This window comes from Urocitellus parryii, unplaced genomic scaffold, assembly GCF_045843805.1.
Source record: "Urocitellus parryii isolate mUroPar1 unplaced genomic scaffold, mUroPar1.hap1 Scaffold_70, whole genome shotgun sequence".
NCBI classification, from domain to species: Eukaryota; Metazoa; Chordata; class Mammalia; order Rodentia; family Sciuridae; genus Urocitellus; species Urocitellus parryii.
This window is the reverse complement of record NW_027554136.1, coordinates 1,045,909-1,117,997: the sequence shown is the minus strand read 5'-3', so window position 1 is coordinate 1,117,997 and position 72,089 is coordinate 1,045,909. Positions and strand designations below refer to the sequence as shown.

General features: G+C 33.6%; 1 protein-coding gene and 1 pseudogene across 1 annotated transcript; both read right to left on the bottom strand.

The window, feature by feature from the left end:
* Positions 1-19,236: 19,236 nt before the first annotated feature.
* Positions 19,237-55,196, bottom strand: LOC144252942 (activating signal cointegrator 1 complex subunit 3-like; annotated as a pseudogene).
* On the bottom strand, positions 38,833-39,534 carry LOC144252949 (coiled-coil domain-containing protein 71L-like). Its single transcript, XM_077794962.1, has one exon. The coding sequence runs from the start codon at positions 39,532-39,534 to the stop codon at positions 38,833-38,835; it is 702 nt and encodes a 233-aa protein (XP_077651088.1).
* Positions 55,197-72,089: the final 16,893 nt, after the last annotated feature.

The window sequence follows — 72,089 nt, the reverse complement described above, 5'->3', positions numbered from 1 at the left end:
CCTGAAAAATTCTACAAGAATTTTCAAGTCTCTGCAAGGATTGCTTAAATCTTTTCTGAGGGTAATTGTACAGAGACCACACTGAAAGTATTATGATCTCTCAAACTTCAGAAAAGCAAAGAAATGACAAGTATTGTTTATATTCCCATGGCATGAGATTTTGCAATCATTTGTTATGCAGTATCCCGGGTGTCATAGGTAAAGAAAACTACTTCACCAAAGCAGCAAGATTGAAGGAACTTTTGTGACAGTGGGGTGATGGCTCCTCAGTCTAGCCTAAAAGGAAAAGTGAGCAGTATACATTTCATGAAATTACTAATCATACCAATAATCACTATCATGCTTCAGAGAAAGCCTAAATAATTTAGGGTCATAATAACCTTGGAGATGAGGGTGGGGAGGATGCACACAGATAATTTAAAGCAAATTAGAAGAATATTCTAGATATAACTTTAAAGACCTGCATAGTTTTTTTATGAAAAAATAAATAAACAGAAAATTAGAACAGGTTAGAATGTATGTTGAAGAAAATAAGGGGGGGTTACATTTTGTACACTGTTCATAGTGCTCATGTATGAATTTCATCCCATTTCATATCCCACATTCAAAAAAATGTGATTCATCAAAAACTGTAATTCTGTTACTCAGCTCTTCATCAGTATAACAAAAATACATGACATAAACAACTACCAGGAGGAAAAATTTATTTTGACTCTCATTTCTGAAGTCTTAGTCCATGGTCAATCAGATCCAATGCTCTGGATTTGAGATGAAGCATAACATCACGGTAAAGGGCATGGCAAAGGAAAGTTGCTCATCTCATGACAACATAATAGCCAGGAAGCAGGGAAAAAGAAAACCCTTCAATGGTACAACCCCAGGGACCTACTTCCTCCAAGTAGGCTCCACTCCCCTCAGCTTCTACCACCTTCCAGTACACCATTCAGCTATTGATGAATTAGTCCACTGATGAGGTCAGAGCCCTCATGATCCAATCACTTCCCAACAGATATTGAGGGACATTCCTGGTCCAACCTGTAACAGTTAACTCAGTTCCCTTTCACTGAATCTGTGTTTATTTAAAATTGTCAAAGAAAATACAAGAAGGCAAAATTACATACTTTCAACTGATAGCTCATTCTTACCATCAAGAAAAATAATGAAGCTGAAATTTATGGGACAGGACTTCATCCTAAGTAGAGGATTGAAGATAACTTAGTGTGTCACTCACTGATGACAATGATGCAATGTCCTATTTGAAGTTTTCAATTCTCCATTACACACTCAATGATTCCAAAAGTTCTTATCTGATTTGCTTTCTGTGATAAGCTATAATAACATTAAGTAACTATCACTTCACTTGAATTAACACATGTCTTTGAAGAGTTGAGTGTGTTTTAAAATACAAATATAGTTTAATTGTTTGGTATATGTAAACTACCAAAGCAGCAACCATTTCCTGAACTCCAAGCATTAATTTCCAATTAATGCTAACTTTCACACTTAAAATAGAAACTTCAGCTGAATACATTCTAAACAGTTTAATATTTCAACTCCCAGTTTTCTTTTAAAAATTGTTATATTAATGTTGTGTTATTATCTCACTCACCAAGATTCAAATCCTCAGTTGCCATCATTCTGCTTTCTCAAACAAATCTCACTTTTTAAATTTGTAATTATTTCTTCCTGCTCTGTAACATTCTAATTATTTTTCTATTCTTGTAATTGCTGATATAGATTTTTTTAAAAAAAATTTGCTCTTATTAGTTATACATGACAGTAGAAATATTTGGATATATTATACATATCTCACTCTTCTGGTTGTACATGATATAGAATTATATTGGTTGTGTAAGCATATGCATATAGAACAGTAATGTTTGATTCATTCTATCTTTCCTATTCCCATTCCCTCTCCCTTCCCTCCATTCCTCTGTCTAATCTAAAGAATTTCTATTCTTCCATACACCTCCACCCCTTCTTGTGAGTTAGCATCTGCATATCAGAGAGAATATTTGGCCTTTGTTTTTTTGGGGGGGATTGGCTTATTTTACTTAGCATGACAATCTCCAGTTCCATCTATTTACCCCCAAATGCCGTATTTTCATTTCTCTTTATGGTGGAGTAGTATTCCATTGTGTATATATACCACATTTTAAAAAAATTATTCATCTGTTGATGTGCACTTAGGCTGGTTCCATAGTTTAACTATTGTGAATTGAGCCACTTTAAACATTGGTGTGACTGTGTCATTATGCTGATTTTAAATCCTTTGGGTATAAACCAAAAAGTGCATAACTGGGTCAAATGGTAGTTCCATTACACATTTTCTGAGGAATCTCCATACTGCTTTCCAGAGTGGTTCCACCAATTTGTAATCCCACCAGCAATGTATGAGTTTACCTTTTCCCCACATCTTCACCAACATTTATTTTTGCTTGTATTCTTGATAATTGCCATTCTGACTGGAGTGAGATGGAATCCCAGTGTAGTTTTAATTTGCATTTCTCTAATTGCTAGTAATTTTAAACACTTTTTCATATATTTGTTTACCATTTGTATTTCTTCTATGAAGTGCCTATTGAGTTCTTTTGCCCATTTATTAATTAGATTATTTTTTGATGATAAGTTTTTTTGAGTTCTTTATATACCCTAGAGGTTAATGGTCTATCTGAGGTGAAGGCACCAAGATTTTCTTTCCATTCTGTAGGCTTCCCATTCTTGATTATTTGCCTGATGGGAAGAAACTTTTTTTGTTTCATTCCATCCCATTTGTTGATTCTTCAATTTACTTCTTGTGCTTTAGGAGTCTTGTTAAGGAAGTCAGTCCAAAGCCAACATGATATAGATTGGGACCTACTTAGTCCTCTTTTAGGCACAAAGTCTCTTATAATGGCAATGGTTTTCAAAGAAAACAAGATTATCTACTGAAGAAAGAATAAAATACATTCTACTATCATGTATAATGAAATAAATACATATCCCATTATTCAGAGTTAATTCTAATTTTTTTTTAAATTTACACTTTAGAAATCATTTTTCTTTTCTACTTCTGCATGTTTGCTATAATTGACAGATTCCGAAATATGTGATATATATGATTTGCATGTGTGTGTGGGTGTGTGTGTATGGGGGGTGTAACACTAAAATTTTACTAAAGATGCTCCATCTAGACTGTCTCCCAGCCATAGTATGACCCCTTTCTTATTCTCAACTAGATTGAACAGTATTGGTTGTACTTTTGGTACTCTTAGACCTATCCCCATCCTCTTTACTCTTACTATTTACCAACTTACAATATCCTTCCCATTCCACTGACACCTGAGTCAGTTTACACACTCCTTCAGAGTTCATTTTGGGTGGCCCTTTTTAATCCAACTTGATGTGATCATTCTTCTGAACACTCATGAAAGAGATATTTATACCTCAGTATGGCAGGCTTTGTAGTCAATACTGATTTATTTTTAACTAATTTATTAAGTAATTAATCATGAGCTCCTTAAGGATAAAGTTGATTTCCACATGTTTCCACACCCTTAGTACAGACAGAGCAATGCCTTTCACATAGTAGGTACTCAATAAATAACTATTTAATTAAGTAAATAATTAAAATTATGAATAGCAATATTGCTAACTTCCTCCAGGTTACACAGCAATTTGTGTTTCTTAAGACTACTTCTATTTTTAACTACAGTATATACTTGGTAAAGGATTTTACAACTCTCTAAATTAGCCCATGGTGATTACCCCTACTGTGCAATTTACCACTATTTTATTAAAGCAAGATTAAAGATAATACTTCATCAGAAGAAGAAAAAGCAGCATTAACCTCTATTTACCTTGACATAATAAAGCTTTAATAAAACATAGGCAAATTGTATTGAGGGGGATAATTATTCTAACATAAAATTTAAAGGGAATTTAATTTCTTATTCTGCATGTGTAGTGCTTTAAGATTAGTGTCATTAATGTCCTTTTTTCATTTATAGAGGATACATAAAAATATTTCACCCTCTCTAATTTGTTTCTTATTAAATAATTTTGAATTTATATTCAAGTTTACAAACATGTAAGGACAATTTTAAAATATAACAGTTTTACAGAAATAAATATCCTTATAGATGGTCAGGGCAGAAAGAATACTGTGGGAAAGATTTTACCCTAAGCCAAAAAAAAAAAAAAAAGTCAACCTTGTCTAAATTTTTGAGTGTTGAATCAAGAAGATTCTTGTTTGTTTTATACCCTCTGGCTTTATTACATCAGACAAGCTTCAAAGGGGCAGAGCACATAGTATTGGAAAATAACACAGCTGCATTTTGCAATGGAGTGTTCTGCCTCTGCCTGTGTTTTGTTGTTCATGTAATACTTTTCAATAAACAAAGATGTCAATCAACTCTCTTTGCAGCACATAACATTTCAGATTTAAACCACTTCAGACACATCACTGCCCCAAGCTCACACATTTAACAGATAAAAAATCAGCTTTCTGTCAAGTCAGAATGCAGTATTGATTGTAGGCGGTATTTAGGCAAGAATGTGGCAGAACAATATTACCTTCACAGTCACACATAGTCTACTATAAAGATATAACATAAATTGCATTATGGTCCTCATAAAATTCTTTTCCTAATGCTCAGCATTGATTAATACCCATTTCCAAACACATTCTTAAAAAAGGCTACATGCAGCAAATTGTGAGGGTAGCAGAGGGGGGTTAAGAACACATGATAGCAATCATGAAAACTTTGATCACTTGATTTGATTCTAGTGCTTTGTAAATTAGCATAATTATTCAAACATGCTTCATTAAAAATCATGACTGTACAAGTCCTTCAGTTTAACGATCCAAGTATACATCATGTGAGCTAAGCTTTAAATAAGAATACAACTTGGTGTTAGGAAGCTATGAGAGATGTTTTTCAAGAGAAAGTGAAAAAATACAAACTCCAAAATCCAAGACAGAGTGGAAAAAAATCTGAAAGGCAGATCAGCAGTGTATGTGGTATGTTATATTTTTGTATTTATCTTCCCACCTATCTGAATGTCTCTTGGGGCCACTAAAGTTTAGATACCACATCACTTCTAATCTACTGGAAGATTGGCATACAATCCTTGTAAATCTTGATCTAATTGCAAGTAAATTTTAGGTATCATAGCTAGTTTTGACCTTTGAAGGATGGCAGAAGAAAAGTTTGACAGGTCTTGAAGTGTTCTCAGGTACTAAAAGAGGATGTTTCAAATTAATGAAAGAAGGGGAGAAAACTAAATTAATGATGCCAACAACATTCTGTCACTATGAGAAAATTATATATAATTAAAATTATAATGACCATTATATAGTCTGTCTACTATGTCTATAATTATTTATATATATATGGATATATGTGATTTTTTTAGAAAAGGTCATATAGAAAAATTAGGGGGAAGTGAAGGAGATTTAATTTATCAACTTTTTAATCAAGCATTCTCATTAAAAGCTAAATCCTTCTTTGGTTGATGTTTTATTTAAACTGGTTAAGATAAATAAGGCCTAGTTTGGCGAATTTTAATGTTTAACAATAGATATGAATCAAAAAAGTTCTAAGAAAATAACATAAAACCATAGTAATCATTGCAAGCTTCAAAGAATACCCTGCCTTGCTCAGTGTGGTAACCTATGACTGATCAGCCAGAATTTGATTACACATGGAGAAAAAATAGGATTTCAAATAGGAACAAAATTCATGTTAGCACTGCAGCTCTATTTCAAAAGAACATTTAGATGCTAGAGTGGAAAAAAATAAATAGTATTACAAGAAAATCTTGAAACCATCACTGGAGATTTTTTTTTAAATAGTGGAACAGTGTTTTACCCAGGGAAAAAAAATGGTAGAGTCACAGAATTCCTGTAAGAGAGAGTGTAATAGTAACCAAAATTTCTCCAGATTAGCGCAGATTGCTTTAGGCTCCCCTGGTCAGCAGGAAAGTACAAGGAGAATCAGAGCAATAAGGAAAATGGTGTGAAATAAATAAAAATTCAGTTCTAAACTTCAAAAGATGAACAATGATAGACTTGAATGTAAACTCACAATTGCTCCGGGCCCATTCTACCTTAGAAATCTCAATAACTCTAAACTGTTATTTTAAAGGTTTTAATTCCTTGACTGCTATGCAGATGTTCTTAAAGCAATAACAAAAATACAAGAGACCTACAAGAGTTAATGGCTGAGAAACTAGTGTTTGATTCATTTTTTTTTCCAGAAAAATTGTCTTTAGTAATCTATAACAATATATATATATATATATATATATATATATATATATATATATATATAAACTTGTCCACTTTTAACAAAGTTTAAAAATGAACTATTTTAAGAAAATAAGGGCAATAAATAGGAAAATGGATGCTGAGTTGGTTTTTATCAGTGTGTTCAACAAGTGTTCCACAACTGCATAACTGATGGTATTGGAGTAGTGGTGCAGAATATACAAAGGTCCTTAGATGCTTTCTCTTAAAAGAAACTTATGATCATTTAGATCAAGCTAAACAAGCTAATCAAAATTCTGAGTAACATTAAGCTCACCATAGCATTGGCTGTCAATAAAATATGGAAAACTATCTAAAAAATAATAATTTAAATAAATCAATTGTGTAATGCTGAATAAGATGAAACTTAATGTAAATAATGCTAATTTTCATGATTATGTTTTAAAAAAGAATATTACCTTCATAGAACAGGCATAGTATTGCTTGGAAAGATATTACAGCACAAGGCCTATTGGCACACGCCAGTAATCCCAGTGGATCTGAGGTTGAGGCAGGAGGATCACAAGTTCAAAGCAAGCATAAGCAAAGGCTAGGTTTTGAGTAACTCAGTGAGACCCTGCCTCTAATTAAATACAAAATTGGGCTGGGGATGTGGCTCAGTGGTTGAATGCCCCTGAGTTCAATACCCAGTATCCAAAAGAAAAAAAAAAGGTATTATAGGGAAGGGGTCATATTGTATTCCTCTTGGGTGTTTTGGGTTTTTCTTTTTTTTTTTATACTAGGGCTTAAACTCTGGGACTCTTTGCCACTGAGCTACATCCCAGGTCTTTGTTTGTATTGTAAGATGGGGCCTCATTAAGTTGCCAGTGTTTACCTTGAACTTGTGATTTTCTTGCTTCAGGCTTCCAAGTTGTTGGGATGACAGGCATGTGCCACTATGCTTGGCTCTTCTTATTATATGCTACAGTAGGATGCAACAACTAAAAATTTTAAATCAGTCTCAGGCTAGAAAGTGAGAAAATCCTACTAAATTCTTATAACATAGAACTATGTTCAATTTCACATAATCCATTTGTCAAACCAACAGATACTGAAAAACTTGTACATTTTAAGATGTTAAGAGACCTTTGAAAAAGAATTAAGAAAATTTTGTAAAACTGTCAAGAGATTCAAAATTAAAGCTTAAAAGGTTCCTGAAAAAGATCTAGTCTCTCACTCTCATTTGCAGTTGCCATTGGCCTGGAAGTGATATACTGAAATAGGAACACTAATAAGATACTTCTGGCTTGATACAAGAAAATTTTCTGTATTTTATTTTACAAGTCTATGCATAAAACAAAATGCTTCTAACGTTTGGAATTATCCATACATGAAACACTGAAACTGTTGATTTCTTCATTGTATCTGCACCACCTTGTGCAAGTTTAATAAATGCAAGCTAAAATAATTAACTACATGGGATTTGGAATGACCCAGTTATCAACATCCCAATGCAACAGTATTCCAAGGGTTGACCTCTTAGCTCTTAAACTTTCAGATTACTTTAAGGTTCTAATTAACAGGGAATATTTGGAAACCCTTCACAAAAATGTTTGAAGTACAATATATAAACGTCTTTCTTCCAGAAATGAAAAGAACATAATTTCTTTAACTGAAAATAGGCCAAAAATATTTTATATGTATCATATTTCCTAAAATTACATCTTGAAACGTGGATGTCTGCCATCATGTAGCTAAAACCCTTGAGACAGTTGGTAAACTACCCTCTGACCTTTCTGTTAACTGAGATTCATGGGTGCAAGGGTCATCTTTTAGATCTTACAAACAGGATAACCTTTTTCTGCTGTCATCAGAAGTTTTTAACCTTTCTGTTTCTCCCCTCAAGAAACTGGTCTAGAATTCCAATTTTATCTTTATATTTTAAGTGTATAAGTCACAAACTCTTTTTTTCCTTTAACTGAAGCACCTTTCCTTTCCTGGTTTGCAAATTTTGTATATTTTTGAATCTTAGAAAGTTGGAAAAACATTTACAATGCTTTCAAATAGGGACCAAAATTTTCTGTAAAAGCAAATATCTACACCAGATGTAATGTTTTAATATAGATCTGACATTGGATATAATATGAGAAAATGAAGATTTGGCATATTTTTATAAAGTTTTCCTGTGTTGATATTTTATTAATAATTGCATATTTCTCCAAAAATACCACTTAACATATAATATGATAATATTACCCTGGATATCATACTCCCAGTCATGTTTTCCAATTATGTAATGACAGGGTGGTACAGAGAGAGTCATGGAATTCATTCTGTGAGAGACTCTAACTTCCTTTTATACTCTTGATCAGAATCTGTGTGGAAATACAGAATAAATTTGCCTGCTAGAGAAAATAATGGATATAAAGAGACATTTAACTGATATTTTGTCCTTGTTGAGCTATTTCTAACATATCAGGCCCAGTCTTGTGAATTTTAAAGATAAATGACTACTATCCCTTCTTAATATTTTCCTATATGGTATTGTCTACTTGATATATTTTTTACTTGAAAATTTCATCAAAATTTGGCTACAGACAGATAGCATATTCTTCTAAGTGTTCTCTGTAGAAAGAAGAAAAGTTTTCTGTGCACATTTTTGATTGAAAAAAAAAGATCCAAATCTAAATTATTAGCACTATAATGATGTTCCAGTCACCAGGCTCATCCTGACACCTGACCTGGGAATAACTTTGCATTAATCTTCCCAAGGAATTGTTATGTTCTGCCCATAGGCATGTGGACAAACAGCAGGAAACAGCAGATAAATAGGATTATACAGTTTAGGGATTTAATTGCTGGAACATTGAATATGCCTGGTAATCTGCTTTTGATACTTACTATGCTTACTTTATATAGTTTTTGTTTTTAAGACCATACAGCATATGGATATGAAGATATGGAAAAATCTAAGGAAGGATGAAGCAGTTAATGGGAGAAAAGGAATATTTTTAAAGAAAAATAATTAAAAATTCTATGTAGCAAAATAGTATCTCTCCTGCCCTATTAGTTCCCTATTAGTTATTATTCTCAAAATAGTTTTTCAAATGTCCCAAGAATAAATGAAGTGAGATTAATGTAAATGTCCATCACAAGGACAAATGGCTACAGAACATATGGCATAAACAGATCAATAGCTACAAAGATACATACACACTATGGAATATTATTTCACCTCAAAAAATAAACAAACCTGTCATTTTGTGACAACAGATGTACCTGGAGAACATTATATTAAGTGAAATAAAAAAGATAAATACAGCATGATCTCAATTGTATGTGGAATATAAAATAGTCAAAGTCATGGAAGCAGAGAATAGAATGGTTGTTTCTAGAAGGTAGGAGGAGGGGGAAATGGGAGTGATATTGTCAAAAGTAGAAAGTTTTTGTTAGAATATAAGTTCAGGAATTTATTGTGTAGCAGGTAGACTACAGTTGATAATGTGATGTATAGCTGAAAATTTCTATGTAGATCTTAAATATTCTATCAAAACAGTGAGCTAAATAATGTGTTAAGTAGCTTCATTTAGTCACCTTATAATGTATATACACATCAAAAGATTGTTTTACACCATAAAAATTTACAATTTTATATGTCAATTCAACTTTAATACAGCTGGAGAGATACTTATTTTAAAAAGCTGGAAATTATTCCAAGAGTTTTTCATAATTAAAAATATAAAGAATAAATAGCATCATCCTAAAAAAATCTAAAAGAAACATAACATCAGATATCTAAAAGATATCATAGGTTGATCTATTGTCAAAACACAACTTTCTAATCAAAGTACAATGGAGACCACATACATAATTTTCTAAATTAAAAAATTAAAAAGAAAAAGGTAAACTTACTTTCAGTAAAATATTTCAATTAAGCCAACGTGTTCAAAATAGTGAATTTCCATCATATAATCAATATAAAAGTTAAGAAAAAGAAACATACATCCTTCATTTCATATCAAGTCTTCAAATTCCCAATCTGGAATAGCAACAGCTGAATCATTCATTTGGCTAGTGGCTGATTTACTGGACAGCATCCATTTAATATGTTCCTATCCTGAAATTTGTTTGCTCTTTTCTAAACAAATCATTTAAGATGATAGTTAAATATTGAATCAAAATAAAATCAGGTGCCATTCTTTTTTTTTAATGTGAAGAAAGGAAGTTCCTTTTTTAAAACAAAACAAAAACAAAATTTTCTCTGGGCTAAAGGCAAATGTTAGTGTAAGCACATTAGGAATCCTTTGTGGAAAATAGAAAATAAAGTACAAATGTTGACCACATACATAAAGAAACAGTTCAAAGAATTCTTTTGCTGTGTAAATGGTTTTTAAAAGCAAAAGCATGGATCATGCTATTAGCATTGAGTTGCAAAAGAAAAAAAAGCCTAAGGAAATCAGGAAGCATATCAGTTTAGCAGACCAGTCACAGGAAGAGCCTTTCGCATCATGCAGCTTATTTCAAAACTGAGAACTGACAATCTGCAAAAGTTGAAAACAGCAGGGCACATAATAATTGGGTACTTCATTACATGCTAATGACTCAGTATATCTGTAAAATTTTGTAAGGTAGGCAGAGATATGATCGATCATTAGAGTTTTATTTTTAGTATGCTATTTTTTTCACTGAAATTTCTATTTAATGCTAACAGAACTCTGTTTCTATAGTATGTGTATCTTACCACTCTATGATCAATAGATTTCTGGAAGTTTGTGTTTACATGTCTTCATTTTACTTGCTCAATATTTTAGTCATAATATGTAAGGATCAACATGAAATACAAAAGGAAAAAAGGAGAAGGGAGTCTTTTTTTAAGTATAAATTTTTGGAGGGCCAGAAAAACATTTTGATTATTTTGTTGTTAGCTTTAATTTCTGCTGAGGGCCATTACCAAGTAGGTATTGACGCATCGTAATCCTTGCCAGTGTACCCCATGTTAAATGGACTTGCCTTGGAAATTTGCTGCGACCTTGCTTGTGTGTTTGAGAAAGATGACCCTGCTCAAGGTGATCGAGGGTGGATCCAGGTTTGAGGAAGTATCCTGCAGGTTTGAGGAAGTATCTCCATCCTTGGGTTTAGGGCGTGACAATAGGAGTTTTAGGGAAGTTGAGGTTGAAGATTATTGCTGCTGGGATTAGGGTGTTCCCGCTGCTTGTTCCCATTGAGTTCTCGTGAGATTCAAATGGGATTTGGAAAAAGCCTCGTGGAGTAGGTGATTGGGGGGCCGCGGCATATTGGAGATCGCACCAGAACGTGTTGGTAGACGGTCTGTGTGAGTTCGGGATTAAAGATTGCTGTTTGAATCTATAAAGCTGTGTGGTGGCTTGTGATTCTGTGCCAAGCCGAGTCATTGGCACTTGGCTTTTGGCAAATTTCCCCCAAAACAGTATGCCATAAGGTACCCAATGAGTAATTCTAGAGTAAAACATCCTTAATCAGATCTTCAGAAGCAAAGAAATGAAGCATTTGATCAAGATTGATCTCTTTTACAGATAAAATCCCTTTACTTTCAGGATCATATATGTAAGAGGAGAAGACAGCATTTTAAAATCAATTATAGTATCCCAATTCTTAGTCAGATTTAGGTGAAAGAGATAGGAAGAGGAACGTTGAGGTTTGTTACATGGAAGAAATCCATTCTGAATGTTATATTCTTGATTGAAATCAAATCAGAGGTTCCCTGAAGGCAGAAAGAAAATTGAAGGATGGAGGTTTCCCTTCTCATTCTTTGGCCAATACCATTTTTGCCTGTGATGGTAATTTAACCCATTTTGTCCTTATCGAGGCTGAGAATTGACACATATATTCCAAGTGTCTGACAAATAAGCTTTGATAATCTTAAGAAAGACTTGTTATGTATATATGTATCTATAATAAATCATGTATACATGTAAACAAATATATATATATATATATATATATATATATATATATATATATATATATGAATTTATGATATGGAAACACAGATGGCCAAAATCTACCAAATATGGCATTCTCAAAATTATGAAATTATATTTTAAACCCAACAACTGCAACTAGGAAATTTTTGTGTAAACAGCTTTTAAAAAAATATTTTCAACATATGCAGTTAGTTGGATTCCATTGAGTAGCTAACATGAGTTTCAGGAAGGGGTGGGTAAGCACGCCTGCTGGCAGCATTGCTACACACAGCCCAACCATCAAACATGCCTTTGTTCTTTAAGAATATTGTTTTTTCTGACCACTTGTAATGTAATGTGTCCTGTTCAGGCTTTTGCTAAAAAATTAACCACAGCACCTGTGCAGAAAGATTTCTACCTATGTGCCTCAAAGTCTACACATCTACAAGAACATTGTTATGTATTCAACCATCCAGATACCTTGTGTTTTGAGTCACTTCTATGTCATAGGTCAAGAAATAGGTTGAGTTTCAGAAAAGTTCAGCAATTTATGCCATTAACTGAGAGGAAACATAACTATGAAGAGCAAAAAGACTTTGCATTTCTCAATCTGCAGTCACTGTTCTAAAGAAAGAGTGTGGCCTTTGGAACTGTGAAATAACTTTGTCCTTCATAAAGAGCTGCATTATGTCCATGTATTGCAAAATAATATGCCCTGTGCACTGGAGTGCAAACAAGAATTTCTCAAGCTCTTTGGAAAGCATATGTACAGTTTAATTGATCTTGCAGAAATATATGACATGATATTGAATAAGGCTCTAAGCAAAGTACATGTGAAGCTATTGAACGTGACTATTTTTTCCTTTTCCTCCGTACAATGTTTCTCTTCTGCCTTGGATTCTCAAGAGAGTAAACTAGTTTCACTGGCAATACAAACATGAGCTAAACATCTACCAGATGACAAAAACCTGACTGTGATCTTAATTTATCCTTTACTAACTGTGCAAATTTTAGCAAAGCATCTACATTTTCTGTACCTCCTCTCCTTGTGTATTAAATGTGGACAATATATGGATCCCAATAAAATCTCAGAAATGTTTGTAAGAAAAAATAAGGTGACATTTATGAAAGTTTACATGTGATATTATCACAAATCTTTCACAACCATTCTCCATGGAGCTGACAAATACTTTACAATGATATATATAGAGAGACAGAAAAATTTTTTGCCACATGCTCAAGCTTCCTTTTGACTTATTTTTTGAAATATTTGAAAAGATTCCTTTTTTGTACCAAGACATAGCTGCATTATAGACAGTGGTGTCTACTCTGATAATAATCATCACACATGTCAGCTATGTGATCACAGGGGAGAGACACGGGCTTCTTTCCTATTGCCTGGAGAGGAGCTAGTAGACTGATGCTGAGGAACTGGAGGAAGGCAGGAGCAGATGAGTCTTCCTTTGTGCCCCACAGTGGGACACACTTATCTTCCCCCAAACAAAAGGGATCATTGAGATAATTAAACTTGCAAGAGTTGCTTCATAATCCTTTATTTTTTCTAGAAAATAGCTGCAAAAAATGTAGAAAATTTGTATTTTATGCTTTTTGAAAAAGGCAAATTTGACAAATCTTATACCTGGTATACACTAGGAGTATTTTAAAAATATTTTAAATATTCAAAATAAAATCATAAAGTAGAGGACATACCACAAACTCTGTCCTTACTGGGTGATATATACTGTGAATAGGCCTGTGCATATGGTTGCCAATTTTAGTTTTAGACATAAATAAACTAGGCCCAGGGAATTTTGAAACTTTCTCATGACCTCATTGTGTGTTTACGACTTGGAGATTCCACTTACGTTTGTCTGAGGAAATAAATACAAACTTAATAATAAAAGCAAATGGCTAGATGTAAACTAAACCTAAAATAAAATGCAATCCAATCAATAGTGAGAAACAGACCATGTAATATTAAGTAGCTTAATGGTTCTTTACTGAACATGTTATTTTGAATGTGCTGTTTCTTACTCTTCACTTTTATTAGATATTAAATTATTATTATCAGATAAGTTGTGTTTTATTAACAAAAATATAGCAACTAACCAAAAATTTCTTCTCTACATGATTTATTGAGTCAACTCTCAGGAGATTAGTTCCAGGACTCCCTGTGGATACCAAAGTCTCCAGATGCTTAAGTCTCATATATAAAATCAAGTAAAATTTTCATATTTCATATATATATATATATATATATATATATATATATATATATATCTGTAAACTTTAAAATATCTCCAGATTACATATAATACCTAATTCAATGGAAATAACTGTAATGCTGCATATTTTAGGGTATAGTGACAAGAAAAAGGTTTCTACATGTTCAGACAGACATAATTTGTTTTTCAAATATTTTGGATATATGGTTGGTTGAATACCTGGGTGTGGAACCCATGGATATAAATATGAAGGGTGCACTGTAACCTCATTCACTTTTGTTTGGAGGAAGCATTTTTAAGTGTTAAACAAAGTATAGTTTTTCATAATTATATTATGAAATTGCTTGATCATTTTATATTAGATATCTTTAAAAAGGAATAATAATTAACATATACCTGTTAAATATATCAATGAACATATACATATTGTAACTTGAATTTATAAAATATTCATCATCATCTCCAAATAAATGACCCATGATTGTAAGGGCAATATTGCACATGTAAGATGAAAAACACTAAGCAACTCAGTCTTTCATTTTAACAGTCATGGTAGGGATATGTGGAAAAATAAAAATAAGCTCTCTGGACACAATTTTATTCTCCAAAGACAATTTATGTCAAATAAGAAAAACAAAAAGCAATATCTTTTTTAAGAATTTCTAACTACAAACACCTTAATAACCCTTCCCAATATCAGTTTCTGGAAAAATGAAATGCTTTGTAATACAGAAATATTACAAACAAACTTTAACTAGTAAGCACTAAACACACCAATCATTTTTAATCCCTTTTGACCTTGACCAGATGCCATGAATAAACTCCAGGTAAATAATTCTGATTCTGAAGTGTCCTCTGGTGTACAAAAATAGAGGCAATATTAGCAGGCTTATATATGTTTTCCTAAGGTGTTTAGAATGCAATGTTTTCATTAAAACATAAAGAATATCTTATAAAATTGTTGGTAAATTTAAAATCTACTTTTATTGAACTTTTCTTACTTGTTTCTTTTTCTTTTCTTTTTTGTAGTGTGATGGTTAATAACTCAGTGGCAAGAATCAAATTTCTTAAGTTAAAACCTGGCCACATCACTTGCATAAACATTCCGTTTGAATTCTTAGTACCTCAATTTTCTGTTATTTGGCAAGCATAATAATAGAATGTGTTCCAGATGATTTATGTAATGATAAAATGAAGTAATGCATGATGAACATCACAAAAGTACTTGACACACAGTAACACTTCAATATCTTTCTGAAGGCAAGAGAATCTTGACTTTTTCTTCTAAATAATGCCAGGGGTCATATTTTGTTTCTTTGTACACTAATTAAACAATATATTCTGCCTTCATTGGTTAGCATTGCAACTATTATTGTGGTAATTAAAGTTAATCCTAAAGTGTTTTATATGAAACTACATTATTATCTAATGAAGTATGTAGAAAAGTACTGCTGGTATCTTAAATTTGGTTCAGGGAAGATATAATCAATAGGTGTTTGAGCATGTCTGCTTATTTGTCTACAAGCACTGTCATCTGAATACACAAGGGGGGAAGAAGACAGGTGTGAATGGAATTGGCACATATACTCTGGTGTTTTCCCCTCATCCTCACCCTCCCCCCCACCCTAATTTTAAGAAGTGTACTTCATGGTAGCTTTTCTCTTCTGTCTTTGCATCTTTGATTTCTCCAGCTCAAGGTCAGCAACCCTTCCAGGCATACTGATGGGGTAGGAGATGCAAATCTCACAGTTGTACTGCTTTTTCTCATTACTACTGCAATAAGCACTTAAATTGATGCTTTAAACCTACTAATTTCTGAAATAATTCAGGATTTGTATGGGATCGCCTCACTGCAAAGCCGACACCAGATTGCTCTGCAAATTGAAGAACTTTTGAGCCAAATAACCATCATCATATCACACAGAGCCAATTTGCATTTGGTTTTGAAGATAACAGAATGGAAATTTATGCAAATAAATTAAGTAAGTTTACTTTTGAATTCTCCCTGAACTAATTATAACAAGTCTTGTTCAACAAAAAGTTTTACTTGGAAAGAAAAAGAGACATGCTTTAAAAGTTTCTTTAATATGTGCACATACAAATCAATATAATCCTGTTATAAATCCTGAACATTCACTTTGACACATTTAGGGTAAAACTGCTTAAGACTTAAAAGGCTAGAAAGCCAACTATCTGGCATTGTTCATTTGGTTTTTGGCCTTCCAAAGATTGTTTAGATTTAACTTTCCTTATAAGTTACATAGTGAACAAATAAGGGGTTTATTTGAAAGAATCTCTTTGAATCTAGGAACAATAATGTAATTAAAAAAGAGTGAAACATAAACAAGTAATTGAAGGAATTAGATGAAAATATACCCTACCATAAAAGGGCAAAACTCCCTAGAAGAGATGGAGTAGGTTCCTGGGTAATGCAATCTGGTAATGGAAAGGCTAAATGGAGCCTTCCAAAGTGAGCTTGAAAGCCTTATACTGAACAAGTTCTCATAATGCCAGTAATGTTATTAATCAATATTACTATCATTTGTTCAATTATTATTCTATGTCAAGAACTATATAAAGCAGTTTACATAATACTATTTTGCTTAACTTTCACAAGAATGTCATAAGATATATATAATGTTTCTATGGTTAGTAAATGGCAAAGACATAATTTTAACACAGGTGGGACTGACTTCAAAACACACACCTTAAGTTAGAAAACTCTTGGTACAACTTCACAGAGTAAGGCGGCCTTACCTGCTTTGTTTTGGTGGCCTGTAGCTCCTTCTCGACCATGGAGCTGAATACATGGTTTTTCCCTACACAGGCATGAATCAGTTCAGGGAGGACTCAATGGAGGTTTGGCACCTAGCACGTGAGCACTTTATAACTGGTTTCCATTTCCTTAGAAATTATATCAACACCAACAAAATAAGTCTTTCAAAGCACAAGTAAGATTTTCTGATAACATTGGTGTGTATAATATTAACAATTGTTTAAAAATTATGATATAACTCTTTATAGGCCATTATATTAAGTTTTAAATATTGGCTAACATTCTTTAGATCAACCTAAGGCAGTATCACTATCATTGTATGAAATCTGTAAACTGTAAATAATGTATCAGGTTCAGTAAATACTTAAAAGAGTTCATATGCAGTGGATGTGTTTCTATAGGAAGCACCGATGTGAAACAATATTTCCATGGAGATAAAAGTGCTGATGTGAAACCGTGACATGATTTTGGTGAATGTGTGCAAGTGTCTACTATAATTACTTGAATAGAATTTTAAATTTTAAGTTTGGGGAGCACAGAATTTAAAGTACACTTTGGAGATCTTTGAGATAAGTTTAAGTTGTGCCAGATCACAGGAACACGAGCCACCTAAATGTTATACTAAGAAGAAAATATAGTCAAAATTATATTAATATTGAATTTTTAAGGGTGATAAGAAAATTGGACCAAATCTCCTACACCCTGCAGCAGATTCCCTCATAGATGATGCTGTGTGAGGTTGTGCCTTTAATGTGCTTTCTATACTGCTGAAATCCAACTCACATAACCTTCAGAACCTTACCAGCAGAGCTTCTGACAAGTTATAGATATATCTACCTTCTCTCCCTGCCACCTGTTGCTGCTATGGCTCACTCTCTGAATGTGTCTGTTAGTTTCCAGGGACATCCTATGGTAGGGACTCAAGCATACCTGTCACCTTGTCACCCAGTACACTTGATTCAAATTAGGGATTTTTCTTAGGGGACCCCAGGTGCTCCTGAGGTTCTTGTTGGCATCTGTACTTGGATGGCTTAAATAACTGTGATCCTCATGCAGCTGACAAGAGGTAGAGGGTACATGATGGCAAGCCAGACTATTTTGGTTATCTCCATAACTGTGAAATAACATTCTGGCTGCAAGGTATCTCAACTGCTGTGAAACATTGGTGTGAAAGGATATTTTCATTTAAACACTGTCAATCTAGCTTCTATACTGTACTGTTCTTTTCCTTGTTGAAACATTTGCAGTCATGTATGTGAGACCTAAGGGTTGAATTATTCGATACTATTATAAACTCAGTACAGATTATATCTTGAACTTGCACTACACCTGACTATCTAGTTTTGGATATTTCAGATCCATAATTTACTATTTTTAAAAAACATTTTCTTTTAGTTGTCATAGGACACATATCTTTATTTTATTTATTTATTTTTCTGTGATTCTGAGGCTCGAACCCAGTGCCTTGCATGTGCTAGGCGAGCCCTACCACTAAGCCGTAACCCCAGCTCCCCATGGTTTACTTTGGACAATGGATTTCAGATCCCTCAGTCTCTTCTACATAACAGAAGCTGCCAATTTGTCTTGGTTTTAGATCACAAAGCACCTTAATAATGTTTTCTTAAATAAAGCTGATAATGTATAGGAATAAATGCAGTTAAAATAGAAACGTATTTAATATTGCAAAGGGAGAACACACAATTTAGGTAGGAGAAGGTTAAAATGGATTGTGGTTCAGCTTGGTACTGAGGGCAGGTCTCCTTCTGGGAAAGGGGAATTTTTACTCCAAAGAATCAATATTGTAGGCACCACATGAAATTCCAGTGTCTATATGTATTTTAATAAGGGAATTGTGGGGGATCTGGGGGTGTAGCTCAATGGTACAGCCTAGCATGCATGAAGCCCTGGGTCTGATTCCCAAAATACCCACTCCTCCCCAAAAATATCCATTAAAAAACTTAATTAAAATTATATTGCAAATTAAGACAATTACCTGAAAAAGTGAAGATGGTGCTGTTCTATGTTTGGTAGTGTAAGAAGAGAAGAATCTTTTAACCACTGGCCCTAGATCAACATCTGAACGAGGTTGGTGGTATTCAGGGCAGTCACCAGCCAACCTTGGTTTGCAGCCACATCCAGCATTGCCTGAATAGGCACAGAGCACATGTTACAAGAACATCAAGGCATTCACCCTCTCCCATTGGAAATCTTACATTAGCTTCAACAAAACAAACAAAAACAAAAAATCAATCATTTTATCACTAAATTACTATTCATCCAACTACAGTTGGATGGGGAGAGCAAAATGAATTTCCTGTAACATCCTACAAAAAGTCAAACCCTAAGCTAATTTTAAGAGTAAAAACTCATTGTACTTTGAAAACAAATACTTAATAATTCAATATATCAAGAATACTAGTAGTTGCATTTCTTCTTTTTTAAAACAATTCTTCTTAGTTGTTGATGGACATTTATTTTATTTATTTATTTATTTATACACAGGGCTGAGAATTGAACCCAGTGCCTTATGCATGCTCGGTAAGTGCTCCACCACTAAGCTACAACCCCAGGCCCTTCACAGAGTCTTTTAAATTTGAAAACTATTTATGATGGTAAGGAGAGAGAAGGTTTTCTTGTGAAACACTCATTTTCCCCAAAGAGCAAGTTAAGAATAGAGTCTTGTTCTCAATGACAATAATACACCACATCCTAGGCAAAGGGGCAATTGCCAGTGGTACATGTGGAATGATGGAGAGCTATTTATATCAGTCTATACATTTAATCCAATGTTTTATGAACAAACAAAATGCTGCATTTGCTTAAGGCAAAACTAAACAGTGAAATCTTATTAGTTTAAACAGTGAAATCTTAGAAGTTTACACAGGCAAAGCCATTTCAATTAAATTGGATTCTGGAGAATGCTGACTTAAAGACACATAAGTTAATATTATGATCTTAGGCAGTTATTTCATACAGTTTTAAGACTCCATTCTCTTATTTTTGGATGTACCTAGCAAAGCATTACAATGATACTTTAATGTTAAATATGTCACTGACAGCAAAATATTTTTAAAATATTGAACAAAAATCTATTAATTTTGAAATAATTTTAAGCTGTTCTAGTAAAATCAATTTCCTGTACTTCTAAGAATTTTGATAGAGACACATTCTTCTTCTCAGTTGCAAATTTCCAATTCTGTGTTTTCTAATTTACAAAAAGTAAACTATTTTAATAAATTTGGTTAAACTAACCTATGATCTCTTTATATACATTACAGGGAAATAGAATAAAGTTTTTGCATAACCTAATTAGTGTTAAAGGATGGTCAAAATGATTTTTACTACCTGCTAACCTGCTAGTTATACATCATAAAACCTGAATGTTGGTGTAATAAATATATGTGTCTTTATGTGCATGTATGACTGTGTGTACACATATGAATGTACATATTTATGAATCCAGAGAAGATATATTTATATTTTTCTTTACAAAAAAGAAAAATGCACTTTTTCTGTGAAGTATAGAAAAAAAGCAGGTTATGATGAATATATGCTACATACAGAAAAAAGTAGTTCACTAGTTGTAACTTTTGAGACTTGCTAAGGGAAAAGGAAAAGAAAAATGAATAATTATACCTAATTCAATATCATAACTTGTAATGTGGAGGAAGTATGGCAATTTTACGTGTGATTTTACATTACAACTTGACTGGAAATAAATTCCAGACCAAAAATTCACATACTAGGAGAGCTGGATGGATGAACCATATGTTTTTAACTTTGAAGTTTTAACGATAAAGTTGAAAGATTGCATAAAATTTATGAGACTTCCCCAGAATTTTTTATTTTATGCCAGATGTGAAAATGTTAAAAAAATAAAGAAAAATAAGTGCTTATCATGTGAAGTAAATGAAAGGCCAAATCACGAACTGAAAAACTATTATATTTTATTAGTTTACAGAAAAGGCAGGTGGGTAGATCAAGAATCCAGGATGATAAAAGGTTTTGAGGCTTGTGTGGTGAACCGAATGCTATTCCCCTTTTCTCTCTGCTCACCCCGCCCTGGTGCTCCTGTTGTCTCCTCCCTACTCCTTGATAATGACGCTCCTTGTCTCTGCTGGAACGTTATATAAATTTCCTTTATTCCCAATCTCATAATTTTTCTTTAATTTGTACTTTATATTTTTTCAAATTGAATTTTTAAAGGGGTAAAACTTGTCATGTCATTCCCCTGCTTAAATTTCTTCAATGCCATCATTTGGTAAGGAGAACAAAACTAACATGTCTCTCTGCATTACAGATGGTCAACACCCCACTATCTATTTGGTCCTTGATTTATCTGGTCCTTACCTTTCTCTCTGGCCATCCCCTCGCATAGAGCACTAGAAAATTACTGGTATTTTTTTCACATTTACACTTGCTTTTATTTATTTATTTTGTAAAACAAATATTCCTTTTGTTCACCTGAGAAATTCCTATTCATTCTTTGGGTCTAGCTTTAACACTACTGATATTATGAAACATCACTAATTCATTTTTTTTTAGAGAGAGGCAGAGAGAGAGAGAGAGAATTTTTAATATTTATTTATTTTTTTTTTTTTTAGTTTTCGGCGCACCCAACATCTTTGTTTGTATGTGGTGCTGAGGATCGAACCCGGGCTGCATTCATGTCAGGCGAGAGCGCTACCGCTTGAGCCACATCCCCAGCCCTTCACTGATTCTTTCAGATGGATTTAGTCCCTTCTCTATGCCTTTGCTGCTTTTGAGGAATGCCATCATTATTATAGCATGACTTTTTGTTTACACATTTGTCCTTTGAACTATAGGTTCTTTGACAGCAAGAATCTGGAATTATTTTCTATAACTTCAGCCCTAGCAAAGAACATTCAAAAAATACCTGTTCTACTAAAGAACACTGGAAAGCCCATGGTACATGCTTATAATCCCAGTGGCTCAGGAGGCTGGGGCAGGAGGATTTTAAGTTCAAAGCCAGCCTCAGTAACATAATTAAGGTCCTAAGCATCTTGGCAAGACCCTGTCTTAAAAAATAAAAAGGGCTGGGGATATGGCTCAGTGGTTAAGCACCCCTGGGTTCAATCCTCAGAAACAAACTAACAAACAAAAGAATATAGGTTAAAAAATTATAAGAATTATAATAAATTCTGCCTAAGTTACTGTACAAACCAGAAGATAAAACCTAAGTTTTGATGTCACACACACACAGAGATTTGTATCCTAATTCTGTCCCATTTATAACTCAGGAAGATCACTTTACCCTACCGAACCTAAGCTTCTAACTAATAGAAGGGTATCATATTTCACCTCCACATGCTTTCTTTTCCAAGAAGCAAGATACTTGCAGCCCTGCCTGGCCTAAGTGGACAGAATGTCACATTCTTTAGCAAACTCTCTGTTAACTGCCGGAGACCAGATCCTGAAACTTTGGGAGATAAAAAAAAAAAAGGTTCCTTCTAACCATAAAATCTATAATGCAGTTGGAACGGGTCAGCATGGGTGAAGGTGAACTGGAGTTGCCATGACAATGGAAACTTGAAAAATTCAAGAGGTGAACCTGGCCCCGGGAAGCCTGGCTCTTGCCCCTGGCAAGACCCCTTGCTATGACACTCCTAGGCCTTATATTCACTCCTTACATGTTAAACTGCCTGGTCCAGTTTGTAACGTCATGCCTAAAAGCAACAAAACTAAAGATGGTCCTGATTTCTGAACAGGAAGACCTTAAATATCCAGCTTTATAAAGGTTGATGCCTTATATGATACAGACAGACATCAGAGGGGGAAATTAAGAAGAAACATTGGTTTACATTACATTACATTACATTACTTTACAGTTTTGGTCTTTGTAAGAGTGTTACTTAATTACTGGTCCCTGTAAGAGTGTAGTTTAAGTGCTAGTTTTTGTTTGTTTATTTGTTTTTTAATATAGCTCTTAGAAATGTAAGCTTACAGTTTTTGAGAAGCTGCTGCCTGTGGTGAAGGTCACTTGTGATGTCGCTTGGAGGTATTTCACTGCATTCATTCTGCATCTGTGTACTACTTATTGAAGAATTCCTGTGCAAGATTCTTGGCCACACAGTTCAGTAATTCAAACTCACCAATGTTGTAATGGTTAAAAGAAATGATATCAAATTTCCTACAAAAGTTCCACGTAACCTCAGCTCGGGGCCCAGAATTTCAGAGCACTAGCTCATCTGGGTATGCCAGAATCATAAACCTGAGTTCTCCAACAACAATCCCCCACACAAAAAAAGGTATCATATTTCCTTTTAGGTGATCAATGAGGGTAAAATGAAATGTTCTACTTACTATATTAGTACCTAATATACTATGCTACAGAGTGGATACTAATGGACAAATGCCTATTTTAAAGTTTCTCTATGATAAGATGAAGACATCCTAAATCAACCCATTCTTTCTAACAGGAATTTTCTTTGATCTTTTTGTTGTTGATTTCTACACTGGGCAGTAGTAGATGGGCAAAGGAGATGCATGGGATGGAAAGTATAATTGCACACCTCATCAAAAGAGGTGTGCAATTATAGGAAAGCCAGGAGAGAAGGTCAAAATCCGATCCTACAACTTAGGTCACACTGGAAGGTGGGGGCCTTCTCAATTCAGTGGGCAAGTTCATTTTACTCTTCAGAAGTGTGTTAACTAATAGGAGGTAAGGATGGGGGTGGTCTAGGTAAATAAGCTGGGGGATCCTGGTAGTATGCACCTTTATATGACTGAGCCTAGAAGGACTGACTCTATCTCCTTATCTTTATAGTAGTCTGTCTGGCAGATAAGTCATATATTTTAGCTGTTCCAATTTTATAAAATACATTATTCACTAAAATAGCACTTGTTTAAAAAATGTCTCAAACTAGAGTATTAACTTTTCCTTTTGATTTTAATATATGACAGCAGAATGCATTACAATGCTCCACCATGTTGGCTTAGGACTTCCTCAATAAGATTCCTAAAGCACAAGAAATGAAATAAAGAATCAATAAAAAATCAAAAAAAAAATCAAAGTTTCTTCACAGCAAAGGAAACAATCAAGAATGTGAACAGAGAGCCTACAATATGGAAGAAGATCTTTGCCACCAGCATCTCAGACAGAGCATTGATCGCCAGGATATATACAGAAATCAACAAACTTAACCAAATAAATAAGTAAATAACAACAACAACAACAAAAACAAATAACCCAATTGACAAATGGGTTAAGGAACTAAACAGGCACTACTCAGAAGAAAAAATATGAATGGTCAAAAAATATATGAAAATATGTTCAACATCTCTAGCAATTAGAGAAACACAAATCAAAGCTACACTGAAATTCCATCTCACCCCAGTCAGAATGGCAGAGGTTCATTTATACATGAACTCCACTATTGCACTCCACTATTGTCATGTATCTAAGAAATAATTTTAAGAAAGAAAACTTGGAATGGAACTACCATTTGACCCTGTTATTCCACTCCTTTCTTTATATCAAAAGGACTTAAAATCAGCATACTACAGTGACACAGCTACTTCAATGTTTATAGCAGCTCAATTCAAAATAGCTATGATACCAACCTAGGTGCGCTTGAAGAGATGAATGGATGAAAAAAATGTGGTATATATACACAATGGAATATTACTTAGTCATAAAGAAGAATGAAATTATGGCATTTGCTTGTAAGTAAATGGAACTAAAGAATATCATGCTAAATTAAATAAGTCAGTCACAAAAATCCAAAGGCAGAATGTTCTTTCTGATATGTGGATGATAAGTCACAACAAAGGGGAGGGCGAGGTTCAAAATTCACTGGACTAGACAAAGGTAAATGAAGCAAAGGGAGGGAGTGACTGCAATAGGAAAGACAGTAGAATGAATATGGAATATCATTCCTATCCTCATATATAAATAAATGACCAGTGTAACACTACATCATGTACAACCACAATAACAGTATCCTAATTGTAACAAGTTACACTTATTCTATGTATGTATAATATTTCAAAATTTACTATACTGTCATGTAAAAAATAATAATGATAAAAAAGAAAAAAATTCCTTTCTTTTTCATAAGGTTATAGCTGAAATCAAATAATTCTAGAATTTCAGAAATGATGGGGACTTTAGAAATGATTTAATACAATTTTTTTTAGGAAAAAGTTCCAGAGAAGTTGTGGTATCCCTTGTGTCACACAATAAATTTGTAGTGGGGTTAGAACAAAAACCTGATTTTCTTTCTTTGACAAACTGTGGAAAAATTTGGAAGCCCCTGATTGATTTCATGTAATTAAATCATTATGTTTTCTTTGGAGTTTTATTTAGTTAAATTAAGTTTGCCCTGTTCCTACATTTATTCAAGGAGTACTGACAACAACAGAAAATATTCCTCAACAATGAGAACCAGAATAAACGTGTGCAATCATAGTTCATCTATTTCATCAAGGAATAAAGGTCCAGTGAAGTTGTGAAACTTGCCATCATAAAGAATGAAAAAGTGTCTACCCATTCTGGATCACAGTCTCCTTTTCCACCTTCCACTTTCCAGTAAAGTAGACTTTATTGCAAACTGAGACACGTTATGCTGTTTTATAAGCATATAAAATAAAATTAAATGTTTAACTGAAAAAAGTAAGAAACTAACTACTCAGAACAATCTTCAGATTCAATGTAATCCCTAACAAATGCCAATAGCATTTTTCTTAGAGATAGAAAAAATCTAAATTATTAAGGAACCATGAAGAACCAAAAAACCAAAGAAATCTTGAGAAAGAATAATTTTAGAGGCATTCTACTTCTTGACTACAAATTATAGTACAAAGCTTCAATAATTAAGATAGTATGGTGCTGGCACCAACATATACACATAGACTAACAGAACAGAATAGAGTCTAGAAATAAACACACATCCTGTCACTAATCTGACAAGAATACCAAGAAGGAAAAGGATAGGCTTCAATAAATGGTGTTGAGAAAACTGAACATCTACATTTAACAGAATGAAACTGGAACCTTGTCTTACACCATATGAAAAAATCATCTCGAAATTTACTAAAAACTTAGATGTAAGATCTGAAACCATAAAACTCCTAGAAGAAAACAGGGGAAAAGATCTTGACACTGGTCTTAGCAATGAGTTTTTGAATATGTTCCCAAGGACACAGGAAAAAAAGGTGCAAATAAACAAATAGGGGTGCACCAAAGCTACAAACCTTCTGCACAGAAAAGGAAGCCATCAATGAATTTTTAAAAATAACATATGTAATAGGAGAAAATACTTGCAGATGTTAGTAAGGTGTTAATATCCAAAACCTATAAGGAACTTATATAGACCAAGAACAAAAAGGCTAAAAATTCTATTAAAAAAAAAAGGTGGAGGGACAAATGAGGCCAATAGATATCATTCTGTTGAAATACAGAATGGCTAAGAGACACAAAAAGGTGCTTACTTTCACCAATCATTGCGGAAATGCAGATCAAAATCCCAGTGAGGGCTGGGGTTGTGGCTCAGTGATAGAGCACGTCAAGCATGTGAGAGGCCCTGGGTTCGATCCTAAGCACCACATAAAAATAAATAAATAAAATAAAGGTATTGTATCCAATAACAACTAAAAAATAAATACTTTTTAAAAAATCACAATGAGTCAACACCTCACATCTGTTAGAACGAATATTATTAAAACAATGAAAGTATTGGCAAGGATGTGGAGAAAAGGAAACTGCTACACACTGCTGGTAGAAATGTAGTTGGGGATGCCATTATGGAAAATGCACATGGACAGCCTTAAGAAATTACACATGGAAAACATCATCATCATCATAGGAATTCTACTTTTGAATACATATCCAAAAGAAATGAGATAAATATCCCATAGACATGTACACTTCTATGTTTATTACATCAGTGATTAGAAAAGCCAAGATAAGAAAATAGTCTAGTCACCCAAGATGGATGAAAAAAGAAACTGAAACACAATGGGAGATCTTTCAGCTTTACAAAAGAAGAGAATCTTGCCATTTGCAATACTATACATTGTGTTAAGAGAAATAAGCTGAAAACAACAAAACACTGAATAATTTCATTAACAGGTGCAATAATAAAAAAGTCAAATTCATAGAAGCAGATTAAAATAATGGTTAAGAGGGGGTGAAAGTGGGAGATATGAGGAGATATTGCTTAAAGGATACAAAGTTTCATTTATGTAAAACAAGTTCTAGACATCTAAGGTACAGAAGGGTGACTGTATTTAATAATATCGTATTAATAGACTTGAAATTTGCTAACTAGATATTAAATGTTCCCACTACAAAAATATGTGATTATCTGAAGTGATGGATATCTAGCTATCTTGATTCTAGCAATTATTTTATAATTTATATGTATATTTAAGTACCACATTTAACACCTCAAATATAAATCATTTTTGTTAAAAATAAAATAGTATTGGGGAAAATTTACTAAATATTATGTTTTAAAAAAATTAAAAATCAATACTTATTTGATTCCGGTGTTATTTGACATTAACTGATAATATCAATATTTGGAGGAATGTAGCATAAATTATGTCTATATTTCCTGTGTATAATTGAAGTGTTTCAAAGTATTAGCATTTCATTCATATCCAAAGAATGATTATGAGTCATTATATACCTAACAAGTACAACTAAGAATTAATTACCTCATAAAAGAAGTACCCATGAATTATAGATATGAAGATGTGTGAGCACTATATACATGAGAAATTCACCTAGAAGACTCCAAAGTTGATATCAAGTTTTTTGCAACAAATTATTCTAATACTGATCTGGCTCCCTGGAAAATTCACTGAGTGTATAACAAAGCTATTCACCAGGGTATGTCAGGATATTTGGACCTGGCTAGTTTAGAGACATTAACTATCTTTTCTAATTGAATATAATAAGTACACAATATGTTCAACATACCTTTGAGGAAGGATACCTGTTGAAGACTCTGAAAATAGCTAATTCAGCTGCAACAGTCTTTCTTGATCCAGTGGGTGCTCCAACTAGGACACTACAGTCTGTGAGATACAGTGTATGAAATATTTGTGTCTGCACAGGGTTAAAGTGGCTGAAGTTGTACAGGGCTTCATATGCTTTACATCCCAAAGCCATAATTGGCAAAGGCTGAAGATCCAGTAATTCTGAAAAGATCCAACAGGTACTTCTGAAAAAAAAAAACTGAAAAAACATGCACAATACTGAATACTGTATTTTAAAGAATAACATTTCCTAATTATCTCTAGAGAAGAACATATTTCATATAAGTTCTTATACACCAGTGACACATCTTGTTCAGTCACTACATTTAACATAACTGATAAATAGAACACTTTTATTGAAGAATCCCCTATAAACCAACTATATATTTCTCTTCCAAAAAGGGAAATAACTTGAATAAAAGTACATGAAAGTATGTATGTTATGGTACAAAAATAAATCAATGAAAACCATTTGTAAACAGCAATATTGGAAGGGTCACTAACAACAGATTTGATCTGCTACACACTGACCAATCCTGAGTAGCTGAGGGATCTTTTGGTATGGCCAATGGAAACAAAAATGAATTTAGCCTTATTCAGGAAAGAACAAGGATAGTAGTTTCAGAACACAGCATGACTGAGTAAAACAAAACAAAACAAAACAAAAAACTCTCCTTAAAGGGTACAGGTCTTCTTACTTTCACTAATCATTGGGGAAATTTATGTCTGTAAAGTAAATTTATATATTGAAAGACACTAGATTTGGTTGCTTCTCATTATATGGACTGGGTGCTGAAGAAATTAGATAATTATTACAAAGTTTAAAAAAAAGATATAAAAAAATCAGTTAAGAGGACACCTTGATCTGACCTTTATAGTATGGTTGCAAAATGAAAAATATGGTAAATTTTCTTCTAAAAAATATACTTAAAATAAAATCTAACTTAGTTGGGCATGGTGGCACAGGCCTGTAATTCCAGCAGCTCAGAGGCTGAGACAGAAAGATCCCAAGTTGAAAACAGCCTCAGCAATTTAGTGATATCCTATCTCTCAAAATAATAATAATAATAATAAAAAGACTGGGGATGTGCTTCAGTGGTTAAGTGCCCTTTGGGTTCAATCCTGGGTACCTTGTCCCTAAAGGAAAAAAAATCCAAAATAAAAAGATGACTTTAAGAAGTTATCTTTGCCCCACCCATTGCTCTACTCTATTACAAGGAGAGCTGAGAGCTAACTTCATACTCCCTATGTCTGTTTATGATTGTTTAAATTTTCCGTAGCTCTGGAAATCCAGGAAGGAGGAAGACATTGCATGATAAGGCATGCAATGTTAATCAAACATATTTTTTAAATAAAAGACTAAAAATTAAACATTGTACAATGTCAAATGCACAGTTATTGACAATGTTAAATTAAGATGATCTATTACAGTGATTTTACCTAGATGGTATGTTTATACTACATCAGCTAGTTATATAAATAGGTTGATATATATTTGGTTGCTTAAGAAAAAAATTATTAAATTGGCATTAACATATAATGCTAATATATGTGGAAATTAGTACTTTAATGAAAGAAAGAAACCTAGCAATGATATTGGAAGCATATATTTTAAGTTAAAACATCATCACTTCCACATATTTTTAACTTATGAGATTCTAGATATCACATAAACACATTTGATGAAATAAGACCAGAAAGACCTTCTGCAATAAGTAGATTACTAGATTATACAGTCTCAATATCATTCTATTTTGATAAAATTTTTTGGTTTTGCTATGCCAAGATACCACAGAGAAATTGAGATGTAGTATAAAGAATATCTCAATGAATAGTATGAATAAGGTGTACATTTGACAAAATGAAAGATTATAAAGTCATATTTAGGTCTCCTTTCACTTCTGAAAGGACTGTCAAATAGCATGCTATTTAAAGTAGTCATAATAACATTTTTATTCTGAAAAGTCAAGCAGTTTGTCTGAAATATACATGGGAAAGAAAATTTGACTACTAATTTATGTCTGTAAAGTAAATTAAGGACCTCTGAAAATCAATACTCATCAATTATGAATTCTCAAGAAATGAAATTAGTATACTAGTTTCAAGATGTTTTGGAAATAGATTTCAGGGGTACTTGAAAGTATCACTGCAAAGATTTATTCATGAAATTTTGCTTTTTTAATAAATCAAAATAGAAAGGCATTTGTTCATTTTATGAAAACCTAGAGTTTATACATTACCACAATAAAAAATGCTGCTGAATGCTCTTACTATTTATCCCTTTTAATAATTTGTTATATATATATATATATATATATATATATATATATATATATATATATATACAAACATTCCAAAATCTAAAAAATAATGTGAAATTTGAAACACTTCGGGTTCTAAAAATTTTGGATAAAAGGTAACCTGTACTAGAATTAAGCTTATGTGAATTGGACTAAATGTAAGAAAAAAGAGATATCTCAAAACTTTCACAGAGAATACAGATTAAATGATAAATGACAATTGCAATGAAAAAGGAAGGCTATATGGAGAAATAATGATTATATGTACAGATGAAAGTCCAGTAACACAGAAATAGTAACTCTCCTCATTAATATGATTATCAGAATTGACTAAGCCTACTTTAATGCTTTTGGAGCTTAAATAAACAAAAATTAAAGGTCCACAATTTGACTATCTACATATACATATTTGATTTTGAAAATTTTTCACATACAGTTTAGAAACAATTTTGTCAAGTAAGTTGGACTTTGATTCAGAATAAAACAACTTTATACTTGTCAACATTAATTAAAATAACAATTTTGGGAAGTCAATAATTCACATCAACACATTAATGTTCAATTTGTTACCTGTATGGGGCTGATGCCTGTCTGGTAGAATCAGATGTTGGAAGCTGATAATACAAACAGCCTCTGCTCCTAACCATCTATCAGAAACTGCTCGGATATAGTATTGGGAAGGCATAGGTTCAAAAATAGGGATTGCAAATACCAGTAGTTGAGCTTCTTTACTAATGACCTAATGTGAAATAAAGTCTAAAATAAATAAAGTTCTTAGTAGTCAATTCTTAATAGTATCTATACCAGATGTAATAAAAATAAACTATGTTGTATTTCTAAATAGCTCTGATATTCAGGTACTACAGTAACTTGTAGGTGATTTCCTTCTGAGGATTATTTGACATAACAGAAGGTAAAAAATTATACTAACTTTATATTATTTATATATATGTTATCATTATGACATGTTACCAGTTTGATTCATTATCAGAATTTCCCAAACATGATTCATGCAATTATTTCATGATTTCTATAATTTCAAGTACCATATTATTATTTACTTAATATTTTTCTTTAAATCTGATCAGTTCTTAAGTGGAATATCTGAAATCTCTTAAAATATATAGGTTACATGGTTATCAAGAAGATAAATGCATGAAAACAAAATATTGCTATAAAATACTATTGCTATCTAGTCAAGATTTTCAATCGGAAGCTTGCTTTCTCTTTGATAAAAAGAGAAATTACAAATAAAACATGAGTTAAAGATGTAGCAACAATTGAGTCTTTACAGATAATTTTACAAGGAATGATCTTTTCACTAAGCAATTTATTATTTTGCAGGAAATTATTTTACCCCCCTTATTTTATATATTCCACGCCTCTAGAAGCCATGCCTTAAACCATGGTAAAGATTATAAATGAATTTCTTGAACTAGGATCAAACTGAATAAGCAATATTGTCACACTGAATCTCCGTGTTCCTTTGAAACAAAACAGGAAAACAGAACATAACAAAACTTTCATGGCACTCTGAAATCAGAGAGATAGTAAAAATCAAAAATTGTTTATATATTTTTTATGATAGCTAATTAATAAGGTTATATTCACCTGCTTTTTAAGAGCTAGAAAATACTCTGAATGATAAATATGATAATTTGTAGGATCTTCCACCCAAATCCACCAGGGTTCTCCTACTGTCCCATGGACCTAGAAGAAAAATTATCCTAGTACAATGAAAATCATAACTCAAGTAACAGTACTGTTTACATATCAGCACCTATTAGTCTAACAACTTTTTTGATATATAATTTATAAAACAAAGTTCACTCATTTAAAGTATATAGTTCAATGGTTTTAACATATTTACAAAGTTGTACAACAATGAACATAATCTAATTTTAGAACATTTTTATCACCTCCAAGAGAGTACTTATATTCATTAGAAGTATGGACATGGATATTCTAAACACTTTGTTAAATTGAATGATATAACATATGGTCTTCTGTGACTGGCTTTTTAAACTTACCATACTATTTTTGTAGTTCATCCATGTTTTAAACTGCATCAGTACTTTGCTTCTTTTTATTGTCAAATAATATTCTACTGGACACATATATCATATTTTGTTTATATAAGCCAATCTCTCTTTTTTCCTTATATGGTCCAATACTGTTCAGTATTCACTTCTTCCTCAGGGACTCATGAAAAGGAGATCACATCCCAATCATTTCTCCTCTAAATCTTCTTGCACTATCTCACATGAGCTTTTGGGGGACACCACATTTAAACCATAACACCTGGGATAATTTTGATTCACATAAAGCCAATCAGTTCATGGCATTCTCCTGACAATATCTATAGTAAAGGAGAAGTCCATAACAAACACTTGGCATAATTAGACTGGGGAAGGCATGTATTTGTGGGAAGAGGGCTTACAGTTTATGCTGTGGGCTGAGGAAGTGGGTATGTGTTCCCCTTTCTCCATTAACAGTGAAAGAGAAGCAGGAAAACATTTGGGAACAGTGTGAGCAGAGCAAAGAAGTGGAAAGATCTTGGGCCTTGAACAATACTATTAACCTCAAGACTGGACCCTCCTTAGGGACCATCTGATCTGTGAACCTTTTATTGTACAAAAGGATATATTACCTTAAGTAAATCAGACTGAGGCAAGTTAGGTTTTACATTCTTGAAGTTAATAGCATTATAAGAGAGTTAATTATAAAAACAATCAAGTACTTTCTCCTATTAATTAATAAAACTAAATTAGGATGTATTATAAATAGCAATAGTAGAAAACCATGTGCAAAAATGGTTTTCCTTTAAAAACAATCAAAAATTTCAAATATGAGCTTATACTTAAATATAATTTTATATTTTATATAAAATTTCATATTTATAAAAATATTAACTGTAATTTGGTGTTATCAACTAGTGCTCATATACTGTGAGAAAAATAGGCATTAGGAATGCTTTAGGAATTAAAGGTCTGAATGCTTTAATGACAATGTGGAATTAAATTAAAACATAGATGGGTGATTTTAGAACACACTGCTGAACAAAATTCATTTACATTAAAGATGTACAAATGTTAACTAATATAGGAAGTATCCAAATACATTTAACTAGAATTTTATAAGACTACTTGATGTAAGCATTGTTATATACAGTTTCTGATTTACTTGCCTTCCCCAGTTAGTTTTTTGAAACTGAAGACTGAGTCCTATTTGCCTTTTGTATGTACAATTTCTAACACAGTAACTAGTCAAAAGATATATCTGAAAAACTATTGATAGAATAAGAAGAGGATACAAAGTAGGTTTTTACATGTATGTTTACCAGTATGTTGGTAAACACATATAAGATATTGAAGAACATCTAAGTATTAAAGCAGGAAAAGGAGGAATAAAAGTAGAAATAGAAACATGATAAGAATCAAGAAAGGACATTCTAGGGAAGAGCTCCATATAAAATGCTATCTAATCAGAGAAGGAAAATAACTGAAAAATCTGCTGGTTATGGCAACTGGTCAATCAGATATTAGAGATCCTTGAGGAAGTGGTCTCAGCAGAAAAGAAACTGGTGACAAGAAAGAAAATGTAGAATACCTTCTATACAAGTCTAATGTTTAAGAAAAGGAGAGAACGGTATTTTGAGAGACATCATGATTTAAAAATGGATTTTTGGTAAGCAAAAATGAGAGTCAATAGAGAGGACAAAAATAAATGGCAAAGTTCTCATGGATTTGAAACCACTAAAATAGTGTCCAGTGATGCAATGTAAAGTTCCCTAGGCTCTCTGAGGAAAGATGTAGGGAGGTGTAGTAAAATCTGAGGTACAGACATTTTAGTTTAATATAGATATAGATATTTTCCACTTCTACCTGATCATTCCATGTGAAATCAGGGTAGATGCAGACAGTCCGTGTGATATGCTGAATGGATGCTTCCATCATAACAGAAGGAATCTGATGAACACAGTGTTTGACCTTTCGTCCAATATTCACGAAGCAAAATGTGACCTGAAAGAAAAATATCACATAGAAGTAATGTGTCCAGACAGAAAAAAAGCAATATAATCTGACTTGTAAGTGGGATTTCAGAGTAGGTGATTTTATTGATTGTTTTATGATTTGCTATGTAGAATAGATGACATTCTTGACCTGGCATTGTTGAGAGCCACAGCCCAGTCAGAATGATGCCTGACATTTGCCAGAGGGAATGTTTGAAAGGTGACGCCAGCGAACCATTGAGATGATGATTTGAGTTAAGCTATATATAATTGCTGTGGATTGATTGAGTTGTATATTTGACCTTTACTGTCGGGCAATAGGGTGGCTCTTGCTGCCTTGGGTAGCAATTCGTAGCTCTGGAAATCAGTATCAAGGTTCCTTTAGGTATTAATAGGGTTCTGAGCCTCGATATTGTGCTTAAACTACTATAAACGGAACTACTTCTTTTTGAGTTAGTTTAGAACACATACAGAAATATTTAACATTTTATGTACATAGCCACTGGTTTATTCACGGTCTACTTTAGAACTCTAAAATCATGAGAAATGCTTCAGGAATTAAATACAACTTAGTTGAATTAAATACAACTCATCCACCCAGGCCCACTTCTAGAAAACATAAAATTATCAGGTTCTGGAATGCAGACATGTATGGGAATACCAAGGGTAGAGGCTGTTAAAAAACAAATGTGACTAACTGATTTGAGCAATTAAGTGAAAATAGATCATATTTTAAAGCATCAAGTGTGCAGTATGTGTACAGTCAACTTACTTTGTTAATAGTCTGTCTTTCTGCCCTTTTTCCTACTCTATCTTAGAGTACAAATGTAATGACTATCTCAGCCTCTCTAAACATCTTTGGAATTCTTTTTTCTTTTATTTTTTATTCTCTAAAAATTATTTACAGTTAATAAGTTAAAAAGCAAAGTACAAACAAATTGTAAATCTTAATCATATGCACATTAAACTGTCCAGGGAAACACTTCAGTTCCACTACAAACAATTGCTTTCTAATGCAATTAAGCCATAACAGTTTATCAAAAAAATATTTCAACACACCAATAAAGCAAATGTTAGGTATATATAATCATTAAAAATTATAAATTTAAAGAGTGCTGTGGCAACCCAACCCTTAAAACGACCCAAAAAAAAAAAAAAACCTTTTGAGTTCAAAATTGCTCAGACTTTTTGTATTCAATGATTTTTAAAGATTTTATTGAAGAGTTTTCTGAAAAATAGTACTAACATTTGCTCATAGCAAATCAACAAGTATGTGCCACTAGCTTAAGTTACACTTGTCCAATAGAGTACTCAAACAAAAATAAATACATGCCACAACAGCAACACTTTGCACTATCAATGATGAAGCTTGCCCTCAGAATCACGGCATTACTGTTTTTTGTGACATAGAAAATGAGTTGTTGGTTGTTAGGAAGGAATGTAAAAAATAACAAAAACAGATTATTTGTTGTGCCAGTCACATTTAGGCACCCAAAAGTCAAAAATCAAACAGAAATATATCAAGGTGATAAAATTCCTCCTAGCTTCCTCCTCTACTTGTGTCATATGAGATATAAATGAAGGCAAGAGAACAAACAAATGGGACTTCTTTAAAAAAAAAACTATACACAAGCTAAGCTACAGAATCACTTCTGAAACAATTAATGGATGCCTCACCATACAGGCCACTATGCCAAGTTTCTTTACACACTCTGCCCAAAGGTAATCATAAAATACTTTCACTTTCCTATTAACATACTAGTCAACTATATCAGATGTTTCTCCACATTTTAGAAGTTGCAAGATAGGTTTTGCTAAAGAAAACTTGGCAAAAATATTTCTTACATCTTACTTCACAAACTAGAAACAGCATTATTTAATAGTCCGTATGAACCATATTGACTTCAAAATGGGCAATCAGATTCAAACTGAAATCAGATAACCCAAATAAGCCAAAAAATCATTTACACACATTCCAGTGTACTAAAGTAACAAGACATAAGAGGAAAAAAATGTCAAGAATATCAGTTAAAAGACATGCAAGGTGTCACTGGTTATGTTTCAGTTGTGTGCTGAGAAAAGTTATTCTCAGCTAATTTCAAAATCCTCAGGAAAACTATCTAGATAAGCTACATGTTGAAATTACATTCTAATATGGCCATTGGATTTACTTTAAAATGGTTATAAAACTATATACAATAGTGAAATGGTACAATACATTTTTTTCAGGTGCTAGTTAGCTATAAAAGTTAACAATATATTTTTGGAAAGAAAACTCCTATGTGTATGAAATACAATTGGCAATGGAAGCTAATAACCAAAAAATGTCTCAGCTTCCTATCACACAACTATAATTTAACACTCTCCATCTTCTAAGTAATTATTCACTTTTTTATTTACCCATATGACAGTGTTTGTAAGGATGCATCATCATTGAGTAGTGAATAAAAGACTATGAGGCTTACTGGGAAACTGGCATAAAGTCATATATATATATATATATATATATATATATATATATATATATATATATATATATAATTTTTTTTTCAAAACAAGAACACTGAAATGAAAGTCACAACATTTCTACTATGGACTATTAAACTTAAAATAATTATTTCAGAAAGCTATGCCATTTGAATTCTAGGAAAACAAGAGTAAAAAATCACAACTCTCATTATTCTCCTAATAAGCTGCCAAGCAGAGATAAACCTTTGTATTGAGGGTTTCACATGCCAAGTTCCAGCCCAGTATGGATAGTTCCATGGCAGAATACTTGAATTTTAAATAATTGTGGTACAAAAACACTACTTGACCCTTTAGGTATTGCAGTAAAAGCTGGCTGTGGCATCACTGTCTAATAACCAGTAAGTCTTGCTGCCACCATTGACCAAAGGCACTTGGATAATCAAGAATTCCACACTAGGCCATATGGTATACACACTATTACAAAAGTGTAAAATAAGGGTCAGTACTCTGGGTGGCTTGCCTGTTTGATTTCAGTGGCCTTCAGCTATCAAACAAAGACTGCAAACGTAACTATGAATGGAAAAAAAGAAAATTCACAGGACAAAAAAGTCAACTAATTGTCATAATGTTTACAAATGTGATGAATACTAGTCTTGGCATTTCTTGTTATCCAACAATAAAAACAAAGGGATCTATTTTGCCCAAAGTAACTTCAACCAGTTACTTGATACCAAGAAATGCCCCCACCCTTCTCTATAGATCATGTTGAGGTTTCTAATGGGTATTCTGTTTGTCACTTTATTCACAACGTTTACACACATTTATCTCTCCTATGTGACTTCAATTTTAAAAATTATTATCTTCTCATTAACATTCTTGGATTTTTATGTTTGACCAGGACATGTTGCCAGATTATCTCCAATTGAATTCCAGTCATTCCTGCAACACCACCAGTTCTTCACGATTCTTTTTTCCCCCAATCACAAGCCATGTGGTTTCAATGCACTTCAATTTTTATTCAATTAAAAAATAATTCAACAAGTCAACTTTTCATTAAACAAAACTTTGTATGAGTATGCTACCATTTGCTTTAGGAGCTCAGTGAATATAAACATTAAACTTCAATATAAAATCATTTAGAAACACCTTTAAAACGTTAAGCAATTGGACTTTACATCTCTTTTGTTTGTAATCACTGAGCCCATGAAAATCAAAGCCATATAAATTCTTGCATTACTAACAGTCAAGCTTGAACCTCTCAAAAAAAAAAAAAGAAATCCTTGGTCAAAGCTTTGAAATTATGTAAAAATTCAGAAACGAGTGGGATTCAGAATACCCTGAGCACAAACTAGTGCAACACCACAAAACATGTTTGATCTTCCGTCCAGAAAGAGGGGTGGCAGTCAAAAAGAAAAATGGAGGCGGGGGTTAAAGAGCAAGCAAATTCTGGCTTTTATTACTCAAGCACGAAAACAAATTCCTTTGGAAAAGAATGACTTCTTCGGAGGACTTCCAGACCAGTGAGGTAGAGTCCGATAGGGAGAAAACCAATCTGCCCATATAGTCCTGGAGACTTCTCAATCTGGGGTTCGGAAGCAAAGGGACCTCCCCTGTGAGTCCTGCAGTCTCCTCCTAGGCAGACGCGGTGCGGGGAGGCTGCAGAGGGTACACCTGTCCCTGAGTTCCAGAAGCGGGGACGCATCCCGGGGGTGCGGGGCAGGGAGGCCATCCAGGGACTTCCTCGCGTGAAAAGTGCACTAGGGGACGGTCCTAGAGGAGTCTGTAAACACTCCACTGACACTTGTTCATTTTTCCAAGCAGAAACTCCATCTTGGGCCGGCGACCTGCAGGAGGCGTCCTGGGGGCGGCCACTCAAGCCCGGGGCACTCGGAAGAGGCGGAGCCTCACCAGGGGTTCCAGGTCCACTCGCAGGAATTGGCACGCATTGTGTCGCGCAGCCGCCAGGCTGTGCTCGCCCCACATGTCGCCACCTTCGCGGATGGTGGGGAAGGTGGTCAGCGTCGGGGTGGCTGCCCTCCAGATCTCCTCCAGGGTGCGGCCCCTGAAGCAGGGCTCGGGCGCCGAGAGATTCTCCAGGCAGGACTGCTGGGGGGCCTCCAGCAGCGGTGGCGGTGACGGTGGAGGCGGCGGGGGCATCCTCCTGCCCGCAGCGGTCGCCGGGGCTCCGCGACGCCTCCTCCTGGCTGCCGCGAGCGGGGCCGGCCGGCGCGTCAGGCCGCGGGCGGTAGGGGGCTCCGGGGGGTCAGGCACCAGGGCTCGGCAGGAGGCGTAGCCATAGACGTCCTTGCTGCGCAGGAAGTGAGGGGAGAACTGGTGCTTGAGGCTGCAGAGGAAGCTCCAGAGCTCCGCATCCGAGCTCATGAACTCCGTGCTGCCGGGCATGAACAGCTTGAAGGCATCGCCCAGCGCCTTGGTGCTGTTGACCAGCGACAGTTGCGACCTATAGTACACCACCTTCTTCTCCCGCGCCTCCAGCCCGGCCCCTCCTCCCGCTCTAAAGCCGCAGCCCAGGGCGGCCGAGGCTGGGGGCCGCTCTTCACGCTTCGCCCCCATCGAGGCCACTCGAGGCCGCCCTCGCTCGCCTGGTCTCGCTGTCGCCGCTGAGCCCGCCCGAGTCTGGCTTGGCTCGACTGTGGTGGCCACTGCTGGCGTCTCCAGCCCGGGTATGTCTCTCGCTACTTTTCTCGCCTCCCCCTTTTTTTTTTCGTACCAGGGCTTGAACTGGGGCACTTGACCTCTGACCTACGTACCGAACCCTATTTTGTAATTGTATTTAGATACAGGGTCTCACTAAGTTGCTCAGTGCCTTGCTTTTGCTGAGGCTGGCTTGGAACCCGCAGTCCTCCTGTCTCAGCCTCCCCAGCCTTGGTATTCCTGGGGTGTGCCAGGGAGCTCAGTTTCCTCTTTAGAATTCTGGCCAGCAGTAACCCTCCTCCTTACTTGTCTTCAGAATGACTCTTTTCATTTGTAATGTCTATCCTCTGCAGAAGTCAATACTGTCTAATCAAGGCATTATACATTTATTCCATAAATGTTAGGATTTGCGGAAATGTATGTTTAGGAATAACTTTTCAATATTACACAAAAAGCTGGACACTGAATGCTATGTATGCACTGATGACAACTGGGTTTAAAGGCATCTATGTGTGATTAGCTTGTATAGAAACTCTGGAGAATGTAGAGCTTATTGTTCACTTAAACTTTTATTGTAATACTGCTGATATACATAACATCTTTGAAATTAGTTCAATATTAAGAAACAAAATGAGAATAAATATCACTGAATGATTCTTATCATTTATGGGTAGGATCTACATTTAAAATACTTAAAACTTTGCTAATATAAATTATTTTAATTGCTAATTTTTTTGGAGCTGGTAGTGGTGGTTGAACCCAGGGCCAGCAGCTAAGCCACTAAGCAATATCCCTAGCCCATTTAATTTTTTTTAAATTTTGAGACAGGGTCTTGCTAAGTTGCTGAAGCTGACCTGGAACTTGTGATCCTCCTATCTCAGCCTCCAGAACTGCTGGGATTATAAGCATGTGTGCCCACATCCAGCCTTAATTGCTAATTCTGCTAAATAACTTCATAAAATTTGGAGTGATTTTTGCTCTTTTGCATAAATAAAGAGATGTCATATGTAGGTTCAAAATTTATATTGAGTTATATGCATTCATGAATATGTCAAAATTAACAATGTAAACTATAATGTACTAAAAAACAAATAAAAAAAGAAGAGAGAAAATAAATTTATGTTAAATAATATGAAAATTCACAACACTTTTATATCTGGTAAAATATTTTATTTTCACAGAAAAATTCATTTAAGCACTTTTTCCCCCTTCTTACCTATTTCATCTTTCCTCATATCTTTCAGCTTATCTACAGTAAGATTTTTTTCATCTAATCTTGTTATAATGTGTGGTGGTAACACTGAGAGGCTGAGAAAGGAGGATTGCATGTTGAAAGCCATTCTCAGCAATTTAGCTTGGCCCTCCCTGAGCAATTTAGTAAGACCCTATTTCAAAATAAAAAAAAAAAATAGAAAGGGTTAGAGATGTGGTTCAGTGATTTAGGGCCCTTAGTTTCAATCCCTAGTATTAAAATAAATAATTAAAAGAAAAAAGTTAAAAAGGACTGAGGATATATTTCAGTCATAGAGAGCCTCTCAGTTCAATCTGTAGTATTACGGAAAACAAAACAAAACAAAACAAAACAAAACAAAGAAAAGAAATGAAAGACAAAGAAGACAAAAAATAACTTACTTTATTTCACATGATGGTTTAAATATATGAAGAATTTTTTTTACCATAGCAGTTTTTAAAAGTTATAAATTAAATGAGCTGTAGGTTTAGGGAACAATTTTCTTTCAGTACTCAATATTTAAAATCAGAGACCTATCATACTGGAATACATATATTAGGCCTTATATAAGATAGATTTGTTACTAAGCCAAACAAACCACTAACTTTCACCCCCAGTCCTGATTTACAAGCACAGGTTACATAAAAGATGTACAAATCAATATATTTAATTCTAAGGAGAAACTGTAGTTCATAGAATTTCTCAAAGTAATGTATTCACAGAATAATAGAATTAATTGTTTGGTCTCTAGAGATAAACAAAGAAGAGAAAATGGGGAGTAAGATTCTTACCTGTGCAACATTTGCAGAACCTGACATAAGGGAGAAACTATCCTTCTCTCCTCAGCTGATGGAAGTTTGAAGTAAGATGTTTATTTTCCCATAATTATATTCTACACCTCCAGGAGCTGAGAGTTCACAAAAAATTTTAATAGAGCATCTAACTCCTCTATTTCTTCTTCTCTGACCTAGAAGAGTCAATATTTTTATAGTAATATTTGTTCTGATTTATTTAAAAACCACATTGCATGTTTTTAATGTTGCCTTTTAGTATAATGTAATATTTTACTCTTGTACAGCTAAAACCCAGTAATTTTCCCATAGGTAAATTATAAAATATAATATAAAATTATGTTGAGGTGGGTACAATTATATTTTATTGTTCATCACCAATATTAAAATTGCCATTGACACGTAAAAATTTGATATGACACAAAAATTAAGTCATCTGACCTCACCATCCTTCAATTGATGAGGTTTCATTTTTTATTTGACCAGAGTAAAACCTCTGCCCAGACTGATTAGGGCAAACTTGATTATCTTCAAATGCATTCGTTATAGTCATATATTTTTATATGCTATAATGCATTCATAGCTTAAAGTTGTGAAGTACTATTTCAAAGTATTAAAGTTTTCACTGTTAATAACATTAAATTATAATATGGGTAATACACAACCTATTTAAATTTCTTGACTTGGGATACAAAGCAAAGCATAATGTTAGGTATGCTGTAATATTATTATCTAGAACACTGAGTTTTCTTGTACAATAGAAAACACTGCTGATACTCCAAATATGCCATATGGCTTTTTTATATTGTATCAGGAATAACAATTAATTTCAAACTTTCATAAATAAATAAATGTACATACCTGACTGAAACTTCAAGTAATCTTATCTTGATCTGAACAAATTATTCGGCTTTGGAGACTATCTCAAATATGTCACCTTCTGTTTTGTGAGCATCGAAGAGTTCATTAAAGGTCTACCAAAGTAAGTGTCACATTTAATTAAAATGGAAGATCAAAAGATATTATCAAATTTATGAAAGATTAAAAAACACTCCTAAACATAGTTAAGAAAGCCATTAGAACCAAAAAAAGATCAGTAAAATCATCTAATGAAATCTATAATAAATGTCTAAAAATGTTCAACATAACATTCTGGTCTTGACCTCAGTATAGGCATATGGAAATCTGCATCACTTACTAATTATAAGCTCACATACATCATATAAAATTCAGAGGGAAATAACTAGACAACATGCAATTCAAAGAGTCTCAAAATATGAATAGCGAGAATACACAGAAAAATCAGTTAAAGGCCATACAGAAAAGACAAAGGTACTACACGGCTAGAGTTGCTGAAAAAGAACTGCAAAAAAGAAAGTGTTAGGGTGTAGTTTGGCAGCAGTCTACTAGCAAGAGGACAAATGAGAAAGGCTGTCTCATAGAGACAATAAGATGAGAGTAGGTGATATAAGGAGGAAGGACTAGGTCTGGGATTGAGGAACCACCAAATCACAGCTCTGAGATAATATATAAAGAGGTCTTGCAGAAATCTAGTGTCATACACATATAGATTATTCTGAAAAAATGAGGAAAACCCAGTAAGTACATAAAGGTGTTTTTCTGAAACCTGTTTTATATATAAGCAAATATTAAATCTACAAACCCGAGATTTCATATAAACTGAGTTTTTCTTTTTGATGATTTCTATTCTCCTATTTTAAAAACTACTTTATGTACAAAATGCAAAAATGAATTTAAGAAAAAACTCAAAATACTATCTATTGAAAAAAGTATAAAAATTCAACTTAACCTATTTCAATCTCTTCATATTTAAGTATTCTCCCCACAGGTTATCATTGTATTGACATGTACTGATATATGTACATGAAAACACATAAAGAAATGTATATGTTTTTTAAAAGTAAAAATATTAAAGTATCACATCATCTTAAACAGGACGTTGTTAAAAAGCAACAAATCCTCTTATAATTGTATGGTCAAAATTGGCCTTAAAATTTCCTTAAATTAACCATCTAGTACAAACAGGCTGAGTTGGTAATTTTAGTAGTTTCTTAAACTCTTCTTTAGTGTTTCTTACTAATATGCAATTAAGTTTTCAACTTTTTATTCAAGGAAATAATTAAGCTATCAAGTCCAGCTTAAAATCATTCTGGCACACACTCTGTAAGACTCACCAATAGGCTTCAACTATTTCAGGTGTATGTAGTGTTTAGGATATGTTCATAAAACAGGATGGCAGAAGAGCACCATTACTATCTAAATTCACTTTTTTTCTTGTCATTACTAAAAGTATATTGCTGAATTCATATAAACTAAATGTATTTGCTCATAAGTTGCTTTTGTTATTTGGCATTATTAATATATTTTGAAGTCTAGAAAGTATTTGACTGTAAAAACAAACATTTTTGCATTTGTTCCTCTTAGAATATTACCTCAATGGTATTGTATTTAATATAATAGTGGCTGGCGGTTCTACCCAAATCCGTTGAGGAAAAATAACCAGTTCTCTCTTCAAAATGAATCATCTGAGCTTTGTCTAGTTTTCGTCCAACATCAATGACTAATTGTTCTCGATGCTTTCTTAATGTTGGGTCAATCTACAGGAAAGAAATATAAACACTTGATGTTTTAATTAGACTTTTAAAAACTTAATTTTGAACTGGTACTTTGAAGCATAAAATTATATGTATCAATGGTGTAATGTGATTTTTCAATAGAAAAATATATTGTGCAATATTTAAAACAGATTAAATACAACTATCTTTAAAACATTTATCCTTTATTTATGGTAAAAACTTGGTACTCATTTATCAGTCTAACATTTATCATTTATTTATGATAAAAACTTAGTACTCATTGATGAGTCTCTCCCCATCCCTCTCTCCAGCCCCTGGTAACCACCATTCTATTTTCAACCTCTGTAACATCAACTTTTTGAGATTCTACACATGAATGCAATCAGGTGGTACCTGTTCTTTTGTACTTAGCTTATTTCACTTAACATAACGACATCCAGTTCCATCCCTGTTACTGCAAAGACAATATATCAGTCTTTTTTTTTTATAGCTGAATAATGCACCATTTGTGTATAGGTATTAGATTTTTCTTTATCCATTCATAAGCTGATGAACACTTAGGCTGCTTCCATTTCTTTGCATGGATAGTGCTGCAATGAACACAGAAGTACAGATGTTCTTCAACATACTGATTTCATTTCCTTTGGGTATATACCCAGTTTTGAAGCTGCTGATCAGAGATTTTTCAATTATAAATTCTGAAGTACATTCTATACATTTAGGAAACAACTAGAAAATATTTTATTTGATTAAATAAAGAAAGCTTTAAAATTCATTAAAATTATCAATCCACATAGTCTTTTTGGATAATAAAACTATCTGTACAGTCTCTTTAGATACCAATATTATTCTTCCGTGGTCTTATAATCTTTAAGGTTATAGACACAGGGAATCGGGTATAAGGAAAAAAAATATCATCTTCTAATTCCCACACTTAAATAGGCACTTTAAATTACCAAACCATACTTCTATTTTATCAGTCATTTGGAGATATGATGGCAAGAATGCTTTCCCCTGTCAAAGGTAAAATAAATGAATGGTTATCCCATTAAAAATATAATTCTATTGTTTTAGTAATTTTCACAACTGTTGGTGGAAAAATCCATTTTGTCTATAATAATAATAGAAGCAAAGAATAAAATGAAGTTGACAGTGAACTTTTATATAGTTTTAAAACTATTATAATTTTTTTCTAAGTATAAATTGAGATTAAATACAAAATATTAACAAATATTATTATTGCTATATATATACATGCACAACCATACTGTACAAGTGCACAACCATACACATCTAAATCTTGAAGATTAATCTCTTGTTATGAGCAATAATGTAAAATATGACCTTTAATGGGGTGTTGGAGAAGTAGTAAACCTCCTTAGAAATCTAATGACTTAATATTTCCACCATTTGTTTTAACTTAGATCTTTATGGCAGCTTAAAAAAGTTTTAAAAATCAGAAAAATGAGGCAAAAGGAAACCAACTGCAGATAAGTAACATAGCATCAAGAGTATTATCAGCAAATATTTGCTATAAGTGATACTATATATATCAGGTCCAAACTACTTGATTTGTTTTTGTCTATAAGAATTCTATAGGTACAAATTTACAGAGCAACAAAATCAAAACATATAAGTTAAAGAAAAAGTTAAGCTATAGAACTGTAAATGCAGTAAAACTTTGAATCCTGGAATGAAACAAAATTCCTCTTTTTTAAATACCAGAAAACTATGTTAAAGTTTTCATTATACTGCAAAAAAACTTTTGATATTAACCTAATACTTAAAAATCAATTTATGTGTTTATCTTATTCCAAGGGATATTTAACCCATGAAAATACATGTACTTGTTTAATTTAAGTCCTTCAGAAAATTTTCATTGTACCTTTGACTATTCTCACAATGATCATATTTGTGATGAGAACATTTAGAGACACATTATTTAAAAAGTGCAATGTCTGTTGGGATTGCTGGGTCACAGCAGCACAAATCACAATAGTCAAGTTATGTAACCAGTTGAGGTACCCATTAACATATGAACGAATGGAGAAAATATGGTATATGTACAAAATGGAGATTTATTCAGACATAAAGAAGAATGAAATTATGGCATTTGCTGGCAAATGGATGGAACTGGAGAACAACATGCTAAGTGAAATAAGCCAGACTCAAAAAGTCAAGGCCTTATGTTTTATCTCATGTGGAAGCAAGAGATAACTAAGGAACTAAAAAAATAGAGAAAGGGGGTGTGCAATGTCCCATGAAAATAGAACAGAGATCAGCGAAGTAGATAAAGGGTACAGAGGGAAGGGAGAAGGGATGGAAAAGGGAGGAACTGATTGAAGAAACTGACCAAATTATGCTATGCACATGTATGAATAACCCACAGTGATTCCCACCTTTATGTGTGTCTATAGAGTACCAGTTAAAAATTAATAAATATAAAAATGTATGAAATCACAGATTATAATGCAGTTATAAACTGCTTATAAAATAAGACATCCATTTGAAGATCAGCACATATTTTAACTGAGAAGCAGAAAAGTAGTGGAATTCTATGTAAAGAAGACCGAAGTATGAAAACCTAAGAATTTCAGATTACCAGCTTTAGAACTAGTTGCTACTACTATTCTTAATGTTTCCCCCCTAAGTCTTAAGTTTCAACTCTTCCATGGCAAAATCTACTGTACAAGAAAAGGAAAAATGAAAGAAAGCCCCCAAAAGTTTGGCAATTGCTTTGATAACAAATGCATATATATGCATTTGTATATATATACATATATATATATATATATGTGCATTTGTATATATATACATATATGTATATATATATTTACCAATACACACACACATTCAATGCATATGTATGTGTATTTATCAATACAATATTTGTGTGTATGTATATTGGTAAATAGAGAAAAACTATAATTTTGAGTTAGACTCAACCTCTTTGATAATTTTGACTTAACAGAAGTAAATATCATATGAAGATGGTGAAATAATGTTTTTATTACATTACAACTGAATTTTATCTGTAATTATGAAGCATTTACAGTATATAAAGCAGAGTTCTAAAGAAAAGACAAGATCTGTAAGCCACATGGACCACACAACTATAAAGCTCATAGGAAGACCTGCTATCACGTGTATCTAATTCTCTGTCTATGCACACACATTGAATCATAAAACTGACTTTAAACTTTAAACTTGTTAAGACAGTAATGCTTTAATTCTATCTTTTATTTCACTATAGGGCATAGAAGGGACATGACAGGAGGAATAGATTGTGTATAACAAGCCTATTTTTAAAAATGGTCTATATGTTTAGTTATATCTGGTTATTTCTAAAACTAAATGTACCAGAGTAAAAACTCATGGTGAAATATTAACATCTAACAGAAATATACCTGAAAAATAGAATGATACAAATATAAACATTATTAATGGGAAAAGAGATTTAAATAAAGGAAAATAATTACAAGAAACAAATTTATTTTTTAGTGTATTTTAAAAAATGATTAAGGCTCTTTATATTTCTTCTAGGTCCATAACTCTTTTCAGGTGAGGCAACAGTAGCAAATATTTATCCTCACATCATGAAAGGATTACAGAACCAAAAAGAAGGCTTGAGGGTTATTTTTTAATATTACTAATAAGATGCATTGAAGTAGGGGATAGGAAAGGTAGCAGAATACAACAGTTAAATAGGGCATTATGTAAAATTGTGGATGTGTAACCGACATGATTCTGCAATCTGCATTTGGGGTAAAAATTGGGAGTTCATAACCCACTTCAATCTAATGTATGAAATATGATATGTCAAGAGCTTTGTAATGTTGTAAACAACCAATAAAAAAAAGAACTTGCATGAAAATAAAAAAAAATTTAAAAAGATGCATTGAAAATCTAAGCAATATTAAGTAATTCTGTGCAATGGTACACAAATTGTTTTCTTAATCTCCATATCAGTGGGTATACAGTTAGTTTATTTTAGAAAATGTGAATGGAAAAATTAGCACTTTGAATCTTGGTGTTCTTCTTTTGGCTCCATGTTTAACTTTTTATGAACTGTCTGGTTGTTATGCATATGTATATTTCAACAACAGTGTATAAATTAAATGAGTCCACACATAAGTTAATAAAGAGAACACTCTATGAATTTCCGATTCAAATGTTGTATCATTTTGTCCAGGACTTAAGGGTATAGAACTACTGAATCCGTCTGAAATTTTTAAAGGGAACAAAAGTATTATAGAAAAGGTGTATATAAAACTTCAATAAATATGTGATTTTCTTACCCATTTTTTTATTGTTGGGGAAGATTATTATATAGTACTTCCCCAACCCAAAAAATAAATTTATCATTTTCCATGTATATTGATTTGATAAATTATAGGTATACTGAGGATGGTTTACAAAATTGCAATCACAAAACAGCTGCTAATTTATATAAAAATATCATTCACGAAAATTTCAATATATTTATGTTTTTGCCCTAAATATATTTAAATAACTTATTAATCATAGTGTAGAAATTTAACATGATTTCTTTTTTTTTAAAGAGAGAGTGAGAGAGGAGAGAGAGAGAGAGAGAGAATTTTTTTAATATTTATTTTTTAGTTCTCGGCGGACACAACATCTTTGTTGGTATGTGGTGCTGAGGATCGAACCCGGGTCGCACGCATACCAGGCGAGCGCGCTACCGCTTGAGCCACATCCCCAGCCTTTAACATGATTTCAAAGGGAAAATTTTAGAGACTGTGAGGACATAATTGAAAATCGAAGTAAAAAAATCAAGATGTAACCCCTAACCAAGTTCATAAATTAGTTATGATAATATCTTTGCAACTTTTTAAGGTTTAGCAATGTAAATTAAATGGAGAAATGCAGATGTTCATTATCAGCATATGGTTTTTCAAATGTGTATATATTCTTTTCAAATGCTTTGGTCTTTAAATGGCAGTTAAACTCTTGAACTTAGAGAATACAAACAACCATTAAATTATATGCCAATTGGCTTATTATATGGAAATACTATAATTCATATGGTAAAAAAGATGAGGAATAAATTTTTGTTCCTTTAAAAAATGGTTTCATGGGCTAGGATTTTTGCTCAGTGGCAGAGTGCTTGCTTTGCACATTCAAGGCACTGCGTTCAATCCTCAGCACCATGTAAAAATAAAAACAAAGATACTGTGTCAATGTATAACTAAAAAAATATTTTAAAAATGCTTTCACATGGCTATTCTCTTTCACTAAAACTATCTTCAAATAATAAGCTTCTTCTTTTCCTCAAGGGTACATGTCCTTCATAAGCAGAGGGATTTTACAATAACAGAAACTCTTGATTAAATTTATATGTAGTATTTGAATAATCCTTCAGTGAAACAAGAACTTCAGATTCAAAATTTGTTGGTCTACGTTTTGTACGTATGACCAAAGTACCTGACAAGAACAATTAAAGAAGGAAAAGTTTATTTTGGTTGATGGCTTTGGAGCCCTCATTTCCTGATCAGTGAATTGTATTGCTGTGTGTCTGAGTTGAGGCAAAACATCATGGTGAAGGAATATAATGGATAAAAGTTGCTCAGCTCATGAAAGTAGGAGAGATGAGGTGGGGAGAAAGAAAGAGGCCAGGGATGGTTATAGTCTAAGACCATACCCCCAGTGATCTCCTTCCTCCAGCCAAATCCCACATGCCTCCAGGTACCACACACTAGTCCATTAAGCTATCAATGGATTAATCTCTACTTTTTCCAATAATAAATTTTGATTACAATGCTTAGAAATCAATTTTGACAGTGAAAGGCATTCATTAAGTGGTATTATTAAATGAATTCCACATGCTAAGCTCCTGGCTTACAAAAGATAAATTAAATATTTTTGTCAACTTTCAAAGAGATTATAGTTTTTAAGCAAATGATTTAAATTAAAAAGTAAGTATATGAGAAATGGATATTAATTAAAATTACAACAGGAGTAAAATTGATTAAAGGACTATGGATCGTAAAGTACAAAAAGTTAACTAGCCAGATAAATCAAATATCCATAGAGAAAAGTTTTGTTTTTATTTAAATCTAACATAACTTTGATTTCAAAATTAATTGATCTACAAACATTTCATAGCTTCCTTGTATTTATTATTTTTGAACATTTTCCTTGACAAGGAAACTACTTCAACATTATTATCCTGCTATTTAATTTTAATTTGTTAGCACCAAATGGAAAACAAACAAAAAAATAAAAACAGAAAATATCAGTAGAAATAATTGTATTAGTTAAAAGATGATGAATAAAAGAAGGGGGCATTACAATTTTAGATTAATTGAACAAATATCCAGTGTCTATTTTTAATTCATAATGTTAATTCTACTTATTGAGAAAATATTCATATATACTTTGATAGACAAATATTAGACAGAAAATAAGGGATGGATGGATAGATACCCTCCTTTCCTGATGTCTGCCATATTCATAAGAATCTTCTTCTATAGAAGTTTATTCTTCTATAATTTGTCCAGTAATGGAATCTCTCATTTTGAGATTCCAGCACATGAATTAACTTATATTTGTGTCCATACTTATTTGTTTGTTTGCAGGCAACCAGTGGATTTTATTACCTGATTGTGAGATACATAGGTGAGAGAATAGATAAATGAATGGGTAAGACAAATGCATCAGGAAGGTAATCTTATCTCCAAACTACCATCAGTGTCATAGTTTAAATAGAGAATATGAATTTAAAAGCAATTAGTGTGAAAATTTTTTCTGTGCTATTTAATGAATATTAAGTAGCCCTCTACTAAGACCTTGATCCTAACATCAATTATGCTATATGCTGTTTGGGTCACTTTGTGCAAGGTGCTAACACAAACACAATTCTAAACCTGAGTTTGGTATTTCATAAACTGCACAGAATAATGCCAGTTGTGTAGCTTGTGTGAGTTTGCTTCTTTTGCTTTGTTTTGGTTTAGTTTTGTGTTTTTCAGAAGTTGTTTAAAATAAACTACTTCTACAGAACAATTAAAAAGGAACTATCAAGCTCTTTGTTGCTCATAGATTCATTTTATTTTGCTTTTCATTTTTATACACTTGAAATCATATTTTATCTTTCCATTTGCTTTTGCTTCACCTTTCTCCATCTCCTTTGCTCTGTGTACCTAGTGTTCTAATTGATATAATTCTGACTAAGCCCTTTCTTTCAGCAATTTGGGATAGGAAGAAGAAAATGCCAGAGAGATAATTTAAAAATAAGTTCAATGGGAAACTTTGATGGATGAAGAATTAGATTAAAAACTAAGTATGATAACCATAAACTAGTGGACTATGTGTAAAGGAAGAATTTGAACAGGTGCTAGACAACCTGCCTTGCTCTGTCATCAACAGAAAATAATCTGAAAAGAAAATAACTGGAAAAAGATTAGGAGTGCAAAATTAAGCACAACATAGATACACAAATAGGATACACTTCTATTTGTAAGGTGTAGAAAAGCATTTGGAAAGGAGACGTATAAAAGGAGTAGTAGGATAGAATTATGAATAGGAAAATGATTGGAAGTAAAGCATAACAATACAGGTCAGAGTACAGTTAATAATAAGAAGGCAATTTTTTTGCAGGATGAAATGTTCTCTAAAAGTTTTATATTAATTGTCAGATAATTTAATAAGTGTACTTATATTTCCCCTAGATGACAATTCAGGAACAGAATTGAAATATTTGATGAACTCTTGAACTCAGATATGTCATGAAAATAGTTCTTAAATACAGTAGACAAATTCTCAAATGTACACACATTCTTCATGTGGTTGTACAAATAAATATCAAAAGCTAATAAAGCAATATTATATTATTTTAGTATATTTTTCTGTAAATAATATAGTCAGTCACACATGAAATAATTAAAGTAAATAATACATAATTCTGTTTCTGAAATATAAAACAAGAAAACGTTTACTGCTCTGATAGGTGAGTAATATAATTCAAAATGCTATTTTCAAACAGGCTAGTGAGTTTGCCCTGGGTCCTGCATATGTTCCTGTCTAATTCTTCATCTTTTTTTAAAAAAAAAATTTAACCAAACAAAATTAAGTATCTTTACCTTGTTAATATTTTGAACATGGCTTTTCTTAGTATACTAGTTAATCTGTGTGAATATTAATCTTTTTAAATGGCATATCTGTGTTCTCTGCATTATGCAAATTAGCTGGTTTTCAGAAGCAATTGCACATATAAAAGACAGAATATTAATTAGAAAGTACTTATTACTAGAAAATCAAGGTACCTTCAAATATTTTCTATTAAAAGGAAGGTTTTGATTAAAACAAAGAACTTGTGGAAAGAGTATAAAAAGTGAATTTGAGTATGTTGACAGGAGTGTATTAAGGAACCTTATGAAGATTATAAGGATTTTGTACATTATCTTTGGAAACTTGAAAAAAATTTAAGGCATTTTAAGTTATGACAAGACAAAATGACATTTGTATTTCCAATATAGAGTATAGATATGGTTTGGAGAGCAAATTATAGGATAAATATAGAATTAGTTAAAAGGAAAGACTAATAGAGTTACAGGTTCATCAAAGATTCCAGTTTAGGTCAGAATGTTTGACATTTATAAAGAAAAAAATATATCATTTAAGACATTTGGAGTTGCAGGTAAACAGAAATTTAAACGTGATTTGGCTTAGTTGAATAGATAGTGTGTTAGCTTATATTTTAGAACTACATGCATTTTTACAACTAGGAGTTAATTATATTTCAAACAATAATGTCTACTTTTGTAGAATCTGTATAATGACATAGTTGTGTCATTTTAAACTAAATTTGTGATTTCTTACTGTTCTGGTAATTCATGCAATTGCTCTATAATTTTGAAAATGTTTGTAATAAGTATGTACAAATGAGCAAAAGCTCATTTTATGTAAACAGAGTAATTAGTAATCTCAAATTCTCTTAACGCTTAAAATGAATATGTTTACAGAAAAATTTTAGCTTACTGCTTTGAACAACTTTGAAAACATAGCATGTAAATGAGATTGAAGAAGGCATTATGTAAGAAATGTTGGAGGATATGATACTGAATTTCTCTTTTTTTTCTCTATGATAATAAAAAGACAAATTATGATAATGTTCATTTGACTAGAAATAAAGGCAATTGATATTAATACAAGAGAATAAAAATGTATGTAGTTGGTCATAATTCAAATCTATTCTTCCTTTCTCTTGGGGGAAGTGTCATTCTTATATATGCTCATTAAAATTTAATTGGAATAAAAATGTACTTTTTATGCTCATCCCTCAGAGTATTGAAAATATTAAGTATATCTCTAAATACCAAGCTATAGTCAATTACCAGTCATACTTTTGATCTGTGAACATTTTACTTTGGATATATCAAAATTTGAATATTACTATATTTTAGAAAATAATTTTAAATCCCAAAGATAGAATGTTAATGAAAAGAGCACAAATCTACCTTTTGTTTTATTCTATTTTTATCCTTTGATACATTTAGTGACCTTTTCCAACATGGAAATTCATATTGTCTTGGCACATTTTATTTATGTCTGTTTTTTAATTAATGTTTTATTTCTGTACAGTTTCTCTACTTTCCATTATTTTTTCCTGCCATATTCTTTTTTTTAGGATTGATATTTTATTTTCGCCTTTTCTGTTACATAGGATGTATAAATCAGGTATTAAAAGGTACAATACATTGTACAAGTAAGCACCACTTTGTGTAACTGAACAGGCAAAGAAATTACACTAAGCATCAGAATCTGGCAGTTTTCTGTTGGGAAAAATGACTAAGATGGGTTTAAATAGACTAAAACTATTAAATCACATCTAATATTTGATACTACATGATTCAATACATCTATAAAACACAATCATACAAAATGTGTTAAAATCAAAGAATATAACCAAAATTAAGACAGCAATTAAAACCTATACAACTTTTTTCTATCTATCTATCTATCTATCTATCTATCTATGTATCTATCTATCTATTTAGGTACAGAAGAATACTTTGAAGTATGCACATAACTTTGTTTCAGGTAGATTTTCTTTAAAAAGAATGAGCAGTTATCAACCTCCAGAAAAATCACATATAGCATTACTAAGCATATCCTCCAAAAGTGTATAATATGCACACTTGTAAAGTGCAAATTTTAAAAAAAATTGTAAGCAACAGGTGAGATTCATATTTATTTTATTTTAAAAATATTTTTATAGTAGAGGAAAACAATACCTTTATTTTTTAATGTGGTGCTGTGGTTTGAACCAATGCCTCACATGTGCTAGGAAAGAGCTCTACCAACTGAGCTATAAACTCTAGCTTCATGTTTAGAAGAATGTGAAAAGAAGTCCCATTTTAGCACTGTTGTTTAACGAACTGTCTTCTGATGCAGAGTTCATGAACTGTCCTGCTGGGACCACACTGTACAGAAACACTGTTTAAAGTTTATTTTTGCTTTTAAATTTTTTACATTATCAAAATCATTCTGTTATGTGTGTAGGATTCATTATTAAAATTCTTACTAGAAATAATACACAAAGGAGAGGCATATTCATTCCAATTACACTCCTGGAAGATGCTGCCCATAGTTGAGAAGGTCTTCTCTCTTCTTTTCACTGGTTGTGATTGGCCTTCTCATATGCTAAAACGTGAGATTTAGGGTTAGGTGACTGAGCAAACTTCTTATGAAAACCATGGAAGGGGCAACTATAGGGCCCATCTTTGTACGGATTCATACATGTGTGAGCAAGTTGAAGTCCAGTGAAAAGCATTTTCCGCAGCCATCAAATGTGCACTGAGTTCCACACAGTGACCCCTGCACTGGCCCTCCAGGGTCTTGATCTTCACCTGCTTCTACTTCCACTTTTGGTTGCCAGGTGTACAGGCTGCCAGCAGGTGCACAGTTCCCACCGCCTAGGTGACTCTTCTGGCGGCTGCTCATACTGCCAAGGTGACCGGTGTCTCCTCTATGTAGTCCTTATGCTGCCAACCTCATGCATCTGCACCAGAGTTACCATCTGGGGTTGATGCACCAGGGTCAAGTCCTCGGTGACCAGGGACTGCAGCGTGATCACAGGCTGGCTTGTTGTTGGTGATGGTGGTGGCTTGCCTCTGGCAGCCCGGTGAGTGTGATCAAGGCTGCTGCTGTAGCCACCTTCATCCTAGTTCTCTTCAACACGGTAGTTTCCATGGTCTCCACCTTTATCTTTATGCAGCTCCAGGATCTCAGCCAGCATCTCTGTGGCCCTGTAGAGGGTGTGGGAGGCAGGCCAAAGGGAAGGAAGACAACAGGAGGATAGGTGTGGGGAGCGGTAAGGAGAGGGGAATGCATGGTGGCTGGGCTTCTGGCCACCCTGGGAAGGTGGCCCCAAGCTCACTAGGCCACAGCTCCTCAGGCTCCTGCCTCTTTGTGCAAGGCCTTTTATGCCCTACCCCTCACCTCTTGCTGGGCATCCTCCTATCTTCCATTGTTGATTGTCTTAGTATTCAGATATTGACTGTCATGTCAGTTTTCCATTTCTTTCTGAGTAAGAATTGGTCCAAATTGTAATTGAAAACTCTATTTATGGATACTCTTATACTTTCATACCTCTTTGTTTGGGCTATGTAATAAACTTTAAATGGTCTGTTGTTGTGTGTAAATTTTTATTCTTTTTTCCTTGCTTGCATTTTGAACAGTTATCCTCAAATCTATCTAGTTTTCTATAATTCACAGGATCTAAAAGATCATGTACAAAGCATAAAGCTTTAGTCCTCAGTCTAGACCAGGAAGTGAGCATGGAGTTGAGAATTATAAAATATAATGGAAATAAACACACACACACATACACTCATACATACACATACACACACATATATTTATCTAGTCCTAGATTTAAATTTTTAGATTTTTCAGGTCCTTTCAATACTTAGTGCATCTGAACAATCTTCAAAATTTCTCTAATGGTATTTCTTCTCTTAAATTCTTGCTAGTTCATTTATAATGCTACAAACACTATATCAGTTATTTTATTGGAAGCACTGAGGACTGGTGTCTGTTTAAAAAAAAAAAAAACTCTCTTAGATTTTTTTTGAAAGGTGTTTTCCTGTAAACTATCTTAAGTTACCCTGTACCTAAGTATGAGAGTCTGTTTTATTACCTAACTGTTAACTACTTGAACTTTTGACACATTACTAGGTTATTTTGAGCAAAGTACCTTTAAAAAGTTACTTATCAAAAAAAATTTATTACTAATACTTGTTTTAAATACATTGTCTGTAACTATTTTCCCTTTGTTTTTATGGCTTCTTTCTCTGAAACCCCTTGATTTTGTTTTACTAAAGTTCCTTTATTAAGATCTATCTATCTTTGTGTTTGCTGTAGTGGTCTTGACTAAAACCATATTACTGGGTGCCCCTAATGACTGGCACTGACTTCGTGGAACAAGTCTGTTGATTGCTGTTTAATAATTAAGCAGGACTTTAGTTGTCACTGTAACGTGATAATCATTTTTGACCTCTGTCTCAGGAGAGAGAGAGAGAAAGAGAGAGAGAGAGAGAGAACTGGGAGAGTGGAGAGAGAGAGGTTAGGATTTCCTTAGATAATTTAATTTTTAAAAGGACTAAAGTAGCATCTTTCTGAGTTAAAAAGAAAAAAAAATTACCAAAGGGAATTTTTGCAACATCTACTTCTGCTCCCCAATTACTTTTTAAATGTATTATAACAGGCATGAAAGTAAGCAAATATATCCTGCCACAATTCAGAGAATATATGAACTAGAGAGAATCAGTAAGAGTGTCAAACTCATCACCATATAAGTTCATGAAATTGGGTAAGCAGTAAAATCAGAGCTATAGAAGAAATAATAGTGTCACTTGAGGTAAAGTATATGATGTCTTAGGAGAAGGCAATTTTATTTACTTCCTTGTAGATTTAGTTTTATATAGGATATTAATAAAATTTTAGATTACAAAAATTATAAAATTAAGTATTTTTTAAGAATTCTCAACTTACTCTTTTGGGTTTTTGGTTGGTGAATAAAATATGTTCTTATTTTATTTAAGCTCTATTTGCAAGTGAAATGTGAGATTATGATGAAGTGGCCAAACAAGGATTTCAGGAGAATTCAATATTTCTGTTCAATTAGAGTATTTCAATATTTCAGTCCTATTACAGGATTCAACTACTGGTGCTGCAGAAAAATAATAATGGAAAACCAGCACAGATTTTTAGAAACTACCTTCAGAAAATTATCATGTGTTTGCTGTGAACACTGTACAGTGGTGAAAATAATCAAAAGCCATGTTTCATCACAACACTGCTGTACCATCCAGCTTAGGCAAGGGAAAGGTAAAAGGGAAGTGACCTAATAACTGACCATAACATGATTCCTTGTCCCTATGTTAAATAATTCTGTGACTAATTTTTAAAATATCCTAGCTGCTTTACTTAAAAAAACAGTGGTTCTTTTAATTTAAGGCATGAATCAATTGAAGAGATTACCAGACTAAAAAAATTATTCTACAATATGTAGTTCAAAAATTAACCTGAATACTTGTCCAAAAGTCCAAGGATATTATGTGATAATTCAAGCTAATGCCATATAATTGCCAGCCTTGCTGTATTAGTGTGGAAATGCCAGGACCTAAAATCAATCTTATAAATATTTCAACCTGATTTCTCCAGTTAAACAAATACATAAACACATTGGAAGCTGGTATTGTTCTTTATAGAAGTAATTCTAGTAAACTTGTTTGATTAGTTAACAGTGAAGTCTAACAGATCTGTTATTAAAGAGATTCACCCCAACAGGATTTTAGGATTTCTACATTACTGTGCAAACAGAATCCCAGAAAATATAGGAAGTCCCAATTTTGTTTAAAAATTAATAATCTCCATTTATATGAGTTTTATTTATACTTCGTGTTTATACAATGGAAAAGTACCATTTATGTGTAAAGCTAATATAAATAACAAGGGTAGAAAACTAAATTGTATTAATCGCTAATTAGATAATTTGATTAGTCAATAAAGCATGTTAAGAGAAGTTAAATTGTTACAGGTCACATGGAATTTAAATTGAGTATAAAAAATAATTGAAAGCCAACACATTAATATAATTCCTGGATATTGTACAGATTAAGAAAATATTTCATATTAAGATCTGATAAGAACATTGATCAAGATTAAAATTCTAAGACAACATGAAAACATTCTAAGTGTAGATTTAGTTTTTAGTAAACTAGTTTTTGCATACACCCTAATTCAATGCATCTCAACAAAATACAATTTTATAGCATATTATGCAGAGTAGTCTTGATATTTATAAAGTAGAGTTAATTTTGAAAATTCTTAAAATAACAACAGCTTTAATTTCACACAAACTACCACCATCAAAATGTGACATACTTTTGATAAGGTATCTAAAGCTTAACTAAAATATCTAAAATATAACACTTCTTTGTTAAAATATATATTTTTTTCAATTTAGTTGGACACAATACCTTTATTTGATATATTTTTATGTGGTGCTGAGGCTCGTATGCAGCACCTTGCACATGCTAGGTGAGCACTCTACTGCTGAGTCACAAACCTAGCCCCATAAAATATAACTCTTATGATAACTCTTGAATGCAATTTAATAGATATAATGAATGCAATTATGCAAGGAGTATTAAATTGCTATGAAAACCTACAGTTATAAAGCTTACACTTATTTTTGTTATGTTACCACAAAAAGGAAACAATACAAAAAATAAACCACAGTTGGAGTTTAAACAAATTGTCATCCATTAAATTTTTTAAAAACATTTTAAACATCTTTTTATTATTTTTGAAAGCTGAGGACAAACAAGATTCTTCTCCAAATTATGACTAAGCCAATACATAGAAAGATTTTCTGAGATTTCTGTAAGCTCCAACTAACATCCTCTTTCTTTATGCTACATTTGGGCATTCAAGAGTGATGTTTACCTAGGTGGCTATCTCTCTTCCAAACTCATTTACCTGAATGTATTAGATGAAAAATGATGAGTATTGGGGAATGAACTTAATATTTGGCACATTAAAAGCTAAATAAGTATAGATTAATATGACCTTAAAAATGCCATCTTTTCTCTTTTTTATTTTACTTCTCAAGTAAAAAGACCTTATGTGATAAGAACAACCTGACCTTAAATAAGTTACATATTGTAAGTTTCATATACATGTATAATATACACATGTAATTCTTAGAATGTTGAAATCTATGTGTAGCCAGACATCTAGATCATAATAAAGATCTAACTTTGATTTTAATAATTAGGTAAGCTTTACTGTTTGAATTTATTGTCCTTCTATGATTTAGATGATACATAGTTTTATGTTGGTTCCACTGTTTGAATGATTCTATCTTCTGAATATTCATGTTTCCCCATACTGATATTCTTCTTCTACAATGACTCCTCACTCAAATAAAAATGTCATGGTAACCCTAAGCTTATTCAATTACCTCAGTTGAATTTCACAGAAGAGCATATATAGAGTTGATGTTGTGGTAGGGGTGAATAGGGGATTATGGTCCTGTTGAGAGGCTCCAAGGTAGATGCCAGACTGATCCCTAGGGTATAGGAAGGCAGCTCTGTAGGCCCAAGAGGACATGTTATAGGATAAAGAACATGGCCAGAATGAGAGGATGACTCTGAATCAAGCTCTGTCTTCTCAACCCAGGAAAGATGGACAGAACCAGGCCTGTATGGATACCTGACCTTGGGTATGTTTTCCTGACTCTTTCAACTTTTAAAAAAGTCATGGGAAGGTGGGTGCAGCCTCCTCCTCATAAGGCACTTGAAAACACTTGGTAGGAGAAAGTGGTTGCCAAGGAAGTGACATCATCTCACTTTCTTCATTGGAGTGACCTCACCTCACTTCCTTAGTGATGGAACTCTCTGAACTAAGAATAAAGGTACCTAGGAACTCAGAGGCAGACAGAGTCCCAGTCTGCTCACTTGTTTGGCCTCACCAAGTACAGATCCTACTTTCTTGGTATCTATTGCTCCATGGATGGCCGAATGTAATTAAAGCACTGAGGAGGGGGCTTTGCTGACAATGAAGGTACAGGAGTCCTGAAAGCTCTCATGAATTTGCCCAAGGACACTAGAGCTGAGCATATAGAGACTATTACATGTGAACGTGGTTTAACATACAAGTCAGATGACACTGTGCATGGACACAGGCACTTTTCAGGTGTGTGTGTGTGTGTGTGTGTGTGTGTGTGTGTGTGTGTTTGTGGACGTGTTTTTGATTTCTGACTTTGTCTTTCATTGCCTGAAAATATGGAGGGGAAAGCATTTGTTCCATTGTTATTTTCCTGTATAATAATGTGTCCTTTTCCTGGAGGCTGCCATTTTGGTGTTGATCTATCTGTCTAGGTTAAAGAACATGCCCTAGGAAGAAGAAAAAAGCATGCAACAGTGGAGGTGTATGTCCAGTGAAAATCTTCCCAGTGTTTATCCCTGCAAATTAGTGAATGGACAGCTGCTTGCCTTGTGGATGCGGAAGACTCACTACTTTTATTTGTTCAAGTATTCCTCCTGAAATTCAGCCACCACAGAGTAGATGATGGTGGATTTGCATCAAAGAGGTTTACCAGCTCCAAGACCTCTGAAATGGCCATCGATGGGCTTCATGAAGAGACCCATAAACATCACTGTGAGACTCAGAAATCACTGTGGAAGGTAAGGTTTTCAGAGGAGAACCCTTGCTGGATACATAGATATCCAAGCAGGATGAGCAATAGAAGAAATTCACTGTCCTAGTGTTGGTCCTGTAATAAAACTCTGTCCAGAGCTTTTTTTATCTGCTATTGTTCTGCTCTCCTCAGATGAAGAAGTTCTTTGCCTCAGGGTTCTCTTTGGTGACGCCTCAGGAGAAGAACTTTAGAAATTTGCTTGAATGGGCTGCATCTGTTATTCAGTGTTAAAGCACTTGCCACACTTGAGTGAGGCACTCTTTGAGAGCCTCCTCACAGCTTCAAATTATTAATCATATTTTTTCTCTGTCCAAATATAATAGTACACCAAAATCAAATTGGGTGGAGACTATCCATTGCATCACAAGAGATTCCAGACATTCTTGAAATTAGAACAGTGACCCTTTAGGCCCAATGTGTTAGTCCTTGCCCTTAAGTAGCTAGGTCTTAGGTGATTGAGTTTCTTCTAGCTCAAATTTACATAAGGGAAAAAACCCTACCATTGGCAGACTGGAAACATGTGTTATTGAGTTGAGCAGTATTAACTCTGGTCTCATTTCAACTTCCCTGGATCTGGGGATGGTATCTAGCCCACCATGAATTTAGGCAATTGAGGGACCTGGGTACTAAACATTCACAGCTTTTCCTGAATATTTCTGCATTTTCTATTTATCCTTAAGACTATTGCATAGCTTTATATTTGCTTTCTTTTTAAATGATTTTTGATTAGTTTTACTGGATAAAGAGCCCATGGACTTGAATACTTTCATACTTGCTGTCACTTTTTCTACATCATGTATTTTTAATCCCCAAGTTAATTGGTAGTCTTAATTGATATCTGTGAGACTCTGTATATCAAATAAGAAACTCAAATTCTGTCAGAGATTAGATATCCATGGTAGTTGGATACAACTATTTGTAAAAAAAATTAGGCATATAATATATGTGGAAATATTATTCTTGCCTATATATTTACAAATTAATTCATTTTGCCTATGTTTTCCAAATTAATTTATTTTATGTTCTAATAATTAAAACATGATTGATTATGAAAATTGAACTGCATGCTACAGAATTGGGTCATTCAGTTAGATGCTAGTATTGCTACCACTAAGTACAGAATGACAATTTAAGACACTTTTTCAATCACATTAGTGAATTACTTCATAGGACTTTAAATTGGTTTAGAAAGAGACTGCAGACTAGTACTTTTCCGGTCAATAAAATATGATTTTTGGAGTTTAGTTTCCTAGATCATACCTTTAATCCTATAATTTGTTGTTTCATTTCCCAGAGGTCGAGAAGATAGTGTACATGTGCAAGGTATACATAGAACAAGAATATATATATATATATATATATATATATATATATATATACAGTATTTTCATTGCACAGCATATTCTTTCAAACATTAAAGTATAAATCACATAATAATTTGAAAACTGCAGACTTTTCTAATCCATTCAACAAATACTTATTGAGATTGATTTTTTAGTATTTTCTTTCTTTTTGTAAGAGTAATTAACTTATTAAAATTCCTAATGTAATACACAATTTGCAAAACAATCCTGAGTTCATATTCAAGCACTATTATGGTAAACTCCTTGGGTTTTCTCTAGCTGTTAATATTAAAATACAAACCTTTTAGCTATTTCCAATTTCATGAACTATGTAGATGATAGAATAAATCATTAACTTAGAATTAAGGTAAACATTAAATCTAAAGTGAATTTAGATGATTACTAAAATATAGATCATTCTGTTACTTACAATTGCTAACAACATTTACATTTTTATTTGACTTCATACTAATAGAAAGCAAATTAAATATTTTTAGCAATGAAAAATTATTAGATGTGACTTCATAGAAATTATTCCCACTTTTAGTGTATTTTAGAGAAAATTATTAAAATTCTGGAACCCTCATTTTGACCTCTGTCACGAAATCTCAACAGGTTATTTTGATCAGTAAATAGGATGACATACAAATATTTAATACAAAACCATATACAAAGAGATTATGTTTTATTAGTCATAATTCTCAGCATAACAATTTATGTGTGTAATTTTGGTTAATATCTATTGAATTTCCTACTGCAAAATATTCATCTAGGCAGCACTGTGAAGAGGAAAAGGAGTTGTCACATTGTCCTGAGCAAGAAAGGCAGGAACATAGTACTGGAAAATATTGATCATGAAAGGATCTCATATAATCATAGCCATGGATAAAACTAGGTTTGTGTATCAACTCTAAGCAGCTAGTTAGTTATGTTTCAGGAGTGAGCTGCTCAGGACCTGCACTTTAGCACATCTAGTTTTACCCTATGGTGATGCAGAGTGATAGTAGAATAGAGGTGATAGCACTGACCTAGGTGATATTCACTGATCCATGAGAGTTAGTTCATAGTAACATTGCATGGGAATTAAAAGCCTCTATATTTTCTACTAAGTTCATGATTTACAAATGTTCTAATCAGTAATAAGAAATAAAATTGAACTGGAGATGGGTAAAAATATAATTTTTTAAGTGAAGGTACCAAATCACTGTTCTGAGAATTGAAGTGGAGATAATATATATATATAGAAAAAGAAGAAATAGATCTTAGCAAAAAATAAAATGTGGGAAAGGTCAAAAAAGATAGATACAACATGACATTTATTTATTATAAAAACTTAATTTTTAAAAGTAATAGCCCATTTAGATTATAGAATCTGGCTGACATTCTAGTTCTTCTCCTACTTGGGTACATCCAAAGTAGGAAAGGACACACAACTGGTAACAAGAAGTTCACCTTGCTAATGCACTGAAGAAAAGAATCAAGACTGCCACAAAAGAATTATCTTCAGGAACTTTCACAATTAGATGGAATGACTGCCAATCTGAATAATAAGAGTACTCATTGCTAAACTTCTGAAGTTTATATTTACTTCTTATTTTAAATGGCATATTATTAAAATGTATTCTTAACATAGTCACTAAAAATCAACCAATGGAATTTAAATGCTTATGTGTATCAACTCTAGTATACCTCTCTTGTATTATATATAACTTTTGTTTTAATAGTATAAAAATATCAGTGTGCATAGGTGTAAGAAACTTTGGTTTAATTCAAGGTCAGTGTATCTTCAGTTTAATTTACTATGAAAAATAAAATTATAGAAATTCCCTTTCAGAAATATAATATGTATACTTTTAGTGCCATTTCAAGTTAAAAATGTCTTCAGTTATAACAAAATAATCTAAGAATATTTGTAAATTTAATATTTGGTATAAGTAAAAATTGAGTTTGTAGATACTTCCAAAGGTACAATCTGTCCTCCATTGTATATTTTTTAGAACTCAAGTTAGTCCATATGGACTTGAGGAAACTCTTGAAATAACTATGCTCACTACTAAAAAAATTATCTCCCAAGTAATTGAAAGATGAAAGCAATATCTAAAAATTATTTTTTTATAACAGGGCACAGTATATCCACTAGCAATATAACTCAGGGATTTTTTTTAGGGTCTAAAGTGTGTTTGATTTTAGTCTTTCTGGCTCTTCCACATTAAAAGACCATCATACAATTATATTTTAATCTTTTCTGGCTATAAATATTACTATTATTTTATGTATAAAAAGTATGAAAGAAGAAAGTTTTTTCACAAACTGTATTGTATATAACAAATTTATCTGTGTCAAGAAAATATGAAGGTCACTCCATCTTTAAGGAATTTTTGCATCAGAGGTCATTCTATAACTTCTTGGCATACACCACACTGTGTGTTGTAAATGCTAGAGAAAGATAAGAGAAGATAAAATTGTTAGACTCCATTAATATAAATGCAGCAATTACTTAGGACACAATGCCTTTACTTATTTTTATGTGGTACTGAGGATCAAACCCACTGCATAACACATGCTAGGCAAGCCCGCTATCACTGAGCTAAAACTCTGGCCCCAATTTCTTAGATTTTTTAAGAATAAAAATGATCTAGTTAAACATCAGATTTTCTTTTCAGACTGGTTAAATAATTCCCCTCTTTCTATAGCTATTGCTAGGTTATACCAAAAATAAATACTATATTTTTTTAAATATTCAAAATATTTTAATATTTTATAAAATATTCAAAAACCTTATGATTTTAAGGTAAGTACACTTACCTAACTTTTGCAAATTAGGTTATTTCCCATGGAAACAGTAGCTGGCACACAGAAACAGAATGTTTATAACTTTGATATTTCAGCTGTGCTTGTCAGGAAAATGATGGAAATGTCATTGTCTAAAGAAGCACCTGCAAGCTTTTGGGTTCCAACAGATGTGCAGAATATAATATTTTAGCTTCTTAAAAATTTTAGTTCATAGTGTTTCTATATAAATTATAATTATGCCTGCTTTTCAAGGAAGCTTAATTGGTCTAGGTCTATTTTAGAAAATGGCATTTTAAATAAAATGGCTTTTAAAAAATAAATATAAATAAATTATATTTAAATAAAATAAATATAATGGTCTACAGCATTCCCAGAATCACATTGAGAAAAATTATCTCAAAATTTTGCTTTAGTTCAGACATTTCTTAGCAATAATTTTCATGCAGATACACTTATGTGTAGATATAGCATCTCAATTCTAGAAATTCATTTATCTGTGGCTATGAACTTGGAATTATAGATTTCATTATCAGTGGTAAAACAAACCTAGGTAACGGGCTGGTCACCACTTTCTCAGCTACTAATCAACAAATATCAAAACCTGGTTTTTAATGATTGTTATCTGTTTTGTTTAACATATTTCTTTAAGAGATAATAAAGTGTTAATTCTCTGCTGTTTTAAATACAAAAATGTACTTATTAAAGTGGTATTGTGGCTGAGATATGCAGTGTCTCACCAAAGCTCCTTTATTAATGCAGAAATGATCAGAGGTGAAATGATTAGACAGTGAGAGCTGTATCCTAATCAGTGCATTAATCTGTTTGATGAATTAATAATTCAGAAAGATAGTTGTACTGGATGGTAACTATAGGCAAGTGGAGCATGGCTGGAGGAGGTGAGTTACTGAAAGCATGTTCTTAAGGATTATATCTTATACTCCTGCATTCCCCTCCCCTCCCTCTCCCTCCGCCTCCACCACTTTCCTTCTCCCTTGGCTGTTTCTCTCCCTCTCTTCACTTCCAACCTTCAGCAACACTGAGCTGACCAGCTTTCCCCCACCATGCCTTCTGCCATGATGTTGTGTCTCACCTCCAACTCAAAGCAATGGAGTAGGCCAACCATGAATTAAAACCTCTGAAACAAAGAGCCAAAATAAAATTTGCCTCCTCTACGATGTTCTTATCAGGTGTTTTGGTCACAGCAAAAAAAATCTAACACAGATGGTCATCATAATTCCTTCCTATTGATGCATTTAGAAAATTTGCCAGCACCTAAATGTCTTTAGTGACTAAAAGACTAAAGTGAAGAAGAACTGTAATAAATTTAAATTCTTTTCCAAATTATAGCTTCGGGATTGTATTTTTTGTGCAATGAAAACATGGTAGTTTTATAAAGAAAATAAAATTATACCCTTTTAAAAACATTACTTATGTTTTACATATAAAAACAAAGGTAAGACAAACTAAAATATTTGATGAGTCACATTAGCACTCTAAAATAAAAAAAAAATTCTCATAGTTTATAAACTTAATACCAAGAAACAATTAGTCAAAACAGTGTAGTCAAGTCCATAATAAACTGGCAGTTTTTAATGAGAGCTTACTAGCTAAGGGCAAATGATAATTTTTTATATAATTCAATGGAGTTCATTGAGACACTGCTGCATATAGGACATTATCAGTCTATTGAATAATACAAAATAAAAGAAAGATAGTTCTAATGGATAACAACCCTAGAAGTGTACTCCCGAGCAGGTCAACAAACTCCAGAAAAATAGAGGGCCCAATCTTATCTTGGGCATATCTCAAAATCTTTATATATTTCTCAAAATTTTTCTTAATTGATTAAGCTCTTTCCAAGATGTTATTTTGTGTAAATCATGCATTTTCTTTTCCAAAGTACTTTGAAATAAGGAAGGGGGGGATGCTATTAATTAATGCTAGGAGATGTGAGGGTAATCTGGCTACAGACAGCTTTAACTCAGTAGATTTGCCAGGGTTGCTTAGGCTGATCTGAATGTCTGTGGAATGTAAATTTCCTTCCTCAGTATTTCCTCCCACAGCTGAAATGTTACTAAAGAGTGGATAATCCCTGTCAAGAACCATTTTCCTGGCAATTGTGTAGGAGTAACATACTCCCTTGCTAGGACCTCTATACAAGCTCTTCAATCCACTAGCAACATAACTGAGGGTCTTTAAGCTTCCATGATGTCAGACACATCCAAAAGATGTGCTGCAGTTTGTTGTCTACCTATCTTATAGAAGAGAGAAGAGGAAAGAAAGGAACGAGGGAATGAAGGAAAGAGCAAACTATTAATTTCCCCTTATCAAGACTGAAGTACATTGTTGTCATTCCTTATAGGATATTATAAATTTAATGACATACATTTAATAATTCAGTTTCAGACTTATTATAATAAATCATATAGTGGTTCCTTCATGCAGATCTGTCAGAATTATAGAATTTATAATGTACAATGGTTTTTCAGTATAATTCAGGCTAAGCACTAGCCAAATACAAACATTTCTTGTATAATTCTCTAGCAGAAGTTGATTCAGCTTCTGTTTCAACACTCTAAAATTCAGAAAGCTTACTTTCTTGAATTTTAATATATTCAATTTGGAAAACATTTTTATATTTTTTAAATATCTTCTATTTATTTTATAAAGGCCTTATAGATTACCCTAAATCTCTCTATACTTAATGCCAAAAACTTGTGGAATTTTCTAACTATTAGAGTTATGTTGTATAACTTTGTTTTCATGTTAAAAAAAAACTTAAATTGTAAGGCAATTGCCAGTTTGAACAAATCATGTTAACTATTTTCACACTCTCTAATAATTGCTTGGAAGTATTCAAATACATTCTAATACTATTCATGGATTAAATACTTCTTAAAATTATAGAAAGTAAAATTTCACATCACTTTACAAATAAAGATGTATATTTCTATTTAGCAACTAAGGGAAAATTGAGAACATGGATTCTGGGGTTTTTTTGCACAACTAATAATAACTTATTGTCTAGTATATATTAATATCATAACAAAACTTTATAAAAATTATTTTTAAAAGTTATTAACAATACACAAAACTAAATACTACATTCCAGACAACAATATATCATAACCTCCTTGATTAAATTCTAAAATTCTAGTTTCTAAATTTAAAATTCTAGTCTCCACATGTACATATTAAGAACATGGTGTCCTGCTATGACTTTATGCTGTTTAGTTTCATATGCAGTAAATTAACACAATATAATTTAAATTAATTATAAAGTTGGTCTTTTCTATGGAGTTATCTGAAAATGGATTAATATGGAAATAAAAATTCTGTAATAATAAAGACAAAAATAAACTTTTTTATTTCTTGCCAAACTTGTTAATGTATTTTATTCTCTATAATTTAAACATTAATATATATTGATAATTTTCACTACAAATGTAATGTGTTTGTTTTCTATGCCTTGAATATATAAAATATGGATTTGGCTCATCTCATAGGTTATAAAAAACATTGTGAATACAGACACAGGGCATCTTGCTCAGTATAAATTACCTTGATCATGGAGTTGAAATACTTGAATTCTATCTAGTTTTATTTCTGTTCCTTGAATGTTGACATTTTGGAGTAACTCTAAATGCTTTAAATGATCAGCATCTTGATCCATGAATGAGTATAAAATACTATTGTAATAATATTTTGTAGATATGCTTTAGAATGTGGAAATTGGAATGCAAATAAGTTATTTTCAAATACCAATGAGTGTACAACTAACACGTTAATTAAAAAGAGTACTTATTAAGGGATAAAAAAATCAATATTTTTCTTTAAAACATAGGCTTGACTTTTTATGGGCTTTTAAAATTGTTTTTAGATATCCATGGCAATACAGTAAGGGTGTGGATCTTGCTGGGAATAGGGCAGTTCCAGGTTTAAGGTGATTCCTGCTGGGAATAGGGCGTATCCTGCTGCCTGAGGCACCTGCCCACTCCTTGAGTTCCCATTGAGTTCTTGCCAGATTCAGAGAGTATTTGTGATTCAGAGCCCGGTGGAGAGTGTGGAATTTTCCCCAGAACGTGCGTGTAGAGTGCCGGTGAGAGTTTGAGAATAAAGAGTTGCTGTTTGAATCTACAAGGTGTGTTGTGGCTTGGTTATTTTGTGCCCAGCCAGACTGCGGTACATGTGATCTAGACAAACTGAAGCACAAGAATTTACAAATCAAAAAAAATCAAGCAATGGAGCCGAACAGCCATTAAAGACCTTCCACAAGAGGATAGCCCAGAAGCAGAATGATTTGCAGTTGATTCTAAGAGACTTTAACAAAGACATGAGGCCCACCTCCTCATGTTGTTCCATGAAATGAAAAAGAAAGAAACACTGAAAACAATCCTTCTGTAAAGCCAGTAAAACCTGGATACCAAAACCAGACACAGAGACACCCAGAGAGAAGACTTCAGACCAGCATCACTGGTGAACAGAGATGAGAGACTCCTTAATAAAATATTGGCACCCTGCACTCAAGGACACACGAGAAGGTGGGGGCCATGATCAGTGGGTTTCTCCACAGGGTGGGAGGTTGGCTCAACATACAGATCAATAATGTCATATCCATATGTGATTCAACACATGAACAGAAGTGAGGACAAGAGTCACACCATCATATCAACAGAGGAAGAAAAAGAATTCGAAAAACTGTAGCACCTCATCAAGTTTAAAGCACTGGACAAGCTAGAGGTACATGCCTGACCTAAACCTCATAAAGACTACATGTGACAAACCTAAGGCACCACATACTGAAGTGAGACATCCTAGAAACAGTTCCTCTCTGCGTAGGACAGGACAAGGGTGTCCACTCTCCCACTCTGATTCCCAGGGGTCCCTGCATTACACACTTTGACACAGGAGCATTTTTACATGAACCAAATGCAGAGCATCATTAGTGAGGCTGAAGTAACAGCTCTGTGGTCACCAGGGTCAGAGGTGAGGAAGCTCAGAGGACACAGGTGAGTCTTTTCCAACAACTTAGTGGTATTTCAGTGGGATAAAATGATTAGTACCACCCTCAGGATTCTTTATAGAGCAAGCATCGAGATAGCCCAGGGTTGGTGCCCTGGACACCTGGTGAAGCTGAGGCTTATGGTCCTCCTGGCTTCCAAGGAGTCCCTGAGACTCAGCACTGGTCCTCTACACTTTTGCTGATGGTAAATGGAAGGTGTGGGGCTGAGAATCAGGTGAGGTTCCTGCAGGGGGACAGATAGCCAGGCTAGGTATGCACAGCAGCTGAACTCTAGTGAGTGCCAGGGCCCCTCTGACCATGCCATTCAGTAAGCCCTGTCCTAACCAAAGTCTGCCCACCCCAGACCTGGCACGTGAGAACAGGAGCCTGACTGCCCAGGTCCTTCCTGAGTCTCCAGGTGGCCCTGAACCTGAATTGTCCACAGCAGTCCTGAAGGGGCAGAGGGGATACCTGATGGACATCCAGGGAGAGATTGTGATGGCCCCTGTGTCAGGAGCTGCTAAGAGGTTGACTCAGATGTCCTCCATTGCTGCCATGATGCACTCTGGTCCAGAAAACAGAAACCACCATGATCAGCACAGCCAAGAGCTCTCTGCTGTGGAAGCCCTCACCAGGGCAATCAGGACACAGTCTAGGGGACTCCAGACCCCAGGGGCCATTAGGGCCAGTCAGTTCTCTCCTTGGCCCTGTGGCCATAGTCTCCCTCATAATCACTCCTCCTGAACCAATTTGCAGTTGCTATTTGTACTACTGCCAGGGAAGTGAACAGAACCTACCTGCTTACACACTCAAGTGGAGGCCAGACGTAGGGCACACATGGCCCCCTCCATGTCAATACATCAGAAGGACAGAGGGTAACAGGTCCCTCAAGCTGAGCCAGCAGGGAACCCATCACTTGTCCATGTTGACAAGGGCCATCCTCCTTCCTGGTCATCCTCAGCACTTGGAAGAGGCCCAGGTCCTCAGCATGACCTCTGGCCCATGAAGCAGGAGCAGGGCTGCTGGCCCACAGTTGTGGCTGTGTCCTCTGACTCTCTCCTGTGGTATTGATAACTGTGGGTGCATTGTAGGGAAACAGAGCACTGGAGTTGGTTTCCCACAGTGATTCAGACCTGGATCAGAACCCACATTTCTGTGGACAGCCTTCCCCTTCCTGCCCTTCTCCCTCCCTGCTCCCCTCCTGGGCTCTGCTGGTCTTTCTCCTATGTGTTACACATGTCTGAGTTGGAGGTTCATGGATGTTCATGAAGGTGAACTTCACTGTGCTCCCTTCACATTAGCACACAGCATAGATGGTGAGTTCCCTTCTGCTCTCCTCCCTTTATCCCTCTGCCCACCCACAGGCCCTGCACCCACTGATCTCCTTCCCTGTCCACCTCACCCTCCTCTCCTCTCACTCTTCTCCAGCTTCCTCAATTGGGAGAGAAGATGGGCCCTTGGCTTCTGCGTCTGGCCTCCTTCATCAGTTTGATGGTCCCAGTTCCACCTGTTTCCCAGAAAATGCTGTCACTCCATTGTCTTCCTGGCTGAAGACCCACTGTGCATAGACTCCAAGCTTTCTTCATCTACCATAACCCCTGTAGGGTGCAGCCCGTCAGAGCTTCTGCTGGAAAGTTGACCATTTCTTTTTCTTCATGAAGAGCCACTGTTGCTTCTCTCCTGGAAAATCCTTCAGGACCTTGTTTTCCCATGAAATCTTGGACCCAGGAGATGCCAGCCTGGAAGATGCCCCCAGACCTTCCCTGGACCAGGGCATAACCTCTCGGTCATTGCTAGGATGGTTCAGGGTATTCCTAGACAATGGCCCAATACCTGCATTAAAAATAACTCCATCCTCATGTTGAACCTCTTCCCAGGAGATAATATCTGATCTGTTCCTCCATCCCCATGGTGGCCCAGAACCCAGGGGACAACACCTGACAGGTTCCTCCATCCACATACTCTACTTGTCCCCAGTTGATTCTGTG

What these genes read in the sequence shown, in the direction of transcription:
- LOC144252949 (XM_077794962.1), bottom strand. Translation starts at nt 39,534, where the DNA reads ATGGGGGCGAAGCGTGAAGAGCGGCCCCCAGCCTCGGCCGCCCTGGGC.